Raw genomic sequence first — 72,089 nt, forward strand, 5'->3', positions numbered from 1 at the left:
TCCTTTTATGTGATATTGCTGGTTTGGTTCCTCCTTGTACATCTTCTTTCGTGTTCCCCTCACTCTATTTTTCATATTCTTCTTTCTGCTATACCATGTTTTTATTTAGTCTTTTTCTTCATCTAATTTTCTTGCATTTTCCTTTTGTGGTGTGATCACTTTGGTTCTCTGTTTCGTATTGTGACCTATGTTTACTTGTTCTTCTATGTTTTTACTGTGGATATTTTATATCCTCACAGTATTTTGCTGATTGCAGAATTCTCTCCAAGTTGTTCCCTCTCCTATATCGATTCCGCTTTTTCTTTTCTATGTCTTGTCCTCATTTTGCTTCATCCTACTTGCTTTTCTTTACTCTCCTCATGTTCCTCTCATGTAATATTTAGGTTGGGGGTTTATTGGTGATAGTTTATTGGAGGGGATGAAGAGGAGTTGGTTCCGATTTTGATTATGTTATTTTGTTATATTGTGCTTTATATATCTTATGTTACCATTTATTCTCTAGATCCTCTCTCTTCTTTGCTCAAAGGGGGCCCGGTCTCCCTTGGTGTTGCTCTAAGTGCGCCCAGACCCGCAGTTTACAGTTAAGGTTCCTTTTCTCTTCTACTTTCTTATCATCTCTTCCTTTTCCTTTTCTTTTTCCTTCTTTCCTTCATTTCCCTAATTACTTTTTGTTAACCCTCTATACTCCCTTTTTGTTTGATTTTTTTTTTGTTTCCCAGAGTAGCATTTCTATCCTTTTCTATCTCTCCTCTTCCTCACTTCTTCTTTACTTAATCCTATTTTCATGCCTTCTACCCATCCGTTGTCTGTGATTTCTTGGAATGTTCATGGCCTCACCCATTCCATAAAATGCAAGAAAGTTCTTTCCTATTTACATTCTAAGCATGTGGACATTGCTCTCTTACAGGATACTCATTTGGACGATATTGAGTCTAGTAAACTCAGCAGGGACTGGGTTGGTAAAGTCATACATAGTTCAGTCTCTAAACCTGATCCCGCAAATCCTAATCCTATTCGTGCATGCGGAGTAGCCATCCTTTTTCGGAAGTCACTTCCTTTTACAAGTCTAAAGTCATGGTCTGATCCGGAATGTCGATATGTATTTGTTAAACTGAAGTTTGGCAATTCCTTAATTTGTCATGGTTCTGTTTACGCTCCGCTAGGCTCCAAAAAAACAATTTTTTTTCTTCAACTTAATCGTATTCTTACGGAAATAAATGCTTCTCAATTTCTCATCGGTGGTGATTGGAATTTGGAACCGGATCCTGCTCTTGACAGAACAGATTGCATTGACATTGACAACGCTTCAGACAGAGCCATTTTCTGTGACCTCCTTACTGACACTGGTCTTGTTGACCATTGGAGATTAAGTCACCCACAGGATGAAGAGTACACTTTTTTTTCTTCTACTCATGGTACGTTTTCGCACCTTGATTATTTTCTTCTTTCGCAACATTCAGTCCGATTTGTTACTGATTCCCAGATTTTAGAAACCGCTATATCTGATCACTCCCCTGTTCTTCTTTCTCTAGACTTGGGTCTTATGAGTCCGGGGCGCAAACCGTGGCGTTTGAATATCAACAAATATAAAATGCCAGCGGGTAAACTTCTTTTGCAATCCCACTTCCGTGATTATCTTCTCAATAATGAAGATTCGGTTTCCTCTAAACGAATGGTCTGGCCAGCGGCTAAGGCAACCATCAGAGGTCAACTTATGCGGGACGCAGCTCTTTCTAATAAACAGAACGCTGCCAAACAACTCGATCTGGAAAGGGATATTAGTCACCTCTCTCAACTATATATTTTGAAACCGACTCTCCAAAATCGTAAGTTATTGGAAAAAGCACGCATGGCCCTCAATACTCTTTTTACTTCTTAAGCAGAATATGCCTTGCAAAAGATGAAAGGTCGTCATTATGAACAAGGGGAGAAGGCTGGTCGATTATTGGCTGCGCAGCTGCGTCAAAGAGAGGCCGCTATGGCGATTCCAGCGATTAAATCGAGTGGTGGCGATATCCTTACTCGGCCACAAAACATAGTTGAGGAGTTTGCCTCATTTTATAGATCTCTCTACTCTCCAGGCACTCAGATAGATACGCTAGCGATGTCTAAATTTCTAGATGCAGTACATCTTCCACGACTCTCTGATGATGGAAGAGCTCTACTTGAAGGACCTATCACGATAGATGAAATCTCCTCAGCTATATCTGCCTTGCCGTGCCATAAAGCTCTGGGGGATGATGGTTTTCCTCCTGAATTTTTTAAATGGACTGGTCAGAGCATGACTGATACTCTTCATGCTGCCTTTGGGGAAGCCGTGGAGGAGTCTTCTCTTGGTTCTATCTCTAAGAAAGCCATCATAGCGGTTCTGCCTAAACCTGGCAAGGATCCTCTCTTGTGTGGTAGCTATCGTCCTATATGTCTCTTGAATTCTGATGTTAAGATCCTTGCTAGTATTCTTGCATCACAACTCCGCAAGATTTTACCTTCTTTAATTCATAACTCCCAAGTAGGTTTTGTTCAACAAGCTCTCACAAAACGTCTGGGTTCCTCTCCTGAGCTTCCGTCCACTTCTCCTATTTTATCTTATTTGAATCTATGGGGAACTTTTAAGGGTGTCACCTCTGGCCTTTATAAGACTTTCTTACATCCTCTATTTTCGTATCCCCTTTCAAAAGCTCTTCAATTGAAGTGGCAATCACGCCTTTCTGTGACATACTCAGACGCCCAGTGGGATCTCATTTTGGAAGGATTACATAAGGGTGTTCGAGAAGCTCGCCTTAAATTCTGTATTTTTAAATTTCTCCATGAATGGCACTGGTCCCCGGTCAAATAACATCGTGCTAAGTTACTTTCCCATTCTTTGTGCTGGAGATGTGCTGCTTCCAGTTGTGATATAACGCACATTATCTGTGAATGCCCTCGTACTAGATCATTTTGGCTTTTTGTGCGAAAGACTTTGGCTTCCTCTATGTCATTGCCTTTGCCCCTTACCTCTGCAAATATAATTGTACATGACTTTCGTGGCCTTCCAAAATTTACTAAACCACAGACTCGTCTCCTACATACTGCCCTAGCCACGGCAAAAATGTGTATATTGCGTCATTGGAAGTCTTCATTACCTCCTTCTCAGGAGGAATGGTTGGTGGCAAAGATACAAACAGCTTCTTATGAACGTATAATTTGCAGGATCAAGCTTCCATTTTTCTTCAAGTTTGGTCCCCATTCCTGGAAACCACAGTGGGTAATGACTCTGTTTTTACTCCTTCTTCTTCTACGGCTGCTCTTTGTAGGAAAGTAGGTTCTGCTATCCTATGGTCACCCCAAATTTTTGCTTTTTGCTTCACTGGTTTATGACTTAATGTGGCTGTGGGCCTGCTAATCAGACCCACAGCCTGCTGTTCTCTCTCTAAATTATTGCCAATGCACTCTAGGTGCATTACGAATTGGAACTGGTTCACCTTATAGGCCCCTGTAATAATGTACCATAGGTACCCAGGGCATAGGCAGAGCCAAGGCCTACCAGGGTCTGCAGCATGTATTGTGCCACCCTTGGCCTGGCCTCCATATTTGACACAACTGGCTGATCACTCAGCTGGGGTAAGTTGGTGTAATCACCTCTTGCTTAGATATAGTATCCCTATATCTCACCTTAACTGGACACATATTAATCTATAAGCCATTCCTATGGAAGGCCCCTGCAATCCTGGGGGCAGAGTGCGTGGTTTCATGTGAGATGTTGCTCTAGCATGAGCTGAGCCTGTCTGCAGCTGTCGGGAACAACTCCCTTAGCTGTTCCGGGATATTGCCATACCATATACTCTTAAGTGCATTATAATCCTCGCGGTTATATGCTAACTTTGGTTTGGCTTTATCAAAACATGTCGAGTAAGGTGTCATACGATTTGGAATACTATCCCCTCGACAGTTCTGTCGACGGGGATAGCATTCCACCCTTCTAGAGGGACACAACATGTACATAGCCTTAACCCCGGTTAAAGTTAACCAGAGCCTCAGCATCACAAAATGGATGCTGCCACCACAGACACAAGTCTGACCTCCTGCTGCTGGGAGTCCTTCCAGCGAGGGAGGCTTGGACAAAGGGTTTCCCGCCTTGGGAGGTGCGAGCACCACCCCAGACAGGATTTTGTGTATTGGGTAGGACAGGGCTGAATAGATTCAGACATGCCCGGGGCACACAAGGTGTCCTCGTGCATAAGCCCGTCCAAACCGGTCCTGGGACTTTCCTGACCCAGGCCTGGCGAGGAGCTGGACAAAGGAAAGGGGGTGTAACCGCCCCCCTTCCTGGTCCCACCCAGAGGAGGGACCTAGCAGGTGATCCACCCCTCAGATTGGGAATAAGAGTGGTAGCAGTGCCATAGCACCTCAGATCATCCTGAATCAACTTGAAACTAAGAAGACGACTGGACTTCGACATTCTGCTGCACAGAAGACTGAAGAGCATCTCCCTTGTGGCCTAGGAGTGGCCATCCTGTGAACACAGGCACCATCCAGCAACTCGATGTCTGCTTTGCCGCCGCCTCCTGCCGGAGCCCGAGCCCAGAGCCTTACGAGACCCAGACTCCCAGACTTCTCACAGCCCGATCCACAGTCCCTGTGAAGAAGGGACCTGTGGATACACCGAGAGACGTTGGACCGGCCATCTCGAAAGACCCCCGAGAAGCTGACTGCGCAGCACCCGAGGCACCCTCGATGCTGTGCTTTGGGGTTTGAGAATCCCCACAACCGAGCAGCCCTTGCACCGAAGATCAGCCCCCCAGCATCTCCACGATCTGCGTGGGGCCCTTTTGCATCGTGCCACTCGATGTGCCATCCCGGCCACTTGCCACGTGGTCAGCGGCCATCTTGGCGACCAAATCGACAATCAACACTGCGGGTCTGGTTGCTCCAGACTTGCCATCGCTCTTGTAAAAAGGAGCACCCGCTCTGACCTTGCTGGTCCGAGTGATAAGCTTTTTCCACTTCCTGCGTGGCTTGCATTAGCCAAGGCCTGTTTGCTCTGATCAAGAAGCCGACACCGCCATCAGCTAGAGCCTTCGTGGGACAGCTCGTGATCGACTCCTGGACGTCCTCGACCTCTTCGTGTCCACGTGGCTGCAGAGAGAAGCTACACCTCATCACCTGTTTGCACACGACATCGCCTGGTTCCAATCTGGTTCCACGGTAGTCACTGGCTAGTGACTTTGAACATTGTCCCCTCTGCTTTCAGGTCTTCACCACTTCAGATCCACCCTTGGATCCACCGGAACTCTTCACATCGAGCCGCCTGCAGCATCTTCAGCTCCAAGCACCATCGACCTGCGTGATGAAAACTGACACTACTTCGCACCTGTGCACCCGCTTCCTGTGGGTGAGGTAACTCAGCAACGCCGGTGTTCCCGCACTGGTACACACCTCTAGTGTCTGTGTCTAAAGTTTCATTCTTCTAGGTCACTCGGAAGGTTCCTTAAACACTAACTTTGTAACTTTTACGCACCATTGACATTGCATTGGTGTATGCGTGCACTTTCCGCACTGCACCAGAGTCCCGCTGGCCTTTCCCGACTTATTCACTGCTAGTCCCGATCAGCTCCAGCAATTCCCAAGGCCCTAGGCCTACTTCCTTACCGATTGGTGGTACTTATACCACTATTTTAGTATATGGTTTAGGTGGCCCCTAGGGCTCATCCATATTGTGCAACTTTTGTGTATTTAAACTGTGTTTTGTTTTAACGCTTATGCTTCTGTGCTCATAAAGAGTATAGGGGATATTTGTAGTAAATAAATATATATATATATTTTCAATATATATCTGTGTGGTGTCCTTTCACTTGGTATTCAAGGGGATTGTGTATGGTAAGACAGCTTGCTTCAAATGCCTTTACAGAGTTTAGCCTAAGACTGCTTTGTCCACGCTACTAGGATAGCTGGTCTATAAGGTTGACTTACAACCAATCATCTTAAGGGTTGCTTGGCATGGTACAAGGTGATCACTAGAACTAGTGAGCATCATATACCAGGCCAACTTCTCACACTCTTCCTTCTTAATTCCTTCTTAAATTCCACCTTTTTCGCACCATGTTCATTCTCTTTTATTCCTCTCTCCTACGTTCCTTCTCACTATTCTTGCTTCCATCTCATTTCACAGTTAGTTTTGTTACTCTGGGGTTCCCTTTTTCTTTTCTTTTTCTCTCTATTTCTTCTCCTCTCTTTCTTTTTCTCTTCTCTTTTTTCTTTCCTTTTATCCTTAGTTTTGCCTTATGAATTCTAGAGGATTTGTTGTTTATGCTTCCTTTGTTATATTTTATTAATCATTTCCTCATTTATGCTATGTCTCATTTTTTCCTCTGCATATGTATCTACATTTACGCTTTATTAAATTTTATTAATAAAAAATTTCAACACAAAAAATAAGGTACATCAATTCAATTCATAATCTTTATTCGATTGTAGGTTTTACAATCATAAAAGTGCATTTTATAAGCACACGGTTAAAAACATTACGCACAATTCATTTTCAAATGGCAAATAATAACACAGTAAACAGTACAATATATCAGACAATAAGAGCATGGGCAATATATAGTTAAAAATATAAATAACTGTGATCTTAAAAAGCACCAGCAATTTTTTGCAGCATGGTTAGCCATCCATGCTTTTCCTGAAGCAGATGGCTTTTTTTAAAAAGTTACATACAAACAAAGTACAGTCAATATTCAGTAGTTGTAGGTAATAAAGTGCGGGTTTAATTTGTGTGAAACTCATTTTTTTAAGGCACGGTTTAAGGTATAATTTCCGTGGGGTAGAGTAATAAGGGCAAATAAAAAGGAAGTGTGCCAGATCTTGAGGAGACTTTCCGTCGCAGCCACAAGCTGGCAACACTTCGCCCCGTTGAGCACCACTTGGGAATGCCAATAGGAGATGATAGAGGTCAAAGCGGAACCTTGTTAGCAGAAACCGTTCATAGCTAGACATAGGCCATGTCAGGTAAGGTTCTGTTTGCAAACATGTTTTTAACAATAGATGTTTCCTAAGGCTGACCTTCTGTATCTCGGCCTCTTCTCTATCGGTACATCTTAACAGAACTATGGCATTCTTAACCAGGCTCACGTCAGATTTTCTAATTGTGTTTGGGGCATAAAACAGATCCTGTCGACCAATTGCCGTTAGGCTGTCCTTTATATACTTTACCCACGGTACCTTAAATCTCCCATCTAGCTGTAAAGCTTCTTTCAGTAGGGCATGTGTTAATGGAATTTCATTGTTTAGCCAACATTTCAACCAACATGTGACTGGGCTTACTGCTATTCTGTCACCTAGATAGGGGACCCCCAGCTCCTCGTGTACTGAGTAATTCCCGATACCCCTGGGCAGTCTTAGGATCTTTTTTAGGAAGTTGTTTTCTGCGACCTCTAGGTCTTTAGTCTTGCGATAGCCCCAGAGCTCACTCCCATAACAGGCAACAGCAACGCTTTTTGCCTGGTACAATTTAAGCAATGCGGCCAACGGGCAATTGCCGATTTTTTTTTTTTGCAAAGCCAAGGATGGCCGCATTGACCCTTGTTGTTTCTCCCTTCTTTTTGGAGACTGCCGGGCCCCATGATAACTTGTGATCTAACAGGACCCCGAGGTAAGAGAAGGAGTTGGTTGATGGAATTTTCTCCCCATTTATACTGAAATGGCCAGGTTTCAGAATACCCTTACCCGCTTTCATAACGAAGGACTTGGAGTTATTTATACTTGAACCACGTGACTCCATAAATTTGTAGAAGGAATTTAATAGTTTCTGGAGGCCGATTGCTGTTCTAGAAATAAGAACAGCATCGTCAGCGTAGAGTAATACAGGTACCCCTCTGCGCTCGACTAAGGGGTAATCTGCTTCTACAAGTAAAAGAAATTCCTCCAGTTCGTTAATATACAGGTTGAATAAAAAAGGGGCCAAGATACACCCTTGTCGGACACCCCGGTTTATTTTAAATTCATCCGTTACGTTAAGGTCTTGAGAGTAACGGACGTTCGCCCTTGTGTCTGTATGCAGATCAGCGAGGAAGTTAACAAGGTTCCTCTCTACACCCATTCTCAGTAGAGTGGCCCATAATAGGCTTCTGTCTACACAGTCAAAAGCGGACGACAAGTCCATAAAGGCCATGTAGACAGTGCCTTGTCTCGCCAATGTATACTTACTTAGAATAAGGTATAGGTTCAGACACTGCGTAATGGTCGAATGATCTGGTCTGAACCCGTATTGTATGGGTGAGAGGATATTATTTTCTTTAGCCCAGGTAGATAACCTGTTAAGGATTACACCCCCTACCACTTTAACTACTGAATTCAGTAAAGAAATTGGCCTGTAACATAACGGGCTACTGGGTCGCCCTTCTTAAAAATGGGGACTATAGTCGAAAGACCCCAAATTCTTGGGCATCCAGTTGTCACCGCTGCATTTATTACAGCCGTGAGAACCGGGGCCCAGAAAGGGATACTAGACTTAAACAGGTCCGGCGGCAATCCATCCGGACCCGGGGCCTTGTTGGTGGTTAGACCCTGTATTCCCCTAATGGTCTCTTGTACTGTGAAACACAGTGGAATCGCAGTTGAAATTAAAAGGTCAGAGACTTCCCGTTGCTCACTGCTCTTAAAAATTGTACTGAAATGGGACACCCACTCCCCCTCTGGGATGTTTGTTCCAATGGCTGCGTCATTTGGATTTTCAAACACAGGTTTGTTAATTATTTGCCAAAACTTGCTGCTATTCCCCAACACAGATGGGTCTAAAAGGGATTCAATAACGTTCGCCTTAATTTCCTTTTTTCTAATGGCTATTACTTTCCTATAGGCCAGGCGAAGATTTTTTATCAATTCACGATCTCTTGGTTTAGTTTTTAATGCAAGTTTCAAATCCCTGCTTGCCTTTGAGCAGTTATGATCAAACCATTTAGAGTTATTCTCACTATGACCCTTTGTTGGCGCTGTGAGCATGGAGCCAATTTGTCGACCAGCCCCTCAAACCTAGACAGAATGTTCGAGGGGATTGAATCAGATGAAAGACAAACGGACAGCTCCTCTTCACATGCGCTGGTTATGTTAGTATACAGGGTATCTTGATTTACCATTGACCATCTAATGCGACGCCTGCCAATTACACACCTTAACATGCCATAATCGAAGCGTGACTGACGTTTTGCAATAAGTGGTCCACCCAAGTTTATAACAAGGGGATTATGATCGCTGTATATACTGGTGAGAATAGAAAAATGCAAGACCCATTAAACAGCATCTGGAGATATTAATATGTGATCGATAAAGGAGCCCTGCCCGTGCCCTTTAAAGGTTGGGGTGTCAAAAATTTTTATATCGGGGACCAACGACATAGCTACAGTCAAATTGTGTTCATTCATTAGGTCGTTTAGGTTCTTGCCGCCCCTACTGTGGGAAAAGTGAAAACCTTCCTCATTATAACACCCTAAGGACCCCATTGGCGTACTAGCTGGGTTACCACATGGTTGAACATTAAAATCACCTGCTATCAACAAATGCCGTGATACATTGTAAACATTTTTGCTCAGAATATCATTTAGGGAGGCAATATTGCAAGTTTCATTACTACTGTTAGCATTATAAAAATTAACCAGTGTCAACACAATCTTGCCATTTTTTAAATCAATCTTCTGTAAATTCAAATTTACACTATGGTAGTTGATTATATTACATCGCAGACCTTGGTTAATGAAGATGGCCAAGCCACCCTTGGCTCTACCCCTGGTCGAGGCAACTGCTGGAGTAATAAAGCTTAGAAAACCCTCCATATGAACATTATTATCCTCTATCCAGGTTTCTTGGAGACACACAATGCTAAATTTTCTAATAAATGTTAGCCATACTGGATCACGTAGCTTATTTGCCAAGCCCGCAATATTCCAAGAGATTAAATTTACACTGTCAGTGAGGGCAGGGCAAGTAACAAACTCTCTGATTAATTGGGTGGGTGTTGAAGTGGGCAACACTGCGCCTGCCACCACCGGGCCCACAGTACTCGCTGCATCTGACTCCCGATGCTCGGATGTATCGCTATTAACTAGCCTTATATCTGGTAGGGGTGAGAAGGGCACCTCGATTTCCCCAGAGGACACTGTAGGTGGTGCTTTAGGGGGACTACTGTTTTTAACAGCAATTGTTTGGGCAGTGTATGAATTTTTATCAAAGCAACGACCCCCTAGCTTCTCAGGTGACCTTGAAGTACATGAAGCACTTACCCCACCCCCCATAGCTTCCGCATTCCTTAAACTTCAATCGCAGTCCTCTAGGCCGCTAAAGGCCATGAACCTGTTGGAAAGCTCTAGGGGCGTAAATGGTAACAAATTTGACATGTTCCCATTAAAACCTGTTTTATGATTAAAAGGTATGGTATTCCACCCGTGTATAGCTGGTGGTGGAGCCAGTTGGTGCATGTATACAGGGTTTAGAGCGGACTCGATGTTAGGGAACTGGGAAGAGGAAAAGGTATTGTTATTATAGTATTGTGGGGGGAAGACAGTGGATCTGGGGTAAAAGTATGTCAGGGGGCGTGGTACTATGCAGTTCTTTTCATTTCCGTAAGGCCAGTTCAGGATATGTTGTACGGCTTTCCTGTCTCTAAAATTTATGACCACGACGTCACCACCAATGTCCTTTGCTCTGCCCCCCAGCCAAGACAGGCGCCGGACATGGACTATCTCACCGTTTATCGCAATGGGTTTGGGTCTATAAAGAGAGAGCCAATGCGTTATTTTATTTTTTAATTGTGAGTATCCCTCTCTTTTACCATTGGGCAGTTCTGGGACCCCAGTGAGTATGACCACGTACGGTAATGCTTCTGGGGGAAGTTCTGTGGGTGGTATCCTAGGCTGGCCCCCTCTTCCCCAGTTATACTCCTTCCCTTCGGGTCTAGGGGATCTTTCCGGGAGAGTACTAGGTTCCCTGGATGGAATATTGGCGGAAGTGGTTGTTTTGCTAGGTGGTAATAAGGTAGTAAGTTTACCCTGTATAGCGGTTGAAGCTGTTGTTAGAGAGTTTTTACAGGTATTACCGCCATGTGCTTTCGGTGCCTTATTTGAGGAATTAGGGGTGGCTGAAGTTGCTACAACTGCCTGGCTATTACTTGTGCTAGGTTTAGACGGTGTGGGACCCACAGTATTTTTTAAGAGGGGTTGGGTTGTTGTGGTGACCTGTTGGTGCTGTACTTTAGCATGACCTTGTAGGCGTACAAAATTCCCTAACACAGTCAAATCCCCCTCAATTTTACCTAGACGTGCCTCCATCCCCCTAAATCTGTCTGACAAAGCAAGCATGTAACTACGTATAATCAACTCAATATTGTCCAGAAGCGACTTGGGGGTGGCAGGTTGCAAGTCCTCCTCCATCTGGATAAGAGTAGTATCAGAATCTGTAGATGCTTGAGGTAAAGATGACGGTAAAGTAGGGCTGACTGTTATGGTTTGGTTTGTATCAGAAGCTCCCATTGATGGTAGTGTAACAGTATTCTTCTTTTTACCAAACTCGGTGTGACTTGTTTTGGGTTTGTTAGCTGTTATGGTTTTCCTTCTTCTTTTAGGTGGAGGGGGCCCATGCATTTTATCTGTCACTAGCCTCGAGCTTTTGCCTCTTACGACTTTACCAGGCCTTATTGTAGGGGATATTAGGATCTTAGGGGTGTTATTATGTTCAGTGGTCACTGTAGAGGTAGTTTCTTGGATTTGAGTGGGTGACAGTGCCGGAGCTAAACATTCTTGGAGGAGCAAGGGTACGCTGCAAGTCAGTAAGGTGTTGTCTACTGGGGTGCTGATCAAATCGTCGTCTAAAGAGACAGACATTATAGGTTCAGAGAATGTTCTATTTTTTATGCGCTCAATAGAACGACGGCGGTCTGCCCTCCTCTCGGCTAACAAAAGCTCCTTATTACCATCTACAGCTGGTTTGAGGAAATAGTCATCCAGTGTTCGGTTGATGATATTTTCGTCCAGCCCCACTAGTGCAGGGCTTGTAGCCGCAGCAGCCATTCAGTGGTAAGGGGTGTTCACGAGGTGGGCACACAACAGAGACAGTTACTTACGTGGACCTTGTACCAGGGTCTCTGGCCCAGCCCGGCCTCTTCTGGCCGATGAGGGCCGTAGAGGGCCCGCCCTTTGCCCGGGCTTCTCCCGCGCGCGACTCGCGGGGCGAGAGGCGTTCCTCTCCCTTTACGCGCCTCCGGGCGCTCAGCTCTCGTCACTTTCGCGCCACAGCCGCCGGGGCACCTGGGGATTGAAGTCCCAGCCCTCGCGGCGACTGTGGTACTGGCGCTAAACTGCGGGACCCGCTGCTTTGGATTGCCGTTTCCCTCACGGCGTGGACACTGGCACTGGAGTGCGGGACCCAACGTTGCTCTCAGCCGTTCCCTTCACGGCAGGTAAGGCAAAGCTTCCAATGCTCCCAAAGAGCGCTCGCCGCTCCTCTCCCTTTACGCGCCTCCGGGCGCTCAGCTCTCGTCACTTTCGCGCCACAGCCGCCGGGGCACCTGGGGATTGAAGTCCCAGCCCTCGCGGCGACTGTGGTACTGGCGCTAAACTGCGGGACCCGCTGCTTTGGATTGCCGTTTCCCTCACGGCGTGGACACTGGCACTGGAGTGCGGGACCCAACGTTGCTCTCAGCCGTTCCCCTCACGGCAGGTAAGGCAAAGCTTCCAATGCTCCCAAAGAGCGCTCGCCGCTCCTCTCCCTTTACGCGCCTCCGGGCGCTCAGCTCTCGCCACTTTCGCGCCACAGCCGCCGGGGCACCTGGGGATTGAAGTCCCAGCCCTCGCGGCGACTGTGGTACTGGCGCTAAACTGCGGGACCCGCTGCTTTGGATTGCCGTTTCCCTCACGGCGTGGACACTGGCACTGGAGTGCGGGACCCAACGTTGCTCTCAGCCGTTCCCCTCACGGCAGGTAAGGCAAAGCTTCCAATGCTCCCCCAATAAGGTACATGTTTCCCATGTATTCTGTACTCATGGAGCGTTCCACTCACATGGGTTGGCTAAGCGAAAACAACACTATGGATTTTATTGGTCTTATTACCACTACTGACATGGTAATAAGGAGGAACTAGGTGTTGCTTGAAGTAGAAATGAATAGAGAATGTGGCATTAGAATTGATATGTATTAATCTATTGAATTTCAGTGAATAGAACTGTATCAAATAATTTGTAAATACGTGCATAATTATATTGAAGAGCACTCTTATTGTCCATTAATACAGTCACTTTTGAATAGTCCCTCTGCACGAGGTTGGAGTTTTGGGCTCACAACATGAAATAATACTGACTGTAATTGTGATATGCACTCCAACTATGGTGTTTGTATTACTTTCAGCCCTGAGGAAGTTGTTTGGGTCAATCGCTATAGCGACAAAATGCATTGGGAGTGGAAGATCTAAGACAATAAAAGAAAGAACAGAAGCCCAAATTACTACTGTTTTATTTTGATACATTATTGTAGGAGAGTAGGATCTGCTTCCTGGGGTTACCCCAACTTTTTGCTGATGTTTCACTATGTTTCGCTTTAGTCTGGCTGGGGCCCTGCTATCCAGGACTCCAGCCTAGCTACTTCCTCTCTAAATAGATTCCATATATGATTGGTACAATCCTGTTTGGTTACTGGGATACCCTTGTGAGTCCCTAGTATATGGTACATTAAGTACTAAGGGCATAGGTAGCCCAGAGGTCTACCAGAGGCTGCAGCATGTATTACGTCACCCATGGGAACCCTTCCCAAAATGACAGCACAGGACTGCTACTGCAGCCGGGGTAAGGTGGTGCATGCACCCCTTACTGAGATATAGGTTACCTATATCTACCTTAAATCACTACACATAGAGACCTACCAGTCACCTCTATGATAGGCCTTATCAATCCTAAAGGCAGGGTGCTTTGTTTCATGTGAGAGGGTGCCCATGCATGAGCAGGGCCCCTCTGCAGGCAGCCTTCGGAACCTTTTCTCTGGGGCAGTTCTGTGATGCAGCCTGACCATTTACTCTTAAGTGCATTATATCCTCGCGGTAAATGCTAACTTTGGGATGGCTGCACGGAAACATGTCTTGTTTGGAGTCAAACACTTTGGAATCCTTCCCCCCGCCAGTCCTGGCGGCGGGGTTGGAATTCCACCCTTCTAGAGGGAGAGACACGTACACTCTGGTCTGCCCGGTAACAGTTTTAAAGAACCCTGGCATCACAAAACGGATGCTGCAGCCACAGACACGAGACTGGCTTTGTGTTGCTGACCGCAACTCCAGCAGGGGAGGCCTGGACAATAGGTTTCCTGTCACAGGGAGGTGTAACCACCTCCCAGGCAGGCCTTAGTGGATTAGGGCTGGGTGGGGGCACTCCAGGAGTGCTTTGAAGGCTGCACTGGGGGCACATTTGGTGTCCCTGTTCGTAGTCCAGTTCAAACCGGTTGCAGGGGCTACCAGCTCATGCTCTGGAGTGAAACTGGACAAAGGAAATGGTTGTAGCCACCACTCTTTCTGAACCCTCCCATAGGTGGATCCCCAGAGTATGTCCAACCCCTTCTTTAGGTATAAGTAAAGTACCCCTGGCAACAGGACTTTAGATTACACCTGGACGAAACTCTACAACTGAAGTCTGGAACTTCAATGATCTGTTCAACGTCAGATGACTGAAGAATCTCCCTTGGAGTATAGAAGTTACTCCTCTGCTTGGCAGGTCCCAACAAAGCATTTGCCGGTCTGCATCTCCGAAGCTCCCGACGGACTCCGAAGTACCTGCAGCCCAGGAGGTAGATTTCTAGACTTCTCAGAGGCGGACCCAAGTCCCTAGCAAAGCTGAGACCCGCAGCCCTCGTGAGTGGCGTGGAACCGGAACTCCTAGACACTGTGCACATTTACAAGTGTTTCAGCTTCTCAAGGTTCTTTGAGGCTGTGCTTTGGGTTACTTGTAGCCCAAGCCCCGAGCACCATCTGCACCAATGATTGCTGGCCTACACTCCACGAGTGTTGCATGAGCAAGTTCTGAGTACGCCTGCTTGAGGACCCTTTGCGTTCCCTGGTCCGTCGACTGATGGGTCCCTGTGAAGCAACTCTGATTTTCCTTGGGCTTCCCTGATTGTTCTAGACACCCCACTGAGTGGTGAGTCCCTCAAACCTTGCTGGTCCGCACCGAAGCATCTTTCTCCTTTCTGTGTGGGTTGCTGTTGCCAAGGCTTGTTGGGTCCAATCCGGACACCGACACAGCGGCACTAGACATCCTTTGTGGGACAGCTCAAATACAGATCCTGGTCATCGTCGACGCCTCCTGCGAGGTGATGGTCCAGTGTAAGGTGCCCCCCCATAAAAACTTCTACTTTAAAGTTCTCCAACACCCAAAGCCGGCTCGTCGGGTCCTGTCCCTCCAAAGCATTAAAGGTAGCGTGTCCATGGATTGGAAGTCTCTGGCCACAATCGGGGTCAGCCGGCTCAAAAACCTCGGGGGGGGGGGCGCGGGGTGAGGTTGAAGGAAGAGGAGATGCCTGAAAGGGGAAGGTTAGAAAAAAATCCATCACAGCTCCATGCGAGGTACTCTAACATAAGCACACCACCGTGCCTGGCCTAGCGACCAAGCTGACCGCATATAAGCCCTTATACACACTGCCTAGGGGAACAACTAAACCCAACCAACACCACCACAGAAGAAAGTAACGGGGGCCACAGACAGCTCATCAACCCCACTGGTAAACGACAATGGAAATACCCAATCACATGAGAACCTAGGGAAGCGCAAAGGAACTTAGGACCTGCAAAAAAAAAAAAAAAAAAAAAAACAGCCCAAAAGAAGTCTCTAAAAAAAGGGTGCGACCAGGATACCCGAGCCACTAAGGAGAATCACACTGCACACTGTGTGCCAAAGCTAGAGGGTCAGACACGTGACCTCAGCTTATGGTGTGAGAATTAACAAGCACCCAATTGAGATCCACTCCCTTTTCTACATCGCCCCACGCACGCATAGGTCAAAAGACAAGTCCCGCATCAATAAAATCACCTCTGCACACATTATGGAAGGTAGGTGACTAGAAGACTGACAACACCCATAACAAGCAGTTAAATAGACGAGATCACCCGTTTACTGAAATGCCCCTTCCCGCTGTGGTGAGGGGGGAGAGACTGACTCATGAGTAAAAGGCCAAGGCGACCCATGAATACCCATTCACCACTGAATTTCTAAATAATTACCACAACTGAGGCCATCTTCTGCTACCCCACTAAAATTGAGCGAATAAAAACCCCGAAAAGGAATAGCACAGGATGACCCAAGGTTGATTTAAGATGGTATCTAAGGATGCATTTCTTTATACTAACCTACAAACAGCTCTTATCCCACAGGTCTGCAGTAGAGTCATAAGAGCACCACCTTTACAGTGGCCCATCACCTCTGCAGAGACTACTTTCAGAACCCCAACCAGGCCCAAGTGTGCAAGTCAAAACCACCGACTGTTTTTTATGCACATTTGCAGACACTCTTTTTAAAACTTTCACCAAAGCAAGGAATGCCCCATTTGCCAGAAGACTACAGATGTCTCGAGAAATCATCCCAAGACCTGCAATGTTTCAAAAATTATATATTATTGTACCTTTGTATACCCTGTGTTTAATATGCTTGCGGCCGCATCCATCTGTAGTCAAAAATCTGCCTAGTCAAATTGAGCCTATTCTCACATTCTACAGAGCTTGCACAGGGGCCTCTCCCACACCACTTACAATTACACTGTACCAACACTAGTATCCCATACACACTACACAGCGCACACTTACACAACACCTGGAGTCAGCACATGAATGCTGTAGGTGCCCAGACATCAGCCAGGTCATGCTATGTATGTACACTGATACCAAATGTAGTTGCCGCAGACAGGCTTTCTTTAACTCGAGGTAGTCCCTGAAAGAGCACAATGCCTCCTCCATCTGTGCCTTTGTAGGATTGGGGCCGAGATATAACCCAATCAAATAAAGCCCCATAGAGTAGTAGGAAACCTAACTCTATATGAGACCAATCCGTGCTTAATTGTTCCGGTGCTTAGCACCAGCACTTATTTACCAGGGCCGGGTCTACGCGCGTCTGCACGTCATAAGGCCTTGATGATATGATTGCCTCACTTAGTTGGTGACTTGCCGCAGACAGTGACGTTTGTCTCGTCTCCCGAGTGACGACGAGCCCCGGTAAAGAGTGTTGCGGCTGTCCGAGCCAACATTCGTATGATATGAATGATTCCTTACTGGTCCAACTATAATTATTTACTTCAAATATCCACATCGCATGCCTATTGCATATTTGCCTTAGGCGCCGCCACCAGCTCTAACTTCAGTGTTGCCGGCAGGAGGATGCGACGCGGATTGGGCTAGATTTGGTTAAGCGGGGGTAGGGGCTTTGCGGCAGGCAGCATGCGCAGATATTTTTTAGAATGCCACGCCCCGGCACACACAAGTCATCAGCAGAAGCACCTTCAGACCAGGCTTATCAGTTAATAAAGGCAGTGCCCTGGCTGCCCACCACCTGTGACCGGAAATACTCAGTAGCCATGCCATGCCCAATTTCTTCTTAAGGTTGGTGGTGTGACGTCACCATGATAGCTCCACAATCTGAAGATAGGATGATGTCCAGGGCCGTGGCCTAGCCGGACACATAATGTCCTCCATTCATTTAATTCAAGCCAATGTATCCAGCGTAGTGACTTCCCGCTCCTAGTGCTGGCCAGGGGACTAATGAAGACCGCGCGCCATCTGAGCATTCGATTAAACAGGCAGACCCATGTACTCTTCGTGCACTGGCATTCTTGAGTGAGTCAATTTATTTTTCCTAAGAATTATTTTCTTTTATTTACGGCGGAGGCCAGCAGAGCTGCAGTATGTGGAATTTGGAAAACGCTCAAAGTTCACGCCCTTTAATGTGGTCTCGACCGTACTCTCCCCTTTCTGCTGCGAAAAGACTTTTAATCACCGCAAGAGCCCCCTCAGATTTTCTTCCCTCTCCCCCAGCGCTAAACAACCTGAAACTAGCACACGTCCCTCGCGTGGCCTTCAGAAGTAAACAATTGCCTCTTTAATAATGGATCCTAATGTTGCTTTATTGGGTGTCATTTATCATTTACTAGCGGTGTTATGATAACCAACCAAGAAACACAGTCTCCATTTTACATGTGGCTGGCAGTACAGAGAATATTTTAATGTTTCAATGTATTTAAATTCAAACGTTTGCGGATTGGCGGTACAAACAACACTTCTTAATTTGCACACACAAAAAAAGTGGATGGCCCCTAAGATTTTCTTAGGCGTCTTTATTCCACCTCATGACTCTTTCTTCAGCAGACAAGGCTGACTTGCAGTAGGTTAGTAGGAAATGCTGTTTGTTGAAGGCAGCCTCTTAATTTATAACTCTTAGCTACCAATATATGATCGATTATTCAAAATGTCAGTGCATTTCAATGCATTTAATATGCAATCTCAGTGTAGAGAATGCAACCACGAGCCCTAGAGGACAACATAATTATGCCCCATCTGCAACAAAAGTATAGATGTTGCTTCATTCTAGGCCTAGCAACGTGTTCCTCTGTTAATTTTCACTAACACAATGGCAATATTTCTTGATATTTTTGTTTATTTTACATTTTTCTATAGAGCTGCTTTTTATAGTGCCATTGAACTTTCTACCACACCATGTCACTGTAATCTGTTGCTTATACTGCACTCTCTTAATATAGAACAACACCAGTTGGCATTAGTCTTGCAACAGTTCAGAAGTGTGCATATTTGTACAGCAGTTGTAAACTTTATCAGTTGTTCTCTGGCTACAAGGAAGTGTCAGGGGTCATCAGTTTGATGGTTTTCAATCTGGACTCTCATGGACAACTTCTGTACTGCTTATCTCTGTATTCTATGATTGGTTAATGAAATCTGTTTGACTTTTTAAGTTATGAAACTATTTGACTGTTTATTATAGAACGTTTTGACTGTATTTATGTGCTTTCATGACTATTATTCAATCGAATAAAGAAATATGATGATGAAGAAAAAACATGATGATGAAGAAAAAACAAAATAAGGACTCTGGCATTGGCCAGTATGTAGAGTCATTGTAAACAAGGTTTCTTACTTATATGGCTTTAAGACTCAAAAAGGACGAGAGAGCATAGAAACAGAGACCTAATTAAGGCAGGTGTGACAAACACTTTCAATGGTTCTGGTCAAGATACAAATACAAAGCAAGTGCCATAGAGAGATTTTACTGTTTGTTAACAGTGGAAATAACCATGAAGTGCCTATGAGATCTACATTTTTCCCCATTGTCATACGTTTTCATGACTACTGGAATATAACTTTCTCTCTTTTTGGTAGGAGAGAGGATAGCTCTCTCTCCTACCAACACTTTAAAAATTGTTTCAGTGCCACTGGCCTGGGTACCTTTGTGTGACGTTTCCATGCTTCCTGGTCTGAGTACTTATGTGTGACAATTCCATGCTTTCTGGCGTTTCAAATGACTTAGCAGTACCAGTTGAGGATGTGGGTGGAGCTAATAAAGGAAGTGGGTGGAGCCAGTGGAGGAAGTGGGTGAAGCTGGAGAAAAGTAGGTTTAGCCTCCGACGAACATTTGAGCATCTGCACTTCATATTTTACAAATTAAGCACTGCAGCATATTCTCAGGTACTTATCGCCGAGTTATCAGCATTTAATTGCAGCCAAAGTCATGATTAATTTATCGCCCCATTCACAAGCTGGTGCTAACAGCACCAGTTTACCTGCGATAGCAGCCACAAAAATCTTCACCATTGATGGCCCCGGCAACTACAGCTAATGAGATGCAGTGTAGGCGTTCCTGTGCAAAAAGCATTCTCAACGACCAGTCAGATCTGCGATAAAAACACAAAACAGGCTATAAGGCACGTTAGCAGCAGGAATTTAACACCTGCTCTCACCTGGTGTAAAGTCGGACTACAACCTGCACCAGAAAAGGGAGCCCAGCCCAGAGCTGGATTGGCTCTCCATCTTGCTCGTTGAACTTGAGAACAAAGTACTTCTGGAATCGATTGCCCATGAAGCTGAGCTCGCTTTCATGGATGAGTAACTACATTCCTGCAGCCACAACTGATTGACACCCAGAACACAGGGCCCAACCCCTTGTTGCATCTTGGAGGAATAGCCACATATTCCAGAACAATAGTGGATATGTCTGCATTCGGCCGGACTCAGAATACATGGGCGTGCACCTACGCGTGTTGGTACACACCTGTGCAAGGTGATGCAGTCCCATGGGCGGAGCTGCACAGCATCGTTTGGTGACATTCCTAAATCTGACATACTGCTGGAGGGAGACTACACACTTGGCAATGTAGCACGACATGTGACCTTGTTGGACCCTTTCACCTGCTCAATGTCAGCAGAACACAGTTCGCGCAGTCCAATGGTACAGCACTATGTATACCCCATGGGTTGTGAGTTTTGTCCCCTAACATGGGGCAATGAGCAGACGGCAAACATCACATGATTCAGCCGTGGTGGTGTGTGCCTCCTGCTGTGTGGTCTGTGCAGGGGGTGGGGTCACCTCGATGCAGCTGGCCTGCCCTGCACCTGGAGGTGGTGTGCTGAGGCTGTCTACGATACATTGGAGGGTGTCAGTGTAGATGACCAGGAGGTCCTCTTCATCATCCCTGAAGATATGTCTGGTCTGCTCTGCAGGAGGTGTTGATTGTCCCTCTGCAAGATAAATGGGAGATGCAGGTAAACAGTGTGTCCCATGTATGTTGACGCATTGAACATGTTCCCAGACAAACAGCATGACACTGTACATTGTGACTATTTTGGAGCCGCTGGCTATTTGATGGGAGACGGTGGACATTTCGTCTACATGGCGGATATGCGGTTGTACTCATATATTATCATCTCACAGTTTCATGCAATGCCAGATGTGATTGGCCAGTTTCTATGCACAAGCGGCACCAGTTGTGTCCTCTGTCCTGTGGTGTAAGTGTTGCACTTTGTACTACATTGTCTACATTGTTGATGTGCTGTGATTGCTATGTGTGTGTGCTACATTGTGAGAGAGGCGCCCCTGCAGCTCTGATTTAGTGGCCGCTTATCCCTTTGAGCCGGTGTGCCATTGACTTGTGTGCTTTTTGGGTGCTGAGGTGTGGATGACTTGGGTCATTTGTGCTCTTGGACGGATTTTGTACTCTTGTGCATTGTTTGTCTGCAGATGTGTTGTTGACATCAGGGGTTGTATGTGCACGTGGATGTGCCAGAGTATGACCTCCTACTTTGAGGATGTGGTCCACACTGGGCCACCTCAGTGTCATGTTGTGCACCATGTCCTGCATTTTGGCTGCAGCCATGCTATCGGTCATGCAGTGTCACTTTTATGGTCAGTGTAGCTCGCAGAGCTGCGGCTTTGCCTGATTCAGCACATGTTCACGGGTAGGTGTGGGATTGGTGATCCGGAGGGGGGTCCCTTTGTGCACATTGTGGACGGGTGCCTACTTGGTGTTTCTATGTGTGCTGCAGTGTGCCACGGGTATCAGGGACATGTTCCACCATAATTGTGGGTGTGCAGTGTGCTACACTTGATTGTGCATGTGTGCCATTGTGCCCATCTCCCTCCATACCCCCAGTCCCTGGTTGTTACTCACCCTGTTGCTGTTGGGTCAGGTCATGTCGAGCTGTGTCTGGGGTCCCTTGCACCGTCTCCACACTGATGGCTGTGGCCACCATTTCCTCCAGCTCATTCAGCTCCTCCTGTGGCGCAGAACTCTCACCTCCTGTCGCCTTTGCTGCCTTCCTGTTTGCAGCGAGTTTCTGTTTGGTGTTGATTTGCACATCATGCCAGCGCCCCTTATCCTCATCCATTGACCTCCTCAACACTCTGACTGCATTCACGTTGTTAACAATAGACTGCCATATTTCAGTTTGTGTTGCCAATAACACAGTGGACGTGATGATCAGTTGTTGGTAGTGTTTTGTCACCTCTGTGACGATGATGCGGTCTACCTGAGGACAAACACCGTCTTCATCTTCCTTTTCTCCTCACCCTTCCCTGAACACGGGGTTCATGGCTGGTCCTCTGTGGTGCTTGTGGGGTTCGGGTGGTCCTCCGCACTTGGTCCGGGTGCATCCTTGGTGCTGCCCTGTTTGATTTGGTTTTGGTGGTTTTTTTTTGTTGCTTTTATAGTGCATTTTCCCGCATGACGCGTGGGAATTGCAGGCTTGTCGCTGATTTTTGTATCGTGATCTGGGCCATTGCAACTTTTTTCGCGTTCATATTTCGTATTTTTCCGGTGTCGCGTTGATTTTTACACGGTCATTTGTCGCGTTATCCTGCTACTATCGCATGGTGCCGCAGGGTTGAGAATACAACGTTAAAACAGTGTTATTTTGTTGTGATAGACTGCGATGTGCAAAGTTGCGTTAAGCTAATTTTGCGGTGTTTATCACACGTTCTTAATAATATCCCCCTATATCATTACATCGAGCCTAGCGAGATTCGAACAGAGCTAGATAGGATGCACAGGTAGTGTACCAAAGGGAGGATACTGTTTATCCCGGAGACTTCCCCGGAAAGAGATTCTTGGAGGTAGCACAGCCACCACACCAGTGCACAAACACATCCACTCCGCTTCTGTCTGTAGTCCCAGGGTTGCTCGTACCGTGCCTGGTTCAGTCTTCGTCAATAACTAATAGATACCAGACATAGAGTTCCAGTGTAGGGCCATCAACCTCGATGATACAGAGAGAAATGAGTCACATAGGGGAGGGGTAAATTAAAGCTTAGCCTGTCAGGAAATATGGGACACTGAGCTAGATAGGTACACATGGTTAGAGGGGAAGGGGCAACAACTAATTGTACAGAAACCTACACTGTATTCCCTGTGTGGCAAAGGAACAATTCCACTTGGCACAAATGAGAACTGCAGAGCAAAACTGCACATACCGGACATTCAATGGGGCACCTGCATGCTGATGGATCTGTACTGGCAGTCTAGGGAATTTGCAAATGCTCAGCTCATCCTCAGATAGCATGGCCTTTGGTCCCTCATCACCATACACACCCTGACCCTGGTCGTCCCTGGCGAAGATCTGTCAGTGTTGTATTAACATCTGCTACAGAAGAAACTCTATTGCATCAGACTCCAGAAAAAAGAACTGCCGATTATTTTGGTCGGCCTCAGTACAAGGACATTCCAGGACAATTCAGACTGTTTACTGACAACAAAAGTAAATGCAGTAAGGCTCTCATCTTTTTCACTGAGCAGACAACCGCTGGTTAGAAATAACCAGGTGGGAGCTGCTGAAAATGATGAACAGTACTGAGCTCGGTCTTAACGCAATCACAGAAGAACTAAGAACTACCCGGGTCATGGTGATGCACCACCGATATGTATTGGACTTGATGACAGCAATGGAGAATATGTGACGTTACAATGCTACATATTTCCTTGCGGTAGGGAACAACTCGGATGTTACATCGTCCGCGTTACCTTGCATGGCATTACAACGGAAGTCGTTTCTACAACTTGCACTAGATGGCGCGCTGGTTTTAGGAATAGTATAAATTACTATTCCTACTCCAGTTAGCGCAACAGCAGGGAATGTGATGGATTTAAAATCCAACACATTCCCTGGTGTTGCGCGCCATCGAGCACATGTCGTAGCAACAACTTGCGTTGTAATGCCATGCGTGGTAACAACGCGGACGATGTAACGTCTGCATTGTTACCAACAAGCGTGGTAGTTTATGCGTTGTAAACGCTGTCTCCTGCAATGGAAGGAGGAGTGTTGCCAAGATTGGTGCATCCTTCTGTACTTTCATCCCAGGCAATGACATGGATAACTGGACTATCACTCTTGCCATCCAATCACGGCATTGATTACAAAGGACATCCATGTATGAACGCTAGTTTGCCTGGCTTCCCCAATGGTTTGCAGGTCTGTGGACGTCATTACTACCAGTTCTCATTCTTGTACTATTTTTCTGTAGTTTCCTACTAGTGGAGGTTTCCTACTGTAAAAACACAATCCTCAAAGTGGGTGGGATGCAAATAAATAGAGAAGTAGTAGTAATTGAAACTGTAACACAACAAGCCCCCAACAATGTGACTGTCATGAAGTGTGGGGCAATGATGTAGTTGGAAATTCAACTAAAGAGGGGAATGTTAGTATTGATGTCAATCTATGCAATAATACATGTATATTAAAAAATTAAATCAAGTCACTGTTGTTGAAATCTCCCAAGATGACCTCTTCATCAACCCCGAGTAAGAAATACATGGTCAGGCAGGCCCTGCGACCTAGGCCTTAGGCTACTGATTGACAGATCCCAGATGGGATGGCACGTAAACAGTCAGAGAAACACATGGACAAGGAAAACCCAGATTAATCCCACAGATAGGTAGCACACCACAATGCTGCCAGGAGATTGTCTCCAATAAAGCACATATGGCCGGAGAGTTGCACACATTTCCAAAGCACCATAAAGTTAGATGCCATATGAAGTTAGGAAAACTCAGCCAATCAGAGCACATCACACACATTACATGCAGCGATCATGCGCCTCCCATATCGGATATCTGGACAGAACACCCATTGGCCCTTATTGCGTCCATGCAAGGTCAAGACCCACCTGCCTTCAGGTGACCTTATTTACAACACCATGACTATGCCTGCATTCCTTTCTCTGAAATAATATCTAAAGTGTTTGGTGATGCTCCAAATAATGTATATAATGGCACTCAGAATGAATGTATGTTGAGACAGTCCTCAGACCCGTTTCTGTGGATGTTTTCCGGCCGAAGCATTTAATTAAACCAACTGTTCCTGTTTTGCCAAAAGCCTTTGTACTTTGCTTTTTCAAGGTACATTCATAATCCAGCAACTGGCAAAACTTGTAAGACTGAGGCAGCAGTTCCAACTGGAGAAAAAGAAAGCTTTAGCATGACATCACACTCCCTGTATCTTTGTGTTGAATCTGCCACTATCCAACACAGTAAAAGGGATTTGTGTTTCACTCTGTAGCTTCTCTCAACTCACACGCTAACGCAGTAGTTACAAATTAAATCTTTCATATCCATAAACTTTGCATCTCTTCTCAAGGAAGCATGGACCATAGATGGCATCAACAAAAGATTTACATGGCCATCATTCACTGAATGTCATAATAAGGGCCAATTTTGTCATGAAAAGTTGATATCACATGTCATTAGCCAAGAGAGTGCTTCATTGATGTCTTTCTGCAGAACACATAGCCTTTAAAAATCTGTGTGTAAATGTCTTCATCAACTTGCATCAAGTTATAGCACTACTAAAATTAACAAGCATTCGCAAAAATAATAGGTCTCGCTTTTATGACCTATTGGCGTTGCCAGTGATTTTTAGCCATGGTTAATGCTGCTTGATGATGTGCAGTGTCCACATCCAAATAATGGGAAGCAATGGCCAGGCTGCAAGCTCCTCTTTGCCCTTGATAGGTAACAATATGCCTAGCAACAGACAGCGCATGTGCTATAGGGTGGGCTCGACCTAAAAAGAGTATATACATGTTCCTGACTTGTGCACCAATGCTATGGGTCTACTTCTGGTCCTCGTATAAAACAGTAGCATCTTGATACAGAAATGCCCATTTTTCAGACAGTGAACATCAGTACATATTTATTTTTTTTAATTCCTGACACACAAATCTTGCTTACACGTGTTCAATACTCTCCAGAATTGTTGTAGATGAGTTGGTAGAAAAGGGTAACTTATTGTGGAGGCTACTTTTCATCAGTGCAGATTCCTTTACTGTGGAATCCCTTTATATCTCACATCAAGCTCTTGACCACACTCTGAAGCTTCAGGAAAAATTTGTGGAGATAGGAAAAGAACAAAGAAAAGGTACTGAAAAGAAATGAGAAAGACACACCAGAGAGAGGAGAAGAACAACATTGTGGATATGGGTCGAGAAAAGGCGGTACAGAAGTGGGGAAGAAAAACAATGTATGTTGGCAAAGTAAGACTGATAAGGAGAGGCACTGGCGACAAGAGTAAGATAAAAAGTGTGTACCAACAATAAAGACTAAAGAGCGGAGAGTGGAGGAAGAGCGGCACTAGGATTCAAAAAAGTAGAGATACTAAGAGAAGTGGAGGATTTGAGGGAGGATGAAGATAAAAAGAGGAAGAGAAGGTGAAAAGTAAGACGCAAGAGAAAGACTGGGAAATTAATGTGTAAAATAATATAAAAGGAAAAGAAGACTAAAGGAGGGACAGTGAGAATTAAAAAGGGTGGAATAAGGAGAACTATGGATAGTGAGAGAAATTAGATGAAACGAGAAATACGCTGGGTTAATTAGATATGAAAATGCTTCATTGCCAGTTAATCAAAACCATTCAATATAAAAAAGGAATCACAGCAAAACACAAATGACAGTTGCCAAATTCCACCACTTCCTGCCAGTTCCAATTCATCTACAAGCGGTGGAGCATGTTCTATCAAATATATCCATTTGGTGTCATGCAAATCTGTCACTTAGATAAGTGGCCATGGTGGGAGTTTCTATCCAGTACTATATTTACTGACAGCAGCCAGTGTGTTTCAAGACAATATTCATGAACTTTATAAATCTGGTCATAAGCCAGCCGTCTTTGCTACCAAACCACAGAAAAATTACACTGGGGCAAGTTCTAGAGTCTGCTTCTTGAAATGTCAATGGTAGAAGCGGACTACTTTCTGCATCAGTACGGCCCACACATTGACGTTATTGGCTAGTGACTCTCTGTAATAGGTGCAGAACCAACATGCCTGATAAGCTCGATGGTGTTTTCAGGTTTGGCATATTTCACCCACATCGAACAGCCTGCATCATGTCTTGAAATTTTTGTTTTTCAGGTGGCCTTGAATAACCATATTGGTGTAAGTGTTCACCACTTGTCTACGAATGAGCAATTACTACCTAACTACCTACCGCTGCCACATGGCTGCCTCATTGCACGCCCAGTGTTGGGCATCTATCTTGCCGGGAAACTCTTTACAGCGTATGCGATTCATCGAATGCCACTAAAACGCAGTCATTACAACAACTGCGTTGTTACATTGCAAAACATTACAATGCAAGTCGTTACAACGACTTGCTGTAGGGGGCAGAAGGTGTTGGATTTAAAATCCAACCCTTCCCTACTGTTGCACAGACTGGAGTTAGAATATTAAATTATACTATTCCAAAATCCAGCGTGTCCCCTACAGCAAGTCGTTGCAACAACTTGCCTTGTAATGTTATGTTATGTTATGTTATTATATTTTATTGAGCGCGAACAGCAGCCCCAGCAACGAGGCGTCCCGGCGCTGAACCATAACAGAGACCTGAAGGGAGGGGGAGGAAGGAGAGGGACTAGGGAAGATTATGTTGAGGAGAATAGAAGTGTTTTAATCGCCTTGCGAAAGGCCAACAAGTTGGTCATGTAGCGAATGTGAGGAGGCAAGGAATTCCAAAGCTTTGCCCCCAAATGGTATGCAATGTAACAACGCAGTCGTAGTAATGACCGCGTTGCAATGGCATGCGATATATCGCATGCGTTGCAACGTGGCCTATTCATCCTGCCACTGCGGCCTTCCTAGGCCAACATGGCTCCTGCAATAAAGTTCACAGCAATTAAGGATTTTGCAGGATTTTGCTTCCTGTTTGCGATTCCCCTATCTCTCACTGGTGGTCAGATCCAGAGGCAATGATTATACTGGTGAGACCTCACTGATCATCACTCTTACATTTTGGTGTGCCTCCCCCAAGTGAGTTCCAGGTCCTGCTCCTACGTCCTTTCCTGTCCTGGACTATCGCTCTTACAGCTCCAGTTGATATTGGCAACCTCCTTTTTGTCTCGATCTTCAGCCAACGACCCACCCTATATACCCCCACCCAGACTTTGCTTGTGGATACCCTATGTCTTCCAGCAGAACTGCAGTCTGACAACTGTTATTTTCTGAAGTGGTCAGCCACAGTAAACCAGCTCAGGTGGCACCTAAACTTACACTGGCAAACTTGGAAATGGATGTATTTCCAAAGGATATCTAGGTGACTGAATCAACACTGTCAGTTATGGACTTCCATCACAGCCGGATGCTGTGGTTCAGCAACTCAGTGACATGGAGTCTCGCTGTGAAGCATTGCGTGACCTGGGTAGTGGTATTGCCTTTCTATTAACACCTTGGATGCATGATTATTTCTTGCGCTGTGCGGTAGAAATAAACGTTCGCCAGGATTCAGACGGCTCCCGGCCGTCGTGCGCACACGCCCACCCGTTAACCATTACATCGGAATCCGGGAATCATCATCATCATCGTTAACCATTACATCGGAATCCAGGAATCCGGGCAGACACTTTTGCGAGCACACACAACTTTTAATCGATGAAAATCAATATCAAAATATCTAAAAGAAAAAAAAAAGACAACTGTTCTGCAAGTGAGTTTGCACTTTTGATAAATGGGGTCATACGGCCTTGGGTAAAGCGGGTAAGGCCATGCCACAGCTGTCTTGTGTAGAGGAACAGCCATGATTCGTTGGAGGATAGCTTGGATTATGACTGGTTATGAAATGTCAAAATAATGTTTTGTGATGGAAGTTATGCAGTAAGGAGGGATGCAAATGCTCACAGCTTCCTTGACTCACCCGTGATGAACGTCTGCTCCAGGTTTTCTCTCAGAACTCAAACTATATCCCCCCACACACACGCCCTCCCCAAACAGCAGATCTGCCTGGACAGTTTAAATGCTTTGACGAGACACCAGGCACAGTTGCACACCATACAAATCCTAGAGATGTAACACCGCTTCTACTCCTCTCGGTTTCTTGATGAAAATGAAAATGAAAAAAAATATTTAATAAAGCGCACTGCGGCCAAGCGGCTTCCTGGCGCTAGGGACCTGTTCAGAGCTCACAACGGGAAACCAGGAGAACTAAGAGGGAAAAGCCTGAGAAAAAAGGAAAGTTTTAAGGATGCTTCTCTACAACGGTGCAATCACTTCCGCCTATGAGGCACTCTAAGGTTCCACTAAGTTTACAACTCCTCACAAGTAGGCACATGTGGCTCCTCTATTTGCTAGACCCATTATTTTTCTATATAGTCTTTGCCAGCAAGATCCACAGCTTCCATCACCAGAGCGGACATCACATTTCCAACAGCTGCCTGTCCTTTATCGAGGAAGCAAGGGATGCTGTTTTCACATTTCTGAAAGAGACCAGCCGTGGTCAAGGATGCTGCAGTTGTGCGAGTACACCGCCTTGAGCCGGACTACTGTTCAGCTTTCTTTTAGTATCCTGCTAACAGCTGCCTAAACTGAGTTTACCTAAGGTTGGAGTTCAAACTTAATAATGGAAAGGAAGATCTAGATAAAAGAAAAAAATGAATGAGATGTGTGAATATAAGTAGCATGACCTGCACTACTTCTAGGCGCTTCTCTCCTGAAGAGGGGTGCCCTGATTGTTAGAATGAACATGCTTTCAGTTCACTTCTGGGTGCTAGGTGGTTTGCCTGAGTGGAGCGCCGCCGTGTTGAAAGGCGGAGTTCGTGAACATTAAATTGGCATCCACCTTTGGACTTAAATATTCAGGGGGACTTGGAGTAAGTAGATTTAGACTGGCAGCACAGAAAGTTGTAATGCTGTATTGTGTTGTGATATCGATTCATCTGTTCGTGAGCTGGATGAGTAGGTGGCTGGCCACAAATTAACAAGGAGCTAGTTTCCGCAGGGTGGGGGTAACAAAGCCAGGGACAGGAAATTTGGCATTGCAATAGATGCAACACAGATAAAATGAGTTTCCGTAGCAGGGACAGACATTTTTAATATTAACGCATTGTACTGCTGGGGAAGTGACATCAGTGTTGGAAATAATCAACTTTTCTTGAGGGGCGGCTGAGCCGGGAGAGAAAGGCTTCTCGAGTACAACTACAAAAAATCTAGCATTGTCATGTCGCGCGATGTTATGTCGCCGTTGTGACACGCAATCCTGTTCCACGGCCGCATTTGCGGCGCAACGTCGCGCGATGACAAAATGGCCGATGTAAGTGCCATTGCGATGTATTGTCCGCGATGCGAACGCGCGCGAGGACGTTGCACGCGATGGATCGTCATACAACCCTCGCCGGTGAAGCAAGGTAAAGTCTCAGCGAGCGAGCGCACTCGAGTAAACTGAAGGACGAAACCAGGTAGAGGCAACAGCCTCTCTTGAAAAATGAAGGGGTGAGAATCAGGACACATGTCTCCGGAAGGACGCTGCAGGGAAATGGTTTGTGCGCCTCTCAGCCAGGAAACTGGAGCAGAGCCTAGATCAGTAATTGACTTGTTTGACGTAATAAGGGGGTGTGGTCCTCCAACCCTATACGGGAGGCAGACACCTCCTCTGCACTCCTGGCGCTTATTGCTTTCTACTGCAGGAGCATTAATGTAGTGCCAGAAACAAGCCTTTTGAGGAGTTTTTGGGGACACAAAGATTAGTAAGTGCTATGGTACTGGAAAGCAGGTTAAATGTACCTACACTTTATAATGTTGCTAGATGTGGGTTAATGTGAGGGTCAGCGATGGTACAGGATGCCTTGGGTAAGACAACCAGATGTCTTCCTTCACCTTTTATTATTCATTGCCTGAGGTCTTCTCTGGGAATACTGAGTTGCCCTCTGACCACATCCTGAGGATGGCCAAACCTCTATCACAACCACTTGATTGTCAATGTCCTGTCAAATTATATTAAATGCAAGACGATCCTGCACTACCTCTACACAAAACATATAGACTTTGTCCTCGTTCAAAAATCTCAGTAGAACTGAGAGAGCTAATGCTGTAACCTTCTTCGCCCGTACAGTATCCAAGAAATGTGGGGTGACCATTCTGATCGGACGGAGGCGTCCCTGTTGGGTTCCTAAGACCTATACAGACTAGGATAGCAGATGGGTCTTTGCCAAACTTTGTCTTAAGGGAAGGATGCTGATATTTGGTTCTATCTATGCCCTTAATGCAGACAATACAATAAAATTGGGCAACCCAATATACACTTGAAGGCTTGGGTAGATCTCAGAATCAGGTACGTATGCCTGCAAGGGAATTTCTTTTCACTAAATCTTAATCATTCTTATATTTGCGAAGTCCTGAATAGGGACTTCAAAGGAACAAATCTTTAGAATCAAACATATTTTTTCAACATGAATATATATCTGAAAAGAAAACAAGGCGGGTTTATACTCTTTTAGAAAAATATAAATTTATATAGAAAATTTAATTCAGGTACAAAAGAATCAAATCACAAGAACACAAAAGTGAATAAGATAAATTCCTTACAAACTAGTTTGTTTCTCATTAACACTTTTGTTGACACCAATTACAGATCTTTAACAGCATGGAAGACATTGTTGGAGATACCATAAACATTGTTTAGCAATTCATTTGTATATGGAATTGGGTGAGCTTGTCGACTTTTCGGTCAATTTGTTCTCATCTCTTAGACCATCTGCAGGACGAGATGTTCATGTTGTGAACCGAAGTTAAATGAATGATCTACTAAATTATGTGTGACAATTGAGTACTTTCAGTTCAGTTAAGGAATCTAGAATTAGCTTCGAATGTCTTGTTGGCAGAAGAAAATCTAGAAAACTGTGTGGTGTCGGGGCGGGATATCGAAAAAGCATGGGTAGAGCTAGTAAAAGCCAAAGGTGAGGCAGAGGGTGAAATTGCCAGCAAAGCGGCGAAAATTTACAACACTAAAAGGGAGAAGTGCTATGAGCTGAGCGAGTCAGTGGGTAGGATACTGGCTACTAGAGCAGGACAACAAGAATCTGTAGGCATAGTGAGGGAAATTAGGGACACCGCGGGCATGATACACACAGACTCGATTAAAATAAGAGAAGTTTTTAGGATATTTTATGAGAAGTTATATGATGACGAGTCACAGGGTCGTGACCCGCTAAAAGATAAGGAAGAAATGAGGGAGTATCTCGAGGATATCCCTGTAGATCCAATAGAGGAAGAGGAAGCAGATGGGTTGGAAGAAGAGCTGCAGTTAGAAGAAATAAAGCAGGCAATATGGAACCTACCTTCTGGTAAAGCAGCAGGGCCTGATCAAATACCCATTGAATTTTATAAAGTATTTTGGGATTGTTTGAGAGAAGAAATGGTGAAGGTGATGCAAGGCGCACAACTGGGCATAACCTCGCCTAAATCATGGGGGGGTGCAGAGGTGGTTGTAATATTAAAAAAGGGTAAAAAACCGGAGGAACCAGGCTCGTACAGGCCTATAACCCTACTTAATGCAGACGCAAAAGTCTTCTCTAAAGCCTTAGCATCAAGGCTGGCAAGAATTATAGATAAAATCGTTAGCAGCTGCCAACACGGTTTTATACCAGGGAGAGGAACCACCCACCATATACGGAAGGCAATAACTTTATTTGACGTCTCGGCAGTTACAGGGGACCCGATCGCAGTGATGTTACTCGATGCAGAGAAGGCATTCGATCGGGTCTCCTGGAGCTACCTTTGGTATGCTCTAGCTAGAACAGGAATTAAACAAGGTTTTATCAAAGCTTTACAAACTCTTTACTTAGAACCAGCAGCGACACTACGAGTGAACAGTGGAAACACAGGACAATTCCATATAAAAAGAGGTACCAGACAAGGGTGTCCTTGCTCACCCTTATTGTTCGCTATATATATGGACCCGCTTATACGTAAAATAGAGGCATCAGTGATGATAACACCAGTTACAACGCTTATCGGGCAATGTAAAATCTTAGCCTACGCAGATGACATCGCTGTTATCTCTCCAAACCCATCTGAAGCTATAGAACACCTTGAGCTTGAGGCGATGAAATTTGGAAGAATCTCGGGATACAAATTAAATACAACAAAAACACAGATAATTAAAAACTCGTATACCCCATGCTCAGATAACCGAGTAACACAAGAAGGTACATATTTAGGGGTTATCATAATGGCAGATTTGGATAACTTGGTGGAAAGGAATATTTCCCCTTTAATTAAGAAAGTGGAGAAAGACCTGGATAGATGGGATAATTTACACCTCTCAATAGTGGGAAGATCTAATATAGTAAAAATGATTATCCTTCCAAAATTTCTATATCTGTTTAGGGCAATACCGCTTTTCTTCGATAATAAAATATTTAAAAAATTGGAGAGTATGCTAAATAGATTTCTTTGGGCAAAAGGGAAAACGAGAAGGGCTCTTAGATACATGACATTGCCAAGAGAAAGGGGAGGCTGGGGAGTCCCAGATTTAAAATCTTATTACTGGGTGGCGGCTTTACAGAACATGGCTGGCTTAATGGGAGGTGAACAGGGCAGTGGAGGAGAGGAGTGGAGTAAATATGGATCACTAGCAATCTATGGCCTAACTTTGGGAACGGAAGCGAAGGATGTTCTCCTGAAATTCACAGAGGCTAGCTATTACAAGAGGACAAAGTTCAAGATAATAATAGCAGCATTCGAAATTTGGAAAAGTTTTGCTAAAAAAATTGGCTTAGGAAAATTTAATCTTTATACGAGATTATTACATAATCCAACCCTCCCACAAGATATCTTGTCGGGACCTATAATGGTAGAGTGGGAAAACAGGGGAATCAGAACCATTGGAGATATTAGGGGGAACAGTGTTTTCTACAATTCAAAGATCTGCAAGACAGACATAACCTAGAAGCTAGGCAATTTTTCAAATTTCTCCAGATTAGGAGTTTCCTCCTGGCAAAGAAAGGTGGTGTTCTGGGATTCAGGCGTAATGCTATAATGGAAATTATTCAAAAGGGGGAGGATTGCACAATTAAAAGATTGTATGCTGAATTGATGAAAGTAAAACAAGATGATCATCAAAAGTGGAGTGAAAAATGGAAGGATAATCTTACAATCAGTTCTGAAAGTTTTGGTATCTCTCTAGAAATGGGTAACTCATTACTATGTGCAGCATCATTACAGGCTCAACACTATAAAACACTTTACCACCTGTATTATACACCGGCCAAAATAGCTCAATGGGGAGGGTTAGTGGGTAGTACATGCTATAGGTGTGGAAGCACGGATGCTGATTTGGAACATGTATTTGCTTTATGCCCCCGTTTAGATTTATTTAAAAAGGAAATCGAATGTTTTATAAGTAAAATTTTAGGAAGCGAAATTGTTCTAACCCCAGGAACCATTCTATTAGGAGTAAACGTTGAGGATATACGTTCTTTTCGTGGGAGGGAATTTTTGTTTGTCGCTATGTCTATCATGAGATTATGTATAGCCTCTGCATGGATAGATCCTGTACCACCTACCTTCCATAAATGATTGGCTAAGGTACTAATAACGTATAAAATGGAGAAAGTGATATATGCAAGGAAGGGAAAAAAGGGCAGGAAGCTGGGCGATATAATATGGGATCCTATAACTCGATGGAAGGAGGAATAATAGTGAGAAATGCTGGATTGCCTGCAGATAAGAAATACCAACTTGGTGTAATTATAATATTGATGCTGTAAAATATGAAAATATATGTTGCATCTATTTATGGTATTTTTTGTGACCTAATCTGTGCTCTAATTTATTTCTGGAAATAACACCCTCGCCTGCTGATGATTCAGTGATTGTTTCTTATTTTGATTTATGATTTATAGGTATACATTTCTTCTCCTTTAATCTTTGGTTTGTATTAATGATGCCGTGCTTTGTATATAAATGCAAAATACTTCAATAAAAATATTTAAAAAAAAAAAGACAATTGAGTACTTTCAGTAAAATAAATTATACACCCGTGAAACAGTCCTTCTTGGAGCAATTTTTACGAAGTCGCAAAAACTGCCCAAAAGGCAATCCATCTTTTAATGCCTGTGGACGGTCACTCTTATATTGAAGCAGTGTGTGCCTTGCTGTGGGTTTTGTAAACAGGTGTAGAGTTGATTGTCATTGTCTACTTTAACTGTTATATCTAAAAAGTTCATGGCATGCTGGTCACATTCAATAGTGAATTTAAGGTTCGGGTTTAAGGAATTTATCCATTGGTAAAAAACATCCAAACGTTCTCTTACCCATCCAGATTATAAAAAAATTGTTGATGTACCTGAGCCATTTAACAATGTGCAAAAATAATGGATTAGTCTATGTGTTTTTTTTCAAAACTTGCGTCATAAATATTCGCTATATTGGGGGGCATAAACGCCGCCCCTGGCCACTCTCTTTAGTTGCTGATCAGATTAATTAAAAGAAAAAAAAAGGAATTGTAACATAACAATATCTCAACACGTCATGACAAATGATGTGTGTACGTTGTGGGGTCTTGGTCTGGATTCTAAAGGTTCAGTAAGGATTTCAAGCACCTCGTTTTGAGGTATGTTGGTATATAAGCTCTCAATATCCATAGCAACTAACCAATCTTGTGTAGGTTCAAAGGGATGTCTTTCTACTATATTGTTCACAGCAGTGGTGTCTCTAATATAGGTTGGATTATCAGTAGCAAACGGTCGTATAAAAAAGTCTACATACTGTGCAAGAGTTTTTAATATTGAATTGCATCCAGAAACTATGGGACACCCTGGTGGTGTAGTTGATTCCTTATGAATCTTTGGTAGAACGTATATCACTGGGATCATAGGTGTTTTGTTCACTAGAAAAGCTGCTTCTTTTTCACTAAGCCAGCCTCCATCAAAACCTTCCTTGCTAAAGTCAGAAATGATTTTCACTAAATCAGGTGTAGGGTTCTTAGAGAGTTTTTATAAGGATCCCCTACTGAAAGTTGTTTTAGTACTTCAGATCTGTATGAATCTTTGTCCCAAAGAACAATTCCCCCTCCTTTGTCTGCCGGCTTTATAATGGTATTATCAAGTGTTTGCAGATTTTGTAATGTTTTATATTCATCTCTTGAGAAATTACATTTCACGAATTGTGATTCCTTAAATAGATTGTCAATTTCTGTCATTGTTGCACTTTCAATGGTAACAATTTCCTTAGATATCATAGAATTAACAGGAAGAAACGTAGTATGGATTGTGTAATCCGTACTGTCAGTATGTTGTAGGGTTTAGCGAGAAGCAAAAAAGTTCTTCAGTCTCAGTGTTCGGATAACGTTTCTAATAGATGTACACATGTGGTGATGTCATATCACTCCGTAGGCCTAAAAATGTGTCCAAATGTGTCCAAACGTCAGCTCTCATTAGCGAGACGCGATCCGTGACGGTTTCTTCGTTTGACAAAATTATTCTAAACAACAAAGTAAGTACCAGCGAAAGTCCAGGCCTCTGGACCAATGCTAGATTGATATATTTTATGAATGAATTCATTTTTTGTCAAAAACCTCCCTCTCTTTATTTCTAGTGCAGTCCATTACCCAGCCCTGACACCACACCTGAGAACTCTGTAGTGTAGTTATGTCATGACTCGTTTAATGCAAGTCATTACGAGTGCAGCGTATACGAAATTGATGAGTTAATGTACCACCTTTGCTTGGCATGAGGGTGCAACTCTAAAAGTTCAAGTGAGATTTCGCAAAAGCAGACTTTCCCTGAAATTAACTACAATATTGATACTTATCAAGTCATTATTAACTATGCATTTTCTGCTCCTGTGGTTAGCATCACCAAACAAGCAAGAATAGTAATTGTCGGATTTAGACTAGACGCTTTCTATTAATCTGGTCCACATCAACACAGGTGGATGTGTTGAAAAGTTTTCAATGTCAATACTTATATTAGATTTATTTGAATTTAGGCAGTAAATCATAATCAACTCTTAAATTGTACATGTTTTTTAAATGAAAGTCGAGACATGAAGTAAGAGTTTATCTGTTTTTTTCAACATACTCGATAAAATTGATTGTTTTACAATTTTAAACAGCATCTTTTTTTATTCGTGCTACAAATCCAGTAAGTCCTCTATCTTTTGGATAATAAGTTATCTACTAGCCCTTCACCACATTTTTTGAACTTAACACGGAGGCTTGTGCATATCCTGTTTTAGCCGAAAAATGGAAATATCCTTTGATGAAAACTATTATCTTTTCAAGTTGTTCTGATTCAAATCTGGGAACTACTTACCTTTGCTTATACTCTTTCCTTTTCACAGGTGTCTAACTGTTTTTACTAATAGTACTCAATTGTCACACATAATTTATTAGAATATTGATTTAACTTAGGGGTCTACAGTTCACAACATGTACATCTCGTCCTGAAGATGGTCTAAGAGATGAAAACAAATAGACCAAAACATATACAAATGAATTGCTAAACATTGTTCATAGTATCTCCAACAATGTCTTCCATGCTGTTAAAGATCGGGAATTGGTGTCAACAAAAGTGTTAATGAAAAACAAAATAGTGTCTAAAGAATTTTCTCATTCACTTTTGTATACTTGTGATTTGGTTTCTGTTTACCCTGAATGAATTTTTCTATATATATTTAATCAGAAGTAGGGAGGAAGAATTGGTATCCAGTCAGTTCCCCAGGTTAGATATGCTAATCAAAAAGGACTGGGACACTTGTAACTACGTTACAAAAAGGTTCTCTAAATAACCCTCATAAACGCTATGTATTGTGCTGTGCGGTTTATATTTGTTCTCCGTCCCATATAGACGTTATGGCATTTATCATTGGGTGATCTAGTGTGCTGCATGCCAACCTCAAGCCTGAGGTAACCTCTGGAGTAGCATAGCAGTGTCCAGAGAAATGTGTGGGTATCACCAAAAAGAAGGGTTATTTATTAAAAGACAAACTCACAATCAGCGCAACTACTTTAATAAATGGATGTGGTTTGTTATTAAAAAATATATATGGGTATACTCTCGGACCAAGCAACTGGATCCTCGCATATCACTTCAAACAGTCAACATGTTTCTGCTCTTTGTCGCCCAGCCGGGTCTATAGAGCATTCGTCAGGACAAAACAGGTTAAAAACAATACTTACACCTTTTGTGTAGTGTATTCTGGGGTTGTGATTTAACCCACCGTAGTTTTATGGTAAGGTTCAATTTACCTAGGATAGAAATTTGACAATTTTTCAAAATTACTCGGTGTACCTCTACATGTCAGCATTCTCAAAACTCACATCATTTGATGGTTGAATATTCTCAAGTTAATTACAAAGACACATTTTATCTGTAATACTTGTTCATAACAATTTCAACATTAATGTTGGATTAGTCGGCGAATCATAGTGGAGAATTTAAGATTTACACCATTAGGGACATATTAGTCTACCTTGCACGGTGGTGTTCACTCTTCATGCAATGCGAGTACTATTCTTATTTTATAAACTTAAAGGATATGGCAATTGTGGTCACAATGTCAAGTATGGTGTCTATCAAAAGACACCCTCATTGATATCCTAGACCTATCAGGATTATAATGAATATATACCCAATGAATGCTAAAAGATATTTTTAGGGCCACTGGTCATAGCCTAATCCAAGACAAAGAGAAAACACAGTTGACAAAGCAATTCTGAGAAATAACACTCCTTCTAATTTTACTTTATTTGATTCTGTTCATTATTCCTTACATTCATTGTGCCCATAATTGGAATAATACTTATTAATATTAGGCACAACGTTATGTTAACGAGAATCACCTCATAACATTCACTAATTCTATAAAAAGTTCAGTGGCGGTTTCTCTTTATGGGCGTTGGGGCTCCGCCCCAGGCAATTTAGCCCCAGGCAATTTATCACGTTTCTTACGTGGTTTTTATATTTTCATAACTTTATTATTGTCCATTTTAATTAAAAAAAATTCAAAAAGAACGAACACAAAGAACACGGGGCACTACTAAGTCTCCTGCCCCCCACTGCCAATACCGCCGCGCTGCACGGCCGGCTGAGACCCTCACAGCCCCGAAGGCTGTGATGTCATCAGCTCGGCAATATACAGCATGGAAGCCCAGTCTCCACCCCCTGATGGCGTGGAGATTAAGTTAGCCCCGGGCGTTTTTAACACAAGCCCGGGATTGCTAACGTCTCCACGTCAATCAGGTGGAGGAGGAGGAGAGCTTGCTGTCCTGTGTATTCGGAGTGTCACCCCTCCCAACTCGTTACAGGGCGTGGTGAGACCCACCCTGTGTGTGACGAGTTGGGATCTGCGCAGACTCCGACTTCTTCCCGCCGCCGCGCAAGTAGGAGAAGAAGAGACTAGCAGCCATTTTACACTGAGTGACGGACTTCAGTGTTTTTCAGCTAGCTTTCACACTAACGGTCCGGAGCCTCTGAAGGAAAGCAGTCGACTCTACCGGTCGTGCCCTGCAGCAGCAGCCTAGCCATTCGTTTTGGTTGCAGGCAGGCTGGGCAGACCGGTCACCGAGTAGTGTACTGAGACGACTGTGAAAGTGCTGTTACTGAAGTGAACTCGGGCAGGTAGGGCCCCACGCGGCCACAAGTTTTTACTTTATTTTGCGCACATCGCAATGCATCCCAGTCTGTGTAATTAAGCCAGGAATGTTGTCTGTCTTCTTCTAATGCCCCGGCGCTCTCCTCCCCCCTTGTCATGATTGCATTTGCTGCCTGTCTGCCAGTAAACAAAAAAATGTACTACAGTGCAGTCAAATCCTACCTCGGGGCGACCGAACGGCCCTTTCCCAGGCTGACGACTATAAATGAGGCTGTGTGTGTATTGTGTAACATGAGAGAGCGACACGCGTAGTAACCATTGTATAATGTTTATAATGAATGATGCAGACGTTGTATTAATCACAACAGCACCACACGTGGCACTGACTTGATTGAACTAATCAAAGCACCACAAACCCACCTGACTTAGACTCAGAGTTGTTATTAGGTTGTGAAATGTCCGAGTGCAGAATGGAAGAGAGTGAAGTTATGCACATACTGAAAGTGTTCGGACATACAGATTTTAAATACATATGAGTCACAGTGTAAATTGGGGGAGTAAATAGGTCTTGTTTAGGTGTGCAATGGAAACAAGCACGGTGCTCCTTTGGACTTATGTTTGGATAGTGCGAACATTTATTGCATTTGCATCCTGGCTAACTAAGATGGTGTTTCTCATGCAAATGGCACATGATGCATTCTTGTCACAATTCCCTCGAGACAACCATCTGCCAAGACGACATCTGTAGTTTAATCCCGATCTTGAAATGCCTTCACACCCCTCTCCTCTACATTGCCAAAATCTCCTTCACCCAAGGAACCTCGAAAATTAGAAAGTTAATTCCCTCTCTGCAGAAAAAGCTCACTGTGCCTGGATCCAGACAATCATGCAACTACAGTGACGGCTTAAAAAGAATTCAGCAGAGGAGATATTTGTAAAAAGATTGCCTGAGTAATGCGTCTGCCTGGACTCAGAGGTTGGCTTTTCTAGCGTGTATTGCAAGACCCATTACACAGTTTACAAACAACATACATCAATCGTCACTGACATCCTAGCAATGAATGCGTGTCTGCCGCAGACCCTTAGACCAGTAAAATGTGTGTAAAATACGAGGATTGTGCTACGAACGGCAGCGTGTGGGGTTTCTCATAGAATGGCCACATTTTCACAGTTCTGAATTTGATGCCGGTCATTGTGCACGATTTGCAGTGAGTGATGTGTCAGCAGAAAGTGTAGCTTCAAAAACATTGGGAATTGACTGAATATTGTACTTTGTTGTAATTGCTCTTGATGCATAAAGTTTGTTATATGTACAACCGCTCAAGTGTCTGTGCCTTGCTTATGCACACTTCGTGCACATCAGCACGCATTGGAAAAGCGATCCATGTGCAGACACTATCAGGCTATGAAAGAGTACAATAGATGTGTGTCGCCCTACCACTTTTAAATGTCACCAGCCGCCACTGAAAAAGTTAGAGAAACAGCTCGTAACAAACAGTGGTCCGTTCTCTTTGCATTGTTACAAAAAACTTGAAACACAACACTTTGCGGTACACTGAACTCTGTCAGTCCTCCCTCTACTACCTTGTCCACGGCACTAGAGAAAGAAGGCATTGTTGGGGTTTCCGCCTCCGGGGGCAGAGCCAGCACCAGACGCGGAATTCGCCTTTAATTGCGGGTGAGAAGTATAATGCCGAAAGAACCCGCTTCTCGACAAAGGCCAGCTGCACTTTTGTAACGGTAACGTTTTATACCCCCTTAATTCCAGCCTGGGACGACTAAGTCCGAACCCCCCGAAGATTCAGAAACTTTCTTCGTTTAAGGTAAAGACGTCACAAACCAACTTGTTTGTTGTACACCAATTTACTCACTAAATCCAAAGGGTTCATATCGGCAGTACGGGTTGGATATTAACTCACTCATTGTTTGTATCAGGTTTATACCAGCTGAGTTAACATATGTTCTTTAACTTTACCATTTAATTTTGCTTATGAATTACGAACAGTGTCACAATCCAAGAGCAAGACTGAAAGCATAAGTAACTATCACCAAGTGTGTGCTGTGTTTCCATGAACTCCTTTAATACTGTGACCACAATTGCCATATCCTTTAGGTTTATAAAATAAGAATAGTACTCGCATTGCATGAAGAGTGAACACCACCGTGCAAGGTAGACTAATATGTGCCTAATGGTGTAAATCTTAAATTCTACACTATGATTCGCCGACTAATCCAACATTAATGCTGAAATTGTGATGAACAAGTATTGCAGATAAAATGTGTCTTTGTAATTAACTTGAGAATATTCGACCATCAAATGATGTGAGTTTTGAGAATGCTGACATGTAGAGGTACACCGAGTAATTTTGAAAAATTGTCAAATTTCTATCCTAGGTAAATTGAACCTTACCATAAAACTACGGTGGGTTAAATCACAACCCCTGAATACACTACATAAAAGGTGTAAGTATTGTTTTTAACCTGTTTTGTCCTGACGAATGCTCTATAGACCCGGCTGGGCGACAACGAGCAGAAACATGTTGACTGTTTGAAGTGATATGCAAGGATCCAGTTGCTTGGTCCGAGAGTATACCCATATATATTTTTTAATAACAAACCACATCCATTTATTAAAGTAGTTGCGCGGATTGTGAGTTTGTCTTTTAATAAATAACCCTTCTTTTTGGTGATACCCACACATTTCTCTGGACACTGCTATGCTACTCCAGAGGTTACCTCAGGCTTGTGGTTGGTATGCAGCACACTAGATCACCCAATGATAAATGCCATAATGTCTATGTGGGGCGGAGAACAAATATAAACTGCACAGCACAATACATAGCGTTTATGAGGGTTATCTAGAGAACCTTTTTGTAACGTAGTTACAAGTGTCCCAGTCCTTTTTGATAAGCATGAATTTTTCTATATACATTTATAATTTTTTAAAAAGTATATACCCGCCTTGTTTTCTTCTGCGATACATTCATGTTGAAAAAATATGTTTGATTTTAAAGATTTGTTACTTTGAAGTCACTATTCAGGACTTCGCAAATGTATGAATGAATAAGATTCAGTGAAAAATAAATTCCCTTGCAGGCATACTTACCTGATTCTAAATGCAGATAAGATACACTTCCAGGCCTGCCTCTCTCGACTCTTGCTCTCCTTTGGCCATACACCCTTACTATTGGGTGGGGACTGAAATCTCTTCCTAGATCCTATTCTTTGCCATACTACATGATCTGATTGTCATAACCGGTTAGATGAGCCTTTTTATATGACTTATTGGCTGACTGCATCTGCTAGTTGTGTGGCACCTTCTGCATCCTTCTCTGAAAGACTTATCCTTCTTCTCCTACCCCACAGCATGACTTGTTCCTCATGCAGGGTCGGCTACTGCTGAATGTCAAAGGCTGTGATGTATTGGAGGTTTGCAAACCTAAGAGAGGGTCTGGTGGCTCCTCCACCTCTCCAATAGAGGATGAAAGCATTCACATACAAACTGTCTTAGATGAAGGAACAACCTCATTCTTGTAAGAAGTTTTATTGGTTGAAGGGAGTCAAAGCCCCACTAAGGCAACAACCACAGTGCTTTTCAGGGTGAACCACAAAAGCCACTAAATTACACTGTGCATAACCCCTTGCTAGTGTTGCGCAAAGTACTCAGGCTTTACTTAGAGGCAATGTGTAAAGTATTCATGCAGCACAAAAACAATAATAAACTGAAAATGTAACACAAGAAAAATCTCAAACCAATTTAGAAAAATAAAGTTGATTTTAATAAATATAATGAAACCAGAACAAAAAAATAGACTGGAGATATTCTAGTAAAAATAGCGCTTAAAAAGTATAAAGTGCCACTGACGGTCATCTGGTTGCGGAAGACCATGCTGGAGCCTACGCCGGATAAAGGAACTAGGTTAGTCCCGCTGAAAAGTTACAAAGTCCGACACAAAGGGTCCTACTTGCGTTGGAGAAGGCCACAGGGAGGAGGCTGATTCTCGCAAACGGTCGTAGATGTAGTGCGAAGAGCCGGTCGAGTGCCATAACTAGTTAATGCTGTAGCTTTGCAGTGGCAGTCATCATGGGCTGTCGTTGCTGTAGCATGAGGTGCAGGTCTCGCATTGCCGGTCATCTCTAGAGGTTGCTGTCAACATAAAAAGCAGGTCTCACCAGAGCTTCGCATTGCTTTTTGTTGTGGGCAGCAGAGTCTTGACGCAAACTGGCCTCCAATGCAAGGCTAGGCATGTCCAAGCAAGTTCAGTTGCAGAAGGTCAGCTGGGCGGTTGCAGGAAGACTTCTGACGCTTGGTGGGCTCCTGTAGCTCACTCGAGTTCATTCAATGACCTGTTAAGTCATTCTAGTCAGCCTGGGATGAAGGCAAGCAGAGCCAGATATCCTTCTTAGAGACGAAGTAAATTCTTCAGGCAACAGGCCAGTTCTCAGGCAACAGGGCAGTCCTTCGTACGTAAATACCACAAGTCCAGGTGTGTTTTAATGAGTGGTTCTAGAGGTCCAATATTATACCTGGTGCCAGCCTTTGTGTGGGGGGGACTCTGTCCTACTCCCACATTTGGTTCTGGAAAATTATTTCCCTTCGCCTGTCAAGGCTTCATGCTATCTGGGGGTGACAAAAAGCATGGCAGGCCTGGTGTCAAGTTTATTTGTGTGTGCAGGATGCAACGTCCTTTGAAATGTAAGTGGGCTGAGAACAGACCTCACTAGTCATTCTGCCAAGATGGCCCATCCCGCCCGCAACTATGACCCTTTTATGTTACTGTGAGGAAGCAATACACAAACAACACCAACAGCAGAGCCATTCACAGTTATGTGACCCAGGACACTGACTGAAGGCACAACTGGTTTGAACAACAAAATGCAAACCTTCTAAAAGTGGCATTTTTAGAATTGTGACTTAATATCCAACTTAAACATTAAGAAGGATTTTCAATTACATTTCACGGAAGTGTAAAAAACATCTCTATCTGCTACCAATCCAAGGTTAGCGCTTACTAAATTTAAAACATAATCACCCAGTGTTCTATAGAAAATACAGGCCTTACAACAGTGAATACAAATGTATAAATACTCCGGTGCAGGGTATATGCAAAACTAGTACTCCCCCGGTTAAGGCTACTCTACATGTTGAGTTAAATCCTCCTGGGGCTAGGAGGCAGCGTGCCAGGCCACCTGTTAATCTTTCCCCGGAGGCTACACCTTTTGTTGCTGTTTTAGTGAATGTTCCCGTATTGAAACCGGGAGAGGTGGAGTCCCAGGGGTCACTTTTAGATAACATCAAGATATGGTGTGATGAAAACTGCTCAGGCCCAAGTAATATATCTGATGGTATTCAGATGGGAGACGGGTTGACTGGGTGGGGTTTACGGACAAAAAATTAGCTGGTGATTGTCTGATTGTTAATTTTAATAGACCCCGTGAGGCAACACGTTTATTCTGGGATGCTACAGATGTAAAGGAAGGTAGGATACCCCTAGGTTTTTTCTACCCACGGCCCAATCCACACAAGCTGCATTTGGGTAGGGGTGGTCATCATGTTACCCTTACTCGTACCTCCTGCCCAAGTTCCTGGGCCACTCAAACAACAGGCCTTCTACCAAAAATCACTGATAACTTCAGTACAGAACTCAGGGCTCGGCTGGACTTAACAAACAGGTTCTCACCCCTATCACATCTGGACGAAAATCATTGACTGACCTGCCCTGGTGGCTCTAAAAACCTGTCACAATGTACCTCACCTATTAAAGAGGGAAGTGGTAAAACAGTAAAAATTATGAGCTGGAATATTGCAGGCCTTCATTCAAAAAGGGGTGACATAAGATGGCTTGAACTCCTAAAGGATTGTGATGTCGTGGCTTTACAGGAGACATGGGATAGGGACTGCGATTTCTGGCTAGATGGATACACATCATATTTTTTAACTGCCCAAGCCTCAAGCTCGGGTCGAGAAAGAGGGGATCTGATGTTTTTAATATCCGTTAAAGTGAGGGGTTCTGTGAAGATCCTAAATACTACATCTCAGAATTACTTAGTTTTGGAAGTTACTATGCCCAACTGAATGAATGAATGAATGAATGAAAATATTTGTAGAGCGCACGATGGCCAAAACAGCTTCCTGGCGCTGAGAGCTCTAAAGAACAGGACAGGGCCAGGAGGTTTAGCGGGGGTAGGCCAGGGCAAACAAAAAAGTTTTAAGCGCTTTACGGAAATGTGAAAAAATGGGGATAGAACGCAAAGAGAGAGGAAGGGAGTTCCAGAACCGGGGAGCAAGAACAGAAAATCTAGTTCCACCAGTGCGAGATTTGTAGAAACGGGGAACAGTGAGGAGGGCAGAAGAGGATGAACGGAGAGTGCGGGCAGGGATGTGACGGGAAATCAGAGAATTGATGAAAGCCGGTGCAGAGTGATCAAGGGCCCGATAGACAAGGCACCCTAGCTTGAACAATGATCTCTGCAGGATGGGTAACCAGTGGAGGGATTTGAGGACAGGAGTGATGTGATGGGTTTTGGGTAGGTGAAAGATGAGACGGGCAGCCTGATTTTGGATAGCTTGGAGGCGGCGGGTTTCATAGGCAGGAATGCCTGAGAACAAGCTATTACCATAATCGAGGCGGGAAGTGATGAGGGCAGAAATAATGATTTTGAGAGAGTCAAGAGAAAAGAAGCGGGAGATTTTCCGGATCAACCGGAGGGAGAGAAAACAAGAGGACACCACAGCACTGACTTGGCCGTGCATGGACAGGTCCTGACTGACCTTGATGCCCAATGTTTTGACGGAGGGAACCGGGGTGGGAGGGGGGCCAAGAATAGGGGGCCAGAAGGCAGGGGACCAAGGGCTGGATGAGCCGCCAGTCAAGACAAGCTCAGTCTTATCTGGATTGAGCTTGAGGTGGTTGGCGCTCATCCACCCAGAAATAAAGACCATAGTGGAATGGAAGAATGAAAGGGAGTGAGAAGAAGAAGAAAGATCAAAGACGAGCTGGAGGTCATCTGCGTAGTTAAACACAGAGACCCCCAGCTCAAGGAGGGAAGAGATAAGTGGATGGATGTAAAGATTGAAAAGAAGAGGAGAAAGGGAGGAACCTTGGGGAACCCCACAGGGCACCGGGAGGGGGGGGCAGAAAAGCCGGGGAGGTGAACAGCTTGAGAACGTCCTGTCAAAAAGGACGTGATCCAAGAAAGGGCAAGGCCTTGTATGCCCGCTGCGCTGACACGGTCCAACAGAATGTTATGGTCGACCGTGTCAAACGCAGCGGACAGATCAAGGAGAATCAAAGCTTGGGGAGAGTTGACGTCGGCCTTGGCTTTAAGCTCGTCAAGGACGGCTAGCACCACGGTTTCGGTCGAGTGACCCGAGCGAAAACCTGCTTGGTGAGAAGCAAGGAGTTGGTTCTGTTCGACATAAGCAGAGAGGCAAGAGGTGACGTAAGATTCCAGAATTTTAGCAAGATAGGGAAGAAGAGAGATAGGTCTGAAATTAGAAGGGAGAGAAGAGTCAAGACCAGGTTTTTGAAGAATGGGGGAAACAATAGCAGATTTAAATGAAGAAGGGACCAATCCGGTGGAAAGAGAGGCGTTGAGGAGGGAAAGAGGGGTAGCAGGACAAGAAGAGAAGAGAGTTTTAAGAATACGGGCAGGGGCACAATCGGTGGGAGAGCCAGACTTGGTTTTGGTGAGCAGAGCTAAGAAAGAGTCCAAGGAGAGGGGCGGGAAAGAGGAAAAGGAAGATTTAGGCGCAGAGGGAACAGAGTGAATGGGAGTAAAAGGGGTAACAGAGATGTTAGATTTAATTTTAACAATCTTCTCGATGAAGAAGTTGTTTAACGAAGAGCAGAGGGCCTGGGAGGGAGTGAAGCGGGGGCAAGCACGGTCAGAAGTGGCTAAATTGTTGACTAAGGAGAAGATTTCTTTGGATTTGTTGGCCGAAAGAGTTACTTGTTCGGAGAAATACTTGGTCTTTGTGGCCAGAATGGCCTTCTTGTACTCTTTAAGAAGAGATTTGTATTTGGCCTTGAGGTCGGGGCAGTAGCTACGGCGCCAAAGGCGCTCCGAGCGTCTAAGTTCCAATTTGAGGATCTTGAGTTCCGAGTTGAACCAACGGTGGGCCTCATGGGGGCGAATGGACTTGACTAACTTAAGGGGGGCTACTAAATCGCAAGCGGAAGATAGCCAATTGCCAACTGCAGCGGCCTGTGAGTCAAGGGAAATGCCAGTAAGGTCGGGAAGAGAAGAGGCAAGGGAATGAGAGAGAGAAGACAAGTCAGCACGATTCCAGCTACGAGAGGAAACATTCTTGGGACGAGGGGGTTTGTAAGGGGAACCAATGTTGATGGTAAAGGAAATGAGAGAATGATCGGACCAGGTACAAGGAAGGATGCTGGGGGGGGAAACTATGTACTGGGATGACCAGAATTGGTCCAGAATGTGTCCAAGATTGTGGGTAGGGACCAGTACATGGGATTTAAGGTTGAGGCATAGGAGAGTGGCCGTGAAGTCCTTGGACGCTGAGTCCTCCCTGGGGTCGCCAGGCCAGTAGTTAAAGTCCCCTAGCAGGAGGACAGAGGAGTTGTTGACTACAAGCGTAGCGAGGAGTTCCTGCAGGGAGGCCACAAACAGGGGCATACTCAGAGGAGGGCGATAGACAAGGACGACAGTGAGAGGTGCTGAAAGATTAGAAGAGCGGGCGACCAGAAAGTCCACCCCAGCTATAGATGATTGGGAGAGAAGCTGGAATTGAATAGTGGAACGAACAATCATAGCGACACCTCCCCCGATCTTGCCCGCGGGGCGGTCAGCCCGGAGGGCATAGTAGGAGTCGGGGAGGATGGCAAGAATGTCGGGGAGAGAAGCATCTGAAAACCAAGTTTCCGTTAAGAACAGAATATCTGGTGAGTCAGTAGTTAGAAGGTTAAACAGCTCAAGTTGGTGCTTGCCTGCTGAGCGGGTGTTGAGAAGATAGGCAGGAGCAGTGTGAAGGGGTGGTGAGGGTCCAATAGGGGAAGATCCGGTGTCCTGCGCAGGCAAGGGAGGAGTGGGGCGTGGAGATACAGCACAGTCTGAATGGGAGACATAGATATCTAAAGCAACAAGATGCTGCATGAGGGTGGGGGGGGGAGGCACAACAGCGGTGCAGGAGAGGAGTTGTGCTGGCGAGTATGACAACAAAGAGGCAGGGGTGTGGCCCCTGGTCCCGGCCCGTCGCGGACGGGCGCAGACGGGCTTAACTTAGGCGCAACTTTGTCGCGCCCGCTGCGCTCGTCCGCTGCGCGGCCGGGATATTAGTGCCATAAGTAGGGGACCGGAAGTAGCAGGGCGTGGCAGGGGGTGGAGGGACAGAGGAGCTGCCCCGCCAACCAGAGAGCAGCCCAAGATGGTCGCCACGCCCGTCCCCGCCCTAGTGACCTGCCCGTCAGAGGGGGAGGGAACGCTCAGCGTGGGGCGCTCTGGCGGCGGCAGAGAAGAGAATCCCAAAAGGATGAGGGGTGCGCGATGACCTCAGCGCAGCCCCTGAGCAATGAGGCAAGTGATTAAAAGTGTCAAGGCACTGGTTTAAAAGTAAAGTTGCGCCGCGCCTCGGCAGCGTTGTTGCTCCCGGCGAAGCCTCGGGAGGTCTGGCAGTTCGATAGAGCTGAGGCGGGACTGCGCCCGTCAGGAAGAAATTGCCAGGGGGGGAGGGACCGAGGAGCTGCCCCGCCAACCAGAGAGCAGCCCAAGATGGTCGCCACGCCCGTCCCCGCCCTCGTAACCTGCCCGTCAGAGGGGGAGGGAACGCTCAGCGTGGGGCGCTCTGGCGGTGGCAGAGAAGAGAATCCCAAAAGGATGAGGGGTGCGCGATGACCTCAGCACAGCCCCTGAGCAATGAGGCAAGTGATTAAAAGTGTCAAGGCACTGGTTTAAAAGTAAAGTTGCGCCGCGCCTCGGCAGCGTTGTTGCTCCCGGCGAAGCCTCGGGAGGTCTGGCAGTTCGATAGAGCTGAGGCGGGACTGCGCCCGTCAGGAAGAAATTGCCAGGGGGGGAGGGACAGAGGAGCTGCCCCGCCAACCAGAGAGCAGCCCAAGATGGTCACCACGCCCGTCCCCGCCCTCGTGACCTGCCCGTCAGAGGGGGAGGGAACGCTCAGCGTGGGGCGCTCTGGCGGCGGCAGAGAAGAGAATCCCAAAAGGATGAGGGGTGCGCGATGACCTCAGCGCAGCCCCTGAGCAATGAGGCAAGTGATTAAAAGTGTCAAGGCACTGGTTTAAAAGTAAAGTTGCGCCGCGCCTCGGCAGCGTTGTTGCTCCCGGCGAAGCCTCGGGAGGTCTGGCAGTTCGATAGAACTATTATAAATTTGTTTACATTAACTTCTACAATGCCACGCAAGGCACTCTTTACAATGAAAACATTAACTCACTGGCAAAGTTTTTAATTAAATATAAGGAGAGTCAAACCACTTTTGTATATTTCACCCTGTTGGGGGATTTTAATATACATTTATGTCAACTAAATTGCCATTATAGAGATTTTGATAACATAGATAATCTGCCCTACTCACATTTTGAACATTCTGCAAAGGGGGCCGCCCGGGAAGAACTACTTTCAGAGATTAACGTATCTGAACCAGAGTTCTTCGACATAAATGAGAGGGTGGCAACATACAGTGCAAGGGATAGCAATACTATCATAGATTATATATTCATTTCTCCTGGCATGTTACATAATGTTATTTTTTATAATGCTATACAAACCACATTTAGTGATCACAACCCAGTGGTGTTGGAACTGGACAATAATAATTTGTTTTTATTTAATAAAGCTGTAAACACAGAAACCATGTTAGATCTAGTTGTCCAGGACCAGGGGAGACGGGTAAAATGGAGTAATATCATCCCAGAGGACTTTTTTCACTCACTTAATTTAAAGGTGGGGAAGGAACTCAACACTTGTAGGGAACCACTGAAGTTTGGTGGGAACATTATTTCCTCATTCGAAGTAATCTGTCGACAAGTGGCTGAGGATTTAAAGAGTGAGCCGAAACATAAGGTGCAAAAGGCGCAGGGGTGGTTTGACAACAAATGCTCAAAAACCCATAGAGATCTACTCATAGCACTAAAAAAGACACCCCGAGATAGACAGGAAGTCGCCAGGTTAAGGAAAAAGTATAATACAACTGTTCTGAGGCGAAAGAATGAAATTAAAAAGCAAGCATGGGACCAACTTTACGAGAAGATCACTTTGAGGGACAGCGCAAAATTTTGGTCAATAGTTATTACCCCCTTATTTAATGGCAAAGAAAATGCACCATTAGAGGTAAATATCCCTGAACGGGATTGGTTAGATCACTTTGAAAAATATTATGGCAGTAACCTTGAATTAGGCTCTTTTGATCCAGTGCTGGATGAGTTTCAGGAGACTCCGCTCAGATTCTCTATGAAGGAGGTACAGAAGGCCATTGAGGACACGGCAAGCCATAAGGCCCCAGGACCAGATGGGGTACCGGCTGACATGTTTAACTCAAATTCTAGCGTGTGGTTAGTAGTCCTCACTAATGTTTTTAATATAGCCTCTACAGACAAAGCCAGAGTTCCAACATCTTGGTCACAGTCTATAATAATCCCCATATTTAAGAAGGGCCAAAGGGGGGATCCAAGATGTTATAGGCCCATATCATTGCTGGATTCATCATTTAAAATTCTAGGCAAGGTTATCCTAGCAAAGATCTCATCTTGGGCCATAAATAATGATATTCTGTGTAATGCGCAGTACGGTTTTAGATCAGGGAGATGCACCGAGGATCAATGCCTAAATTTACATCTTATACTGAGCAAATATACAGTTGCGTCCAAGGGGTCAATTTACTTGGCATCTATGGACTTGTCCACAGCTTTTGACCTAGTCAATAGGTCTAAGCTGTGGACAATGCTCTTGGAGCTGGGTCTGGATCAGGCATTGGTAAATTTTCTGGCGGAACTCCACAGAGACTTGAGAGCGTCTATACGTATGACCCAAGAGGGGAAATGCACTGCATCCTTTAAATCTGGCAGGGGGGTGCGCCAAGGGTGCATCTTGGGCCCAATGCTTTTTTCTCTATATATTAATTCACTGGGAAACACTTTGGCAGCGGCATCGGTCGACGTGCCGCGTATGAGCGGTTCTTTGATGCCTGTTTTATTATACGCTGACGACACGGTAATGCTGTCAAGAACCCCGATAGGTTTACAACATCTGCTCAATTCCTTCAGGGCTTTCATGCAACATCTGGATCTAGTGATAAATATAGAGAAATTGCATGTAATGTCTGTGGGGAAATGTAAGAATAGTATAAAAACCCTCTCCTGTAATGGTTCAGCAATCTCGAGAGTTAAAGTTTTTACCTACCTAGGAGTGGTATTCGATGATAAAGGTTCCTGGGTACCACAAATCACCAACAAGGTAGCGGCCGTGAGAAGATCGTCGGCTGCTATTTTGGGTTTTGCAAAGCGACTGGTTGGGAAACCAGCTGAGGCTATATTGACCATCTATAGAGCCATAACCTTAGCAATTGTAAGGTATGGGGCCTCGATATGGGGCTATAAAGACTGCCCTGATACAGAGAGAGGAAAATAGATTCTTGCGATCGCTTATGGGTCTCCCCCAATCTACACCAGCGTTTGCAGTACACATGGAACTGGGGCTGGGGTACATCGGAGATAACCTGTCCATGGCCCCACATTTGTCATGGATCAGAACCTGGCTAAATCCTAATCTGTCTCTAAATCATAAAATCATTAGGGACTGTATGGGGCGGGACAAAGTGGCAGAGATACAGTGGTTGGCTTTTATTAAATCTACAGCAGGTTATCTGGGCCGACCTGAATTGTACACTAACCCTGAAAGCCTGACAAGAGAAGATATTAAGTGGGTTAAAACACACTTTATAAAAAAGCGAGAATCGGAAAGGGAAGCGTGTGAAATTATGAAGCCAACTGTAAGGTCACATTATATGTTGATCACGTCAATGTCTATACAATCATATTTGACGACTGTTACAAAACCATTTCATCTGTGGCTTCTTACAAAATTCCGTTTTAATCAGGTGCATTTTCTGTTGGGTACTTATGACAAGTGGTGTAAGCCTCATGAGAATGCACCATGTAAATGTGACGATTTCTCTGACCAGGATTTACTGCATTATGTGTTTTTTGCCCCTTTTTTTAAGGCTGGCAGGGAAAAATTCATTAAGCCAATACTAAGGGACAAAGGGTTTAAGCAGATAAAACCTGCCTTGCTGTATCTGCAACTTATGGAGTCTCCACTAGTCATGTTCGGGGTAGCCAACTTTTTGACTGCCTCTATTCGTTCCAGACAGAATAGACTTCGGTCGATTTCAGCTTTACATTATGTAAATGTTGAGCAGTGCTAGATGTTATAAATGATTAGTTTGTATCAAGAGAATTCCTGAGATCATCATTTTATGGGATTTTGTAAAGTTTGCAAAAATTTCTTCAATTCAGCATTTATGCCCACATGCATCAATATCGGCTTTTGCGATTTCTAAATTGCGAAAAATAGCGGTTCGCAATTTAGAAATCGCAAAAGCCTATGCATGATTATTTTTAAATTTTTTATGCAATTCGGTAAAAATCACTATTTTTACCGAATCGCATAATAAATGCGAATTTCAAATTGCGAATTCGCAATTCCCATTCATTCCTATGGGCCAAAATGCCCATAGGAATGAATGGGAATTGCGAATTCGCAATTTGAAATCGCAATTCATCAATCCATTTTAAAGGGTGGAGGGGGGGTCCAAACGACCCCCCCCTGCACCCATGAAATGCTCTTTTACTTATAAGTTGCATACACACATGTCCTAAGGACATGTGTGTCTGTAACTTAACAGTTTAAAAAATGCATTTTTGTGCATTTTTAAACAATTTCGCAAATTACCACGAGGTTCAACCTTGTGGTAATTTGCACTTGCAATATTTAAAATCGAATTTTTTTTAAGAATGATGCATTGCATTTAAGGAATCGCAAAATTGCGATTCCTTAATGGCAAAATTAGCGATTTTCAAAAAAAAACAAATGATGCATCTCAAAAAGCATTTTTGGAATCGCAAACGGCCGATTTTAAGGAATCGCACCGTTTGCGACTCCAAAAATGCTTGATGCATGTGGGAATTAGTCTCTACCGACCGCCACTGAACACTGTGTATATACTGAATTTCTATTTTTTTAACTTCTAAATTGCTTTTTAACTAATTACTGTTTTTGATATTCCAATGTATTTGTATAGCATACTTTTATGATTTTAAAATAATCGAATAAAGTGATTTTGACTCTGACTCTAAACAGTGAATACCTTTTTTAGACGTTTTTCACTACCAGGACATGTATAACATGTCCTACGGTTTAAATACAATGTACCCTGCCCCATGAGCCTTTAGGGCCTACCTTAGTGGTGACTTAGAAGTAAGAACAAGCACTTGGAATGCAATAGGTCTTACATTTGGGAAACCTAAACCTATTGGCATTGTAAATGACAATGTTTTTTACTTTTGTTGTTTTGTTAGCAGTGGAGCGATCATATTTGCATTGAGTTCTTGTCATTCATGCGACCTGCTGCGCTGCAGAAGGGAAAAATGGGAGATATGTTACGAGACAGGGGAGGGGGGGTAAAAAATAAATGACACCAATGATTGTGGTGTTGTGTACCAATCTTATCCAGCCTTTTTCCATTCAATAAGCTCATTGAGCCCACATTGGTCACATTTCTCTTGAAAAATCCAACGTGCTTCTTTTGAGGCCAGGATGCAGTCGATGTTCTGGGGTACCTATTACCCTCTCAAAGATTACCCACGTGAAACTATGTTTTTGTTCATGACAGTGCTGCACTAGTTTCGTTGTAAGTTTCCCTGCCTTTATCGTACTGAGATGTTCCTGCACCCTGATTTTGATTTTTCTGGTCGTGAGCCCTATATATTCTCACATTTTTTGGATCACGGAGAACGCCAACATACTTTGGGTTTAGTTATAAGGAACTTAACCCTTCACTGTTCTGATGACTGTCTTTTTATATATAAAAGTTATTTTAAATAAAGGTGGGAAACGTCCTGCGACTACCTCATAGTTGAATAGAAAGAGGAGTTTTTGGGGGCTATAAGTTATAGTACATTTCATACGTTCAGAAAATATATAACTAGAAAACATGCAACTTAGAAACCAGGTCTTGTAGTAAGGATTGACTCAGTGAGTGGAGGGCGACCTGTGTTTCTTTTCCCCTCTGTAGCTCCCTTTGTGAATACATAAACTGTAAACTCGACAATAAACAAAACAGTCAAGCAGCTTCAATGGAGCACGTGCAAGCAGTGAGGGCATTGGCCTGCCTTAACAAGTATGTGTGCACAATATGTTCACGTAATGTTACAAGAAATGCAACAATCGAGGTACTTCACATCAAAAATGAAACAAGCTGGGGGTATAACATTTGCTATATAAAATAGTACAAACAATGAACATTGTCTTCCTATAAAAATCAGAAGATGAGCTCCATTTTATAATAGGAAACAACCCGTAATGCTGTTACTTGGACAAATGTAAAGTGCTGTAGCGTGATAAGAACAATCCCTGTACCAATTGCAACATAATTACACTAGACACTAGGACAATGATTATGGAAAGATGCAAGGAATCACACCCTCTTCTCCTAAATAAACAAGGAGAAAAAAACATTGCAATGGCCGGCAGCTCTTCCCTGAAAGCAAATCACACGATGACAAATAGAACTGCAGGAAGAATCAAGTGAAATGCGACGGCTCCGCCTTCAAACATATATCTCATAAGAGGAGCAGCAACATAAACAAGCATTTACAATGCAATGGTTTCGCCTTTGGAAAAGTTAGAGCTATTGGCATTGTAAATGACAACTTTTGTATTTATGTTTTGGTTTTGAAAACAGATAAATAAATGGCATTGTCATTTACATTGCCATTAGGTTAATCTCTCGCAAATGTGAGACCTATTGTACCCTACGGATGAGCTCAGCAGACAGCAATTACTACCACACACACACACCCAGAGCCACACACACACCCAGAGCAACACACACACCTTAACCGGTATTATTTCATGGTGCTCTCAAATGGGAGGACAATGATAAAGGAGAAACCGTGAAGAAAACTAATTGCTCACAGTGACACCGTTTGGAAAAGCTGGGAAGCCAGGAGTGAACCCAAGGTTTTTGGGTCAGAGAACCGCTGCTACGTTTTGCCTCCGGTTCTACAAAAGAAAGTTTCTGACTGATCATTTTACGCAAGTGCACTCACAACATAATTTGCTTTTTCATAAATTGGGGCAGCAACAGTGGGAACATTCCAGTATAGAGCAGGTACACCTTGGACAGAAAGAGTACAGCCTTTTGCAATTACAGAACAGGTCAAATTCGGGCAGCAGCAAAGCAAGCTTTACTTCCTCACAGAACAGGCATGTCAGCAGGAAAGCAAGCTTTCTTTACTCATAAAAGGACGCAAGTCCAATATTTCATTCCCTACTGAACATATCCAGAAGCGTAAACAAAAACAAAAACAAACTTTCAGCGCTCACAGAATATGTACAGTTAAGGAATGACTGACAAGTAGATTACAGACATATCTGGAATGTGCTCAAGTCTCAGAGTACTGTATAGGTGGATAAACAAATGAATACTTGAGTTCTGACACAAATTCTCACTTAGACGATACTCCATGTCAGCATCCTGAAAGCCCTGCTGCTAGGACAGGGAGACTTGCCTACTGTTTGTGTTGATTCTTGGGGTTTCCATGGATTTAGAAGTAGCAATACCCATAATATCACTGTATTTTGGATCAGCACAGCTCAATATGCTCAGGACAGGTACACATGCACCATTCTCTTCTAAAATATTCTGAATGCGTGTGCGCAGGGCTGGATTAAGCAAAATAAGCATGTGCTTAGGGCATCAAGGGAAAAGGGACACCACAGACATTTTCAATTGCCGGATTTACCATGAACCATATAATGCAAACTTGCAAATGGTGCAGCTGAACCTATAAAGTGGAAGTATACAAAAACAAACTTTATCCATCTTACTCGAAGTTTTATTTCATTGTGAAATAATAAAATGTTACTTTACAAGTTATTGATTATTTTTGGAATTAGAAATATATGGGGCACCAAAATCTTACGTGTTTAGAGCCTCTAAAGGTCCCTACGTAATCCCAGTCTCGGAGCGACACTCGTTCAGTGTTAAGAGCCATAACAGATATTTGAAACAAAGATCAGTGGGGAAAAAGGGGGGGGGGGAGGCAAATGAGGGTCATGAAGACCCAGTAAGGACAGCAAGGGGGCGGGACGGCAGTGAGACCTCTACAAGCTAATTAGATGCAGCGAGTGATCCACAAACCAGGTAAGTCTTTTTTTATGAAAACCCCTGCTGTGCACTCCACCCGCTGTACACTCCCCCGCACCTCCTCCGCCACTCTTTACTTGTGTCAGCCGCCACTTAGGGTTAGTGCAGGTTCCCATTCAGTGCAGGGTGAGAGCATTGGAGCAGAGGATGCAGGCTGAGTGTGCGGCAGCAGAGGGTGCAGGGTTAGTGTGCGGCAGCAGAGGGTGCAGGGTGACTGTCAGAAGCAGATGTTGTGGCGTGAGTGCACGGGAGCAGATGATGCAGGATGACTGTCAGAAGCAGATGTTGTGGGGTGAGTGCACGGGAGCAGATGAAGCAGGATGATTGTCAGAAGCAGATGTTGTGGGGTGAGTGCATGGGCGGGAGACGATGATGCAGGATGACTGTCAGAAGCAGATGTTTCAGAGTGAGTGTCAGAAGCAGACGATTCAGGATGAGTGCATGGGAGCAGACAATTCAGGATGAGTGCATGGGAAGAGACAATTCAGGATGAGTGCATGGGAGCAGACAATTCAGAACGAGTGAGTGGGATCCAACAATGAAGAGTGAGTGTCAGGATCAGACTATGCAGGGTGAGTGGGTGGGATCAGACAATGAAAAGTGAAGTGTCAGGAGCAGACTATGCAGGGTGAGTGGGTGGGATCAGACAATGAAAAGTGAGTGTCAGGAGCAGACTATGCAGGGTGAGTGGGTGGGATTAGACGATGAAGGGTGAGTGTCAGGAGCAGACTATGCAGGGTGAGTGGGTGGGATTCGACAACGAAAAGTGAGTGTCAGGAGCAGACTATGCAGGATGAGTGGGTGGGATTAGACGATGAAGGGTGAGTGTCAGGAGCCGACTATGCCGGGTGAGTGGGTGGGATCAGACAATGAAAAGTGAGTGTCCGGAGCAGACTATGCAGGGTGAGTGGGTGGGATTAGACGATGAAGGGTGAGTGTCAGGAGCAGACTATGCCGGGTGAGTGGGTGGGATCAGACAATGAAAAGTGAGTGTCAGGAGCAGACTATGCAGGATGAGTGGGTGGGATTAGACGATGAAGGGTGAGTGTCAGGAGCAGACTATGCAGGGTGAGTGCATGGGATCGGACGATGAAGGGTGAGTGCCAGGAGCAAACGAGGCAGGGTGAGTGCGCAGGAGCAGATGGTGCAAAGTGAGTGCATGAAAACGAATGGTGCACATTGTTTGCAGGGGAGCATAGACTGCAGGATGAGTGGGCGCATATAGTGCAGGGTGAGTGCACAAGAACAGACAGTGCCAGGTCAGTGCACAGGAGCAGATGGTGCAGAGTGAGTGTGTGAAAGCATATGGTGCACATTAATTGCAGGAGAGCATACACTGCAGGCTGAGTACGTATGAGTAGACGGTGCAGAGTGGGTGTGTGGGAGCAGACAAGGAGGGTCAGTGTGCTGGAGCATACGGTGCAGGGTGAATGCACGGGAGGTTATGTTACAGTGTGAGTGTGAGTGTGTGGGGGCAGAAGTTGCCGGTTGAATGCCTGGATCATAAAACATGGGCCCACCATCACATAAATAATATATGGGCCTCTGAGTCACGGTGACTTGACGTAGGGCTTCTGGACAAATGCATCATAGGAACCAGTGATTAATAATACAGCGACGCATGTCTTTCAATAACAGGGTACCTCAGTGAGGTGGTCATTTAAGGGGCCTGGCATTGTTCCTGCTCTGCGGCTTCTGCTACAATGCACTAACCTAAGCAGAGGCCACAACTGCGGCACTTCCAGAGTGCAGTGATGACGCCGTGGCAGGGGGGCGTATCAGTCTGTGACTGCAGACAGAGAGTGTGACACCAACACCACGAGGCTCCTACATTGCCCTTCACTGCACACAGGGACAGTGACACCAACACCACGAGGCTCCTACATTGCCCTTCACTGCACACAGGGACAGTGACACCAACACCACGAGGCACCTACAATGCCCTTCACTGCGCATAGGGACGGTGACACCAACAACACGAGGCTGCTACAAGGCCCTTCACTGCGCATAGGGACGGTGACACCAACAACACGAGGCTGCTACAAGGCCCTTCACTGCGCATAGGGACGGTGACACCAACAACACGAGGCTGCTACAAGGCCCTTCACTGCACTCTCAGCAGCAGCCGCACACCAGACGCCACTGGAGGGACGCCACCCGCAGCAGCGGTACTCACCCCGCACCGCGGTTCTCGCACCCACCGCCACTCCACTCCTTCCAATGAAAGGCCCTTCACTGCACTCTCAGCAGCAGCCGCACACCAGACGCCACTGGAGGGACGCCACCCGCAGCAGCGGTACTCACCCCGCACCGCGGTTCTCGCACCCACCGCCACTCCACTCCTTCCAATGAAAGGCCCTTCACTGCACTCTCAGCAGCAGCCGCACACCAGACGCCACTGGAGGGACGCCACCCGCAGCAGCGGTACTCACCCCGCACCGCGGTTCTCGCACCCACCGCCACTCCACTCCTTCCAATGAAAGGCCCTTCACTGCACTCTCAGCAGCAGCCGCACACCAGACGCCACTGGAGGGACGCCACCCGCAGCAGCGGTACTCACCCCGCACCGCGGTTCTCGCACCCACCGCCGCTCCACTCCTTCCAATGCTGTTCAACTACCTCGGACACAGCTCATTCAACAGCGGGACCAGGACACAGCAAGGGGCTGGCCTCCGAAGGGGGCGGAGCTGGGTGTAAACAGCAAGCCATGTTCCGTGCAGCAGGCGGGAGAGGAACGGACGGCGGGAGGGGGCGGGAGGGGGGCGGGAAAGGACACTAGAGGAACGGACGGCGGGAGGGGGCGGGGGCGCGCGCGGCTGCACCAAGTACCTCACAACTAGGGAACAAGAGCGAGTGGTCTTAGGTTACGAATGTTGACGGGCCCATGTGGAACAGCAGGGCTGAAAGAGGCACGCCAAGCGCGTGAGCTTACCCCATGGTCCTGCCTTCGGAAGCAGCCGGACCAGCTTGCAGCTCTGCCCAACTTTCTTTTCCTGAAGTCTCGAAGAGCCGCTGCGAGCGAAGTGAAAGCGAGTCACTTCCTGAAACAGCACGTGTTTAATTTCCCACACCAGGAAACAAGCGGGAGGGGGAGCAAGGGAGGTGCCGGCAATGCCGGACCAGACACGGGGGCGTTCCCGACGTCCCGTGACGTCGGCAAAAGCCAAAGAATGTCGGGAACGCCCCCGTGTCTGGTCCGGCATTGACGGACAGGCCCCTCGTCCAATGGCAAGGCTCCGTTTACGGAGCCAGCCAATCAACGACGAGGGCCGAACCAAAGCACCCTACGGTTCTCAACAGGATTTCGCCTGCGCGGAAAAGCTGCGCAGAGCGCAGCTTCCGCTAGGCGAAACCTAACGAGGCAGCACAGAAGTGGATAGCGGATGCCTGTTTGTGCCCTGGGGAGGATAAAGGAGGAGGGGTGGGGAAGGGTGACTGATGAGTGTGGGCTCTAATCAGAGCATATGAATGCTTTTTAAATGCTTTATGCCAGTGCTTGTAGTGCCTTTCAAAGCACCACATTAAAAAATTTAAACGCTTATCAAGAATGGAGTTAAGATTATTGCCGCTTTAGTGGCAGGAAACTGCTGCAAAAGTGGCGATAATGGGCTTGATAATATGCCGTAGAGAATTCCAATACAAGCCCATGTTCACACCAGAACATGGGCTTCTATGGGAATTCACAAGGACATATTATCAAGCCCATTATTGCCGCTTTTGCAGCAGTTTCCTGCCACTAAAGCGGCGATAATCTTAACGCTGTTTCTTAATAATATTCCCCATTGTTTTAAAATTGTGTGCATTTCTATTTGTGGGTACAAATTTAACCTCTTTTGCTCTAATTCACAGATTCTTTTTGAAATTATGAGGCAGTACAGAAGTGGATGCTTGGTTGTGCCTCGCGGGGACTGCTGAGTGCGTGCTCAACCGGAGCATATGAAGCTTTTTTAATTGCTTGTAGCGTTTTTCAAAACATCACATAAAAAAAGTAAACGCTTGTTAAAAAAGGAACATATTCTTTTAAAATTGTGTGCATTACCATTAATAGGCACAAAAATAAACTTCTCAGCCCTAGTGACACATAATTCACACACGCTTTTTGTAGTTACGAGGCAGCACTTGTGACCAGGCGAGGCTGCTGAGTCAGCACTCGATCAGAGTGTTTGAATGCTTTTTTAATGCTTTTTGCTGGTGCTTGTATTTTTTTAAGCTGATTAGCTTTGAAATAGGAAACAACTGCAAAAAAAGTGATTGTAAACAGAGCAGAGGGTTGTTTCCATGAACCAGCCAGCGGCAGGAGGCAGGGCTTTGTCAGAACAGGAACACAAACCCTTCTCACTACACAAGGAGAGGTGGGCAAAAAAAAGAGGGCTCTTTGAAAGTATCATAAATAACATGAAGCATTAGAGCACATGTAATGAGGCATTCCGTATGGGAGGTAAAAAAGTGCAAAAGGAGGGACAAGTACGTCATTTCATTAAACAAAAGTCCGGATTTATGATGTATAGTAAAAACATTTTGACAAGAAAAAACACGTTTTTCCATTAGTTCTGCAGGATTCAAAAAATGATAAATATTATTAACACAAATATTAAGAGAGAGAAGAAAAGACAGTACAATTTGTCATTCAGGAATACACATTTGTAAACAGCAATATGCTAACTGAAACCTGATACGTTGACACTTGTTTAGTGTCTATAGGTCCAGCCAGCTTGTGCGAATTGCCCAGCCCTAGTGTGGTTCCTGAATGGCTCCCGCCATTTGCCACCACCAGACAGGTTTCTGGACCCCTGGCTAGAGAGTCTCCACTCTCTGGATCCAAAGACAAAACCCATCCTGGGCAGAGGTTACATGCCTCCTCCCCAGGATGGGCTGGGTTCATGAAGAGGAAGCTTCAAAGGCCTGCCACTTTGGAAGCTGTCCATGCCTTTTGCTGCCCCCAGCAACTGGCTCTCACCTGTTCTGCCCCCTCCCACTTTGCTTGGGAGAGTCACCGGGTACACAGAGATAGGAAGAGAGGTGAGCCCACCTCTGCCAACCCCACACCTCAGGTGGGGGAGGTGAGGTGAAGCACACGTCTCAGTTTCTCCATCTTGAAGAGGAGGGGACTCAGCCAGTTACGGAGAGGCTCATGCCCCCCCAACTGGAGGGTGGCATAGTAGGGAGTGTACCCACCCCAAGGAGGGTACCCATAGGTCCTGACCTGCACACCCTTTTAAATGCCCCTAAATCTAGAATCTATGGGGATATTCAAGGAAGAAAGAAGGACTGTTTTGCTCCCAACCCTACCTGCCTGTCCCAACTATGAGCTACCTACAGTGAAAAAAACAGTGTGTCCAGCAGCCCCCTGAGACTGGAGGACCTGCACAACACTCGCCTTACTGACTCTGTCTCCTGTGAGACAAATTTGCAGTACATCAATCTCCAATGGCACAACCAATTTTGATCCTAGGCATATGTTCAATACGCATTTATGGCGCAAAGCAGGCGGTAGTATACAGGTTGTATTCAGTTAAGCCAAACAGGTCTAAAGGACAAGAACCAGTGCTTGTCCTGTTCTTGTAATACGAAGTTTGCCAAATGTGTGAACCATGTGCTCACAGCTTTGTAGCACAAGCAGTACTGTCTCCATTCCGAATCGAACTAGGATGTCCATTGCGGATCAGAAAAATTTAAATTACGATTCCTGTCAAAAGTAGCAGAACAAGCGGGAGCCTTCAAAAAATGCTTCCCAGCACGGTGTCAAGAATTCCCTCCCCCCTGATGCCCGCTAAACCATAGCGCGAGCTATCGCAGGAACGGTGAAATCGGCAGGCGGGCGAACTATAAGTGCCAGCATGCCTAGCGTGGGCCAAAGCTCAGGCTGACAAACGCCCATAAAAGACGTATGCAGTAGAGGAAAGGCGTTGGATATTAAGATCCGTGCCGTCCTTACTGGATACTGGAGACCGCGGACCTTAGAAGCTGCCACGGATCTGATTTGAGCTAATTGACATTCCAGAGGTAAGATTGAGCGGCTGCTCTCTTACAACCCCGCTAGTTAGGCTCCTCGCGGTCGAGTGTCTGGCTAGGCATTCCCGTGGGAGGAGCGAGCAGAGACGCACACCACGGAAGTGTTTGCCACGTCCTCTGTTTTGGATATTGGAACCTTGTGTGTGTGGCAAAGAACAGTTACGCTCACAACGGAGGTGATTACAGGCGTTCTGTTTACTTGGCGTTAGGCATTGAAGGTAGAGCGGCTGGTCCCTTAGACACCATCCGGTAATTCTCGGTTCAGTGCCAGGCTTGACATTTCTGAGTACGTTCCCCTAACGCTAGGAGCTCCTTGAACCTTAACAGGCGCTTTATCCAGGCCACATCGACAAACCATACTAGCAACGACTCGAACGGCATTGTCGGCCGTTACTGAGCATAGTGCCCTCCGTTGGGGAATACCAGGACCGGTATTCATGCGGAGGACGGTTGGAGTAATAGCCCTACGAGTGGACCTGGGCTGGCACGGGCATCGTTGCATTAAGCTTCATTGTTTCTTGTTCCATTGTCGTTATCTCTGATCGTGGTTACACCGCGCTTCAGCGGGACTAACATTGTTCTGATTTTTGCTTTGCCTATTGTTCAACTTAACCAATAAATACCCTATTGGAAGTAAGAAATGGTGGAGCTGTATTGTTGTCATACCGTCTACGCTCTCCCCCGACCCTGAAAACATCAGGCAGATCACACAATATCCGACCTTCAACATTATATCATTCTCCTGGTCGGGTGGAAAGCGCTATGGCCACCTTGAATGATGTACTGGCAGCCTTGGCAACTGTACAAATTGAACTCGCAGCCTCCAGGTAGGAGACAACGGACTTAAGAACCAGACTCCACACCCTGCAAAGGAACCCCTTCGATGCAGGAACTCCAACAGTAACCCCTTCTCCTGCGGTGGTGGTGGAGAAGCACGTCTCCATTCCCTTGCCCACACCCGAGAGGTACAGCGGAGACACCAACACAGTGCAGGTCTTTCTAACTCAAGTGGCCTTGCACTTGTGGTGTAAACCCAAGGCGTTCCCCACCAGCCAGGCAAGGGTGGCTTTTCTCATTTCGTACCTGTCAGGGAATGCAGCACAATGGGCTGTTCCACTGGTAAGCTGTGATGACCCTCTCCTATGCGATTGGGGAGCCTTCTGTGAAGAGTTCCTGAAGGTGTTTGATAGAGGGGCTGATAGACCAAGCAACCAAGCTTGCTGCCACATGCTTTGGGCTTCTAAGGCTACTTCGGAAAATCCTCCCTCTTCTCCCGTTTCACTCAAGACGGATCATGGTCCAAGGACTGATTCTATCCCGCCTCGACTGCGGAAACGCCCTATACCTTGGGGCCCCACAGTCCACGCTCAACAGACTTCAAATCATCCAAAACAGCACCGCCAGGACCCTCCTTGACATCCCACGTCGAGTCTCAGTCAAAGCCCGACTGAAGGATCTCCAATGGCTCCCTGTGAAATCGAGGATCGAATTCAAGAGCATGTGTATTGCTCATCGCTCTTACTGGGGAACAGGTCCTGCTATCAACCGCCCCCTGGTAAATGCATATCATCCCAATCGCCTCCTCAGATCTGGGACCTCCTATCTAACTTCAGTGCCATGAATCAGAAGAGCCAGATGTGGAGGCCGGTCGCTCTCCTACAACCTAGCCAAAATCTGGAACTCTCTCCCCCTCTCAATCAGATCAGAACCCAAACTGCTTACCTTCCGAAAGCTCCTTAAAAGTAAAACTTGGCTTTTTAATAAAATATCTGTTTAAAAAATCTTCTAGTAACCTTCTATGTCCAGCGTCCCCCACTTAGCCTAATACCTCTGCAGCGCTGGGACGCCTCTGGGTAGCCATCGCGCTATATACATTTTCTTTTCATTTCATTTCATTTTCATTTCATTTCAATCATTTCATTCCTATACCGCCGACAGGGAAATGCTGGAACTCCGTTAGGGCAGCAACGATCTTTTACAGTATCTGAACGCATTCAGACGTCTTGTGACCGAAACCAAATTGCTAGTCTCAAAGCAAACGGCGCTCTTCCATCAAGGATTGAGCGACGAACTCAAGGACGTCATAGCACAGATCGACCCACAGCCCAAGACTTGCGAGGGACTCATCAATTTGGTTCTGCGCCTGGATCACCGATTGAGTGACTGCAAAGGAGACCATAAGAGAAAAGGAAAGCCTCTGCCTTCTTATGTGTCACAGGGAACCACCGAGATCAACACTACAGCAAAAGCAGAACCAATGGACAACGGAGCCATCAGAGCCAGTCTAACCGCTACAGAGAAAGAATCACGCCGCAAACAAGGCCTCTGTTTATATTGCGGCAAGAAGGGGCATTATGTACGTTAATGCCTGGCCAAGCCAAAGAACAGTCGATTCCGGACCAACCGGACTGTAACGGCAGCAGTGGACGTTCAGGCGGAAAACTTATAGACTCCCAGAACAATGAAGGGGCCTCTCAGAGTCACACTTGCATCCCTTCCTTGTCATGCCTGGATCAGGTACGACAACAGCATCTGTTCATTACCATACACGTGTGGGTCCAAACACAATGGATTTCTGTGGTGGCCATGGTCGATTCAGGGGCCACAGGCCTCTTCATGGATCAGAAAGAAGCGCAGCGACTAGGCATTACTCTGATACCCAAGGAGTTCCCGGAGGAATTGTATGCTGTGGACGGAAGAATACTGGTTACGGGCCCTGTCGGGCACCACACAGGGAGTGTTCCCGTACGTTATGGTGAACAACACAAGGAGGTGATCGACTTCAGCATAATACGAGCACCACAGTTCGGAATCATTTTGGGTCTGCCCTGTCTCCAAAAACATAATCCCTCAATCGATTGGATGACTCACGAGCTACACATGACGTCCCAGTACTGTCTCCAGAATTGTAAAAAACACAGTTGATGGACAGAACGTAGAACAATGTCATACATTCACCCCAGTACAAGGATCTGGGCCTAAATCCATCGTTTTTTTGCACTCCACACCACCCTGGGTTAGACACTGGCTATATGCCAATCGGCTCTGACCCTGTGCCTCATGGGAACAGTCCAGTCCGAACTACCAAGCCATGTCTTTCCCAGACCGGAATCAAGCATCCAAGGACCGGTTTCTGGCTATCAGCCTTCATCAGCCTGGATAGCTTGACTCCAGTGGTGTGGAGAGCCTGGGACTCACGTCTGAGTATACCCAGCACACTCGGGGTGAAAATTGCAAAAAACACAGTTGATGGACAGAATGTAGAACAATGTCATACATTCACCCAGTACAAGGATCTGGACCTAAATCCATCGTTTTTTTGCACTCCACACCACCCTGGGTTAGACACTGGCTATATGCAAATCAGCTCTGACCCTGTGCCTCATGGGAACAGTCCAGTCCGAACTACCAAGCCATGTCTTTCCCAGACCGGAATCAAGCATCCAAGGACCGGTTTCTGGCTATCAGCCTTCCTCAGCCTGGATAGCTTGACTCCAGTGGTGTGGAGAGCCTGGAACTCACGTCTGAGTATACCCAGCACACTCCGAGTGAAAATTGAAAAAAATACAGTTGATGGACAGAATGTAGAACAATGTCATACATTCACCCCAGTACAAGGATCTGGGCCTAAATCCATCGTTTTTTTGCACTCCACACCACCCTGGGTTAGACACTGACTATATGCAAATCAGCTCTGACCCTGTGCCTCATGGGAACAGTCCAGCCGAACTACCAAGCCATGTCTTTCCCAGACCGGAATCAAGCATCCAAGGACCGGTTTCTGGCTATCAGCCTTCATCAGCCTGGATAGCTTGACTCCAGTGGTGTGGAGAGCCTGGGACTCACGTCTGAGTATACCCAGCACACTCGGGGTGAAAATTGCAAAAAACACAGTTGATGGACAGAATATAGAACAATGTCATACATTCACCCCAGTACAAGGATCTGGGCCTAAATCCATCGTTTCTTTGCACTCCACACCACCCTGGGTTAGACACTGGCTATATGCAAATCAGCTCTGACCCTGTGCCTCATGGGAACAGTCCAGTCCGAACTACCAAGCCATGTCTTTCCCAGACCGGAATCAAGCATCCAAGGACCGGTTTCTGGTTATCAGTCTTCATCAGCCTGGATAGCTTGACTCCAGTGGTGTGGAGAGCCTGGGACTCACGTCTGAGTATAGAATTGTAGCATGAAACAGGCTTCCATTGCTGGACACCTGGGTGTACCTCGCGTGGTAGCCACGGCGGCGAAGAAAGCGGTTACTCTTCCTGGGTTTATCAAAGCTACATGGATGTCTTTGACGAGGTACGAGCCGAGGTGCTCCCTCCGCATAGGGTCTATGACTGCCAAATCGACCTGGTTCCGGGAGCTTGTGTGCCCAGTGGCAGACTCTACGCCTTAACATAATCTGAGAATCTCCATTTGCGCTCCTACCTCGACAAGCTCCTAGGTCTTGGGTTCATCAGACCATCCAAATCCCCGGCGGCTTCGCCCCTATTCTTCATCCCTAAGGCCATTGGGGAATTGAGAGCTTGTGTGGACTTCAGGGCTCTGAACGCAATCACCGTCAAAAACCGGTACCCCTTACCACTCATTAGTGTCCTGCTGGAACAGGTAAAGAGGGCCCGGATCTATACGAAACTTGATCTCAAAGGAGCATACCACCTCGTGCGCATGCGGAGCGGCGACGAGTGGAAAACGGCCTTCAAGACCAGATTCGGTCTCTTAGAATACCTCGTTATGCCGTTTGGGCTCTGCAACGCCCCTGCAGCCTACCAGTTTTTCCTGAATGAGATGTTTTGTGACTTATTAGATGTATACGTAGTGGTATACATAGATGATATCCTCATCTATTCCGACACGGAGGAGGATCATGTACAACACGTAGCAAAGGTGCTGCGGAAGCTCAGAGAGAACATGCTGTTTTGTAAACTCAGCAAGTGTGACTTCCATGTCACGTCTGTGGAGTTCCTTGGGGTGATGCTGAGCCCGGACGGACAAGAGATGGCAGAGCACATGATCAAGGCCGTTGAGGCTTGGCCGACTCGCAAGGAGTAAAGATGTACAGTGTTTCATCGGGTTTGCCAATTTTTATGAGGGATTTATCAATGGATTCTCCGGACTTGTGGCCCCGATTACTCAACTATTGCGGAAGTCGCAGTCGTTTGTGTGGAGTCCGGAAGCGCAAGATGCGTTTGTGGCCCTGAAGAGGGCATTCATTACCGCTCCAGTACTAGCTCACCCCAATCCAGAACAGCCGTACGTGGTGGAGGCGGATGCTTCCGAAGTGGCTCTGGGGGCCATCCTGTCGCAGACACAACAGCACACGGGCGTGCTGCATCCAGTGGCCTTCATGTCCAGGAAGCTGATCGACGCGTAAAGAAATTACCACATAGCGGAGAAGGAGCTGTTGGCTATTAAGGATGCATTCACATAGTGGAGACATCTGCTTATGGGAGCCAGGCATATGGTTACCGTGTTCACGGACCACCGGAATCTACAATTCATGACAGCAGCTAGACCCCTCTCTCCTCGGCAGCTGAGGTTGATGCTCTTCTTCTCCGGTTTTCATTTCCGCATCACCTACAGGCCGGGCACGGAAAACAGGAAAGCAGACGCCCTTTCCCGTCAGACGTCTGTCTCGGTGCAGGTACCTGGACCGGTACACTCCATCATCCGTCCGAATGCAGTAGTAGGGGTGATACAGCCAGATGCGTTCCTCAGGGGTGTCCAGAGTGGGATTTGCTCCCTTTCCTGGAAAAGCTGGCTTCAGTGTCACAAGGAATGTCAGGTCAAGGATGGAATACCGGTGAACGGTCACCGTATGCTACTGCCACCGCCGAGACAACGGAAACAAGCTTTCAGTTGGTGTCACGTTTCGCCCTGTGCAGGTCATCTCGGGGCTGAGAAGACGGTGGCCTGTCTGGGACGGCATTTCTGGTGGCCGTCCATGAGAGCGGCCGTCAGGAGATGGGGCGCTGCCTGCACAACCTGTGCGGCCATGAAAACAGACCATAGCCGTCCGCAAGGGTTGCTAAAGCCCCTTCCTACGCCCTGCCAGCCGGGAGGAGAACATATCCTTGGATTTTGTGGTGGGGCTACCCGTGGGCCAAGGATGTTCGGCGATCCTGGTGGTAGTCGATTACCTTACAAAGATGGGACACTTTATAGCATGCAAGCAGGTGCCCTCCGCTGGTCAATTAGCGTTGCTGTTACTGAAAAGCGTGGTGAGGTTGCATGGATTGCCCAGCATGATCGTGTCCGACAGGGGGTCCCAGTTCACGGCCCAGATCTGGAGGACTTGGTGTTCTGCGCTGCATGTCACGTCGGCCATGTCTACGAGCTACCACCCTCAGACGGACGGTCAGACGGAACGCTTGAATCAGTCTCTCAAGCAGTATCTGTGTTGTTTTATAGACCAAGGAAAAGAGGAATGGGTGGATCTCCTGTGGCTAGCGGAAATAGCCTACAACAACGCCACACATAGTTCCACCAAGGCTTCCCCTTTCTACTGCAATTATGGACACCACCCCAGGTTTCTCCCGTTTTTGCATCCCGTCCTGGATCGTAGAGTGCTTGAAACCTCCAGGAGGGTTGCTCACATCAAGGAAATACTCCTGCTCTCTCTGAAGTGCTTGGAGGCTGCCAAAGCAACATACAACGCTTGGCTGACAAGAAAAGGAGACCAGGGCCATTGTATGGTGTGGGCGACTACGTTTGGGTGTCAACCAGAAACCTACGGTTTCGCAAGCACAGCGTGTTTCATCTGAAATACATAGGCCCTTATCGCATCACCAAGTGTGTCAGCCCTGTGAACATGAGACTGTGTTTGCCCAAACACATGAGAATCCATCCTGTATTCCACGTTTCGCTGCTTAAACCCTCATCTGCACGGAAATGTACGCCGCCCTTGCCGGTGTCGGTGGATGCCGACGTGGAGTATGAGGTGGCCGGCATACGGGATTCTAAGTGGAGAGGGGGCAAGTTGTGGTACCTTGTGGCCTGGAAAGAATATGGCCCGGAGGAGCAGTCGTGGGAACCGGCGTCTGGTGTGCATGCGCCTCAGCTGGTGTCGTCCTTCCATAAGAAGCATCCAGCATGTGCAGGCCCGTGAGGGGGGGTTGTTGGGAGGAGGATGTACTGTCAGGAATTCCCTCCCCCCTGATGCCCGCTAAACCACAGCGCGAGCTATCGCCGGAACGGTGAAATCGGCAGGCGGGCGAACTACAAATACCAGCATGCCTAGCGCGGGCCAAAGCGCAGGCTGACAAACACCCATAAAAGACATACGCAGTAGAGGAAAGGCGTCGGATATTAAGATCCGTGCCGGCCTTACTGGGTACTGGAGACCGCGGACCCGTGTCCTCTTAGAAGCTGCCGCGGGCCTGATTTGAGCTAATTGGCATTCCAGAGGTAAGATTGAGCGGCTGCTCTCTTACACCCCCGCTAGTTAGGCTCCTCGCGGTCGAGTGTCTGGCTAGGCATTCCCATGGGAAGAGACGCACACCACGGAGGTGTTTGCGGCGTCCTCTGTTTTGGATACTGGAACCTTGTGTGTGTGGCGAAGAACAGTTACGCTCACCACGGAGGTGATTATAGGCGTTCTGTTTACTTGGCGTTAGGCATTAAAGGTAGAGCGGCTGCTCCCTTAGACACCATCTGGTAATTCTCGGTTGAGTGCCAGGCTTGACATTTCTGAGTACTTTGCCCTAACGCTAGGAGCTCCTTGAACCTTAACAGGCGCTTTATCCCGCCACACCGACAAACCATACTAGCAACGATTCGAACGGCATTGTCGGCCGTTACTGAGCACAGTGCCCTCCGTTGGGGAATACCAGGACCAGTATTCATGCGGAGGACGGTTGGAGTAATAGCCCTACGAGTGGACCTGGGCTGGCACGGGCATCGTTGCATTAAGCGTCATTGTTTCTTGTTCTATTGTCTTTATCTCTGATCGTGGTTACACCGCGCTTCAGCAGGACTAACATTGTTCTGATTTTTGCTTTGCCTACTGTTCAACTTAACCAATGAATACCCTATTGGAAGTAAGAAGTGGTGGAGCTGTATTATTGTCATACCGTCTACGCTCTCCCCTGACCCTGAGAACATCAGGCAGATCACACACTGATTGTATGAATAAAGGAATAACTCCGGAGATTGTCTGAAAGGTACTAACTAGTCTAGAACCAGTATATTTTAAAAAAAATCACTATTCCTCTAGTATCAGAAGTCTTAAAGATACGATGGACTAGTACCCCAAAATCCAGCAGGAAGTTAGTGTGGAGTATTGCCCATATCCCAGATGACAACCTTGCAACATGGAGATCAAACGTCTTCGCTGGCCGAAGTTAAGGCCACATCCCGTTGAAAAAGCAGGGTTTTCAGTCTGCTAGCGTGATCAAAGCATATGTTGGAAACATTTATCGAAGGCCACAGCATTGCCTCCCTAATTTGCGGCCAGGTGGAAACAGTGCTTGTGTACAACAAGTGACCAAGGAATTAACCGTCACCAGATAAGCGATGCCCGGTTGCATTCCACAGCAACCTTGATCATTCAGCAACATGTAGCTCCTATTCAGGAGCAGTTTGAACACCGGACTTATCACGCCAGCTGGGGAACCCTTCAGAAAACAGGAAAAGTTTGCAACGGAAGCATTGATGCCCCGTGAAGAGAAATGTCTTTGGAAACTAAGGACCCGCTTAAGGCTTCCTCACAGTTGGAACCACTCAGAAAAACATCTGTGTCCCCTTTCCTGCATTGGAACCTGAAAGGTAATTCCCAATACTCATGCACATAACCTTCTCCTAACGCTTCGTATCTCCCTACCTGTTGGTATTGGAGACAATATTGAAATTGGAAAGTCATGACCAGTAGGGTGATATATCCATGGATAATCCAGTCTTTGGATGGTGTCTCTGCCGCAGTAAAAGGTAATTGGTCTGATTCTTCAATGTGCAACATGGTGTTTTTCACATCTCTGCGTGCCATTGTTATCTGTCTTTCCATCATATCATATTCAGAAAACAGACTGGTAGTGTTGATGTAACGCCACGGCACGTGGCCAGAACGTAGTGTTATAACGTCCAGCTCCTCCGTAGCTCGTTGTATATTTCAAACAAGAAGCACTTTTGACTAGGGTTTCCGGGACCGAGTAAAACAATCCCTCATATCCAGGTCATCAGAAGGAAGGGACAAGTGTAGTTTCATCTGGAAAAGTGTTGAGGACTTTTGCCAATCTAGGCATAACTTTCCAACATTATATGATGTCACAACCCCTGCATGTTCTGTTTGTACATAGCGTAGGTCAGGCCTGATGATCTTAAACCCTCCTTAGT

This window comes from Lissotriton vulgaris, chromosome 2_2, assembly GCF_964263255.1.
Source record: "Lissotriton vulgaris chromosome 2_2, aLisVul1.2, whole genome shotgun sequence".
In the NCBI taxonomy this organism is placed as follows: Eukaryota; Metazoa; Chordata; class Amphibia; order Caudata; family Salamandridae; genus Lissotriton; species Lissotriton vulgaris.